This window comes from Myotis nattereri (assembly GCF_964212035.1).
Source record: "Myotis nattereri genome assembly, chromosome: 9".
NCBI lineage: Eukaryota > Metazoa > Chordata > Mammalia > Chiroptera > Vespertilionidae > Myotis > Myotis nattereri.
The window spans coordinates 6,513,513-6,574,362 of NC_138084.1; the positions used below are offsets into that span (position 1 = coordinate 6,513,513).

Genomic DNA, 60,850 nt, shown 5'->3' on the forward strand with positions numbered 1-60,850 from the left:
GTGGAGGGGTGGAGACTGACCTGTGTGCATGTAGGAGAGGGAGGGGAGAGAGAGGGGGAGAGAGAGAGAGAGAGAGAGAGAGAGAGAGAGAGAGAGAGAGAGAGAGAGAAAGAGAGAAACATTTATGTAAGAGCGATACATTGGCCCTAGCCAGTGTGGCTCAATGGATAGAGTGTCCGCCCAGGGACTGAAGGGTCCCAGTTCAATTCCAGTCAAGGGCATGTACCTCAGTTGCAGACAATCCCTGTGCAGGAGGCAACCAATCAATGTTTCTCTCTCTGTCTCCCTCCCTTCCACTCTTTCTAAAAATCAATGGAAAAAATATCCTTGGATGAGGATTAAATAAATAAACCATGAATGCAGAAATAGAGCACTTGTTTCTACAAAAATAAACAAATTTGTTTTAAAAGAGAGAGACATATTGATCAGTTGCACCCTGATTGGAGATTGAACCCACAACCTAGCTATGTACCCTGATCAGGAATCAAACCCGCAACCTTCCGGTGCACAGGACAACACTCCAACCAACTGAGCCACAGTGGACGGCCAGGGCCATCTCATTCTTACAATAACCCTGTAATACTGGAACTGTTATTTCCCCATTTTATGTGTGAGAAAACAGGCTTGGTAAGATGAAGTCACCTGTCTAAGGTCATGCAAGTAGTAGAACCAGGACGGGAGCCCAGAACCTCGGCGCCATGTCCTTTTAACTATCCCTCACAGAATCAACCTGGGAGGGGACTCTGGAGAGGCTGGGTGCTGAGCAGCTCCAGAAACAGCAGGACTTGCCAGTGCCCTGGCCGTGAGGGAGCTCACCTGGGTGCTGAGTCTCTTCAGGACACTGAGTCGTTCCTAGGGACAGTCCCCATTCCCCTGCCCACTACCCACTACTGACAAGAATTGACTGTGATGCTAGGCTGTCACCCACATCACCTCCTGGGACAGGGAGTGGCACTATGCCCTCAGTTAGAATTGTAGATTCTAGGGGCAGTAAGCTTGAATTAGGACTGAGCACTGAACTGGGAGTTAGAGGACCACCCACCTGCAGAACCAGGACCAGGATGTCCCTGTGCTTCCTGAGGGCCAGACTATATGGCCTGCAAAGGGAGGGGCTAGGTAGCCTGAGAAGCCCCTTCTGGGCTACTAACTAGGGCCAGACAAGGCCCCCAGGGATCCATCCCCGGAAAGAGAGCTCCTCTTCACCACCACGTGTGAACACTCCAGTGTGAATGTGCAGGCCTGGAGGCCACTGAGGGCAGATGGTGAGAGAAGGCAGCAGGGGTGGGCACTTTCCCTTTCCTTCCAGCGGGCAAGAGCCCAGAGGGCCCTGTCTCACCCTGAGCTGGCCATGATGTCAGCGGAAACCCCTGGGCCTCCTCCCACCTCAGCAAGGGCCCTACCCTGCCCTGTGCCCCCACCCACACCTGGACCAGCTCAGGCCTCCCCGAGGACACCACACCCACTGCCTCCATGTGAAGCTAAGAGGAACCAGGCTCTGCTTCGGGCCACTCCCTGCCCTGCCTGGGCTCTACTCTCTGCAAGGATGTCTGGGTGACAGGTGTGCGAGATGGGCAGGGGCAGAAGGGATACCCCATGCTCAACTCCTCCCTTGTCAGAAACTACCCCCCCCCCCCCCGCCATTCTTCCAGGATGTTCCATTGCCCTGGCCAACCCATGCCTCGGGCTCAGTGACTCCGTCTCCCCTGGCAAAGGAGTGGGGTTACCTCTCCCTGGGCTGGAAGATCCTTATCCTGCCCTGCTGAGTCACTGCCGGCTCCTCCTGCTCTGTCCCCTCCCTCCTCACCAGCCACCTTCCTTCAAGCTTCTCAGGACTTTCTCCAGAATGTCTGGGCTTCTCAGGGACCCTGGGGGTCAGAGGACAGACAGCACCTCCCTGGGCCATGCCAGGGAAGCAGTGATGGGAGTCCCACCCCCAGTGCCTGCATCTCAAGTGCCTGCTCTGTTGGGAGAATGACACAGTTGCAGGTGACCACTCCAGCTTTACTAGCTGTGTGACTTTGGGCAAATCACTTGATCCCTGCACACCTATTTTCTCCTGCATAGCGCAGGGGTGATGGTAATAGTACCTTCCTCAGAATAAGGGTTGACCCAGTTAATACGAGTCAATCTCTGGCACTTAGCACTCAATAATGTTAAATATTACTGTTCTCTGCCCCTCATGCCCTATCCTCCTGCTTCCACTAATGATGCCACTGCCCCCTTGCAAGCCCCTGTGTCTGTGCCTTTTCTGTCCTTTTGATTCTGCCTTCCTGAACTGTCCCCATCACCCGGCTCTGACTCCCCACACAGGGCACAGACACAGAACTCTAGAGAGTTCTAGAGTTGGGCTGTTGCTCAGCTCTCCTCCAATGATAAATGATTCCTGAGCATTTGAATTTGCACCCCAGCCTCCGGTAGAGATTCAATGTGTTAAAGGAGGGTGGAGTGGGAGGGGAACAGCGTGGGCACAGCGAGCTCGGAAGGGTTGAGAGGAGCCAGTTGATCCTGACTGTGCTGGGTGCCTGCCCCATTCTGAGCTTTCAGGTCATCTGTCTGCAAGATGTGGGTAGTTTGGGTCTCTGAGGAGCCCCCTCACCCCTACTGGCCCCCAAGGCACCTTTCTGAGGACCACAACTCGTCCTTCCCTGTGCATGTCAGTTTCAGCCTGCTACAAAATCTGTTAAATGAGACAGGTCCTCGAGAACTAAAGGTTTCTAAAGGGCTGTGGTGCACAGAAAGGTCCATGGACGGAGATGTGAGGAAAGACTTCCAGAGGGGCCGGGGAGAATCTGAGTGGCAGAAAGGGAAAAGCCACACCCGGCCTGGAACCTTGCTGGGGCTGGGGAGGAGCTTTCAGAAGCTCCTGTATGTGCCCCATGGAACAGTTTGGAACTAGAGACCCAGGCCTGCCAGCCAGGGGCTCTGGGTCTCCTGGGACAGAGGGCAAGGTGGCTCCAGAGCCACTCTGCTCTTAATTAGTGGCCTCCCTCCCTCCCGCCCCGCCCCCATTCCCTAGTCTCCCCTCACCCCGCACTGCAGTAAGCCCATCTCAGCCCCTCCCGCCCTCAGGTGCCCAGCTGGCTGGGGCACAGAGCTGGCCCCACGGTGCCTGCCGACCCTACAGGCAGAGCATCCCGACTCTGTTCTGGGAGCTGGGACTGGACGCGGTGTCTGTCTCCCCCTGCTGGCCCCTTTGGGGACAACCCAGCCAGGACTCCCCAGAGCTGGAAGTGCACTATCTCCCCAGACAGAACGTGGTGGGGGTTGAGGAAAGAACCCCGGGATTCAGACGGGGCTCCAGCCTGCCAGAACCCTGATGCTGCCACCTGGGGTTCCTGTGGCCAGAAGCCTGCCTTGGACCGGGGCCCCTTGAGCTGCTCTTGGGGAGGCCAGGTCCCGCCCTGAGGCTTTCCCCACAGGCCAGCAGGCCCCCAACAGCTTCCTTCCCCTTCTAGCCATGAATGGAGCTGTCATCCACAGATTTATCTAAACCTTTTGTGAAGCTATTTATATTCCCAGCCGAGACCACATCTTGGGGTAATGAGTTCCATCGGTGTCCTCCCCTGCTGGGTGAAGCACGCTGCCTTTGATTTGTCCTAAACTTACCTCACTTGTGCTCCAAGGGGGCCTGTAATTCCAGCGTGCCAGGTTTTGGTGAACAAGCCTATGCTTCCCCCTTCTCTGCTGTGGGTTTAGAAAATTCCCTCCCATCTCCCCTCCACCTCCTGCCCTGCAGACTGCAGGGACCTGGGCTTGTCTGCGCACCGTGCCTGGCAGTGCGGGCACAGCCACTGCCTCGGGTCAGCCTCTGGCAGCTCGAGAAGACAGAGAACTTACATTCCCCTCACGAGGCAGAAGGCATCGAGGGGCCAGCACATGGCCACAGCCACGGCCTCCCCCACACCTTCTCCCTGGGGCTGACCTCTGCCCCACCTGAGTCCTGCCGGTTCTTTCCAGTCCCTGGCCTCTGGGCCTTTTCCTTGCAATGTTTCCCTGGGGGTCTTCCCTCCCTGCTTCCTAGTGTGGATTCCTCCCTAATATGATTTATTTTGTTCTTGGTTCTGACCCTAGAATCCTGTGAGGGCACACGCAAGATGGAGGTAGTGGGACACAGCAATAATCATCACGGTCAGACTGACAGTGCGTGCTAAGAGCTGTATAAACACTGAGTTAGTCCTCACAACAGCCCTTTCCTTCCCCCAATTTACAGATGAGTAAACTGAGGCTCAGAGAATATCGGCAACGTGTCTACTTGCAAACAACCTAAAAGTGATGAACCCAGGATTCAGATCCAGGCAGGCTAGTGCCTAGAATCCCATTGACCACCTCAATAGACAACCCGAGTCCAAATCTTGTAACCACTTTGAATGTTATGCTCTTCAGTCATTCAATATATGCTTAAGCCACCGGTATGTGCCAAGCTTGCCCCAACTGCTGAGAAATGCTGGGGAATGAGAGAGGCCTGGGCCTGCCTACAGGCACCACTGGCACCTGGTGAACCACTTACAGGTGGGCAAGTAGTGCCCTGCTGGCAGCTCAGAGCTGCCTCGCCCCCTTGGTCATCCCAGTAGAACCACACGTTTGGACCACATCAGAGCCTTGGCACGGGCTGTCCCTTTAATCTGTCCTCTCCGGTGCAGTGGAAGCCCAGGGTAGCGGGGAGTTGTATCCTGTACTCTGTTCCTGAACTTAGAAATGTGTTTCTGAATTAAATGAATTACTGAGCTCTGGGGATTCCTGTGACTTCAAACCTAACCAGTTGGGTGAGAAGTAGTGGTTGAACTGAAATTTCCCAACAGATAATTATTTTTAAAGTTTGAAATGGGCCCTGGCCAGTTTGGTCAGTGGTTAGAGCATCGGCCCCAGGACTGAAGGGCAGAGGGGTTGATTCCTGGCACGTATCTCAGGTTGCAGGTTCCCTGGCTCCAGCAGGAGGCAGCCAATCGATACGTCTCTCTCACTTCAATGTTTCTCTCCCTCTCTCTCCCTTCCACACTCTAGAAATCAATGGAAAAAAATATTCTCAGGTGAGGATTAAAAAAAAAAAAGTCTGCAATGGTAACCACTTTTTTGTTTTAATATAGTTTATTGATTTTAAAAATATATATATTTTATTGATTTTTTACAGAGAGGAAGGGAGAGAGATAGCTAGAAACATCGATCAGCTGCCTCCTGCACATCTCCTACTGGGGATGTGCCCGCAACCCAGGTACATGCCCTTGACCAGAATCGAACCTGGGACCTTTTAGTTCGCAGGCCGACGCTCTATCCATTGAGCCAAACCGATTTCGGCATCTATTTTTTTTACAGAGAGGAAGGGAGAGGGATAGAGAGCTAGAAACATCGATGAGAGAGAAACATCGATCAGCTGCCTCCTGCACACCCCCTACTGGGGATGTGCCTGCAACCAAGGTACATGCCCTTGACCGGAATCGAACCTGGGACCCTTCAGTCCACAGGCCGACGCTCTATCCACCGAGCCAAACCGGTTAGGGCGGTAAACCACCTTCTTCTGTCCCCTATCTGCCACCCCCCCAACTCCCATATATGCACTTGAGGTCGCAGGTGGGTATGGTGAAGACTAAGAATCTAGGCTTTGAAAGGGTTCTGAGAGCATCTCATCCAATCCCCTCATTTTTATCAAGAGGAAACAGGCCCAGAGAAGAGTCTTGCTTGAAGTTGTGAGTAGGACTGGAGGTCCCCGGGCCTCCTGACTGCTGGCACAGACCCCAGATTGTCTTTGTGTCCCTATAGTCACTGCCTGCCCTGTCAACACAAAGGGTTCTTGACAGTTCTAGGCTCTCATGCCCCCACTGTAAATCCTCCCTTCTGGACCTGAGAGGTTTTGTTGGTTGTGCCAACTACAGCCTGGAGAGGCTGCTTGACCCCAGATTGGAGAGCCCCCTCTGGCCCCACTGCCTGGGGGAAGCAAGACAGCCAATTACAGCCCAGACCGGTGTGGCTGTTGGTTGAGCCTCATCCCATGCACCAAAAGGTCACCAGTCAGGGCACAGATCCAGGTTGCAGGTTTGATCCCTGGTAAGGGTGCATACAGGAGGCAGCCAATCACTGTTTCTCTCACATTATTTTTTTTCTCTCTCCTTTCCTCTAAAAATCAATAAAATATATATATATATATATATATATATATATATATATATATATTTTTTTTTTTTTTTTTAAAAAAAGGAGCCCTGGCTGGTATTCTCAGTGGTTAGAGTGTCAGCCCGAGCACAGAAGGGTTTCAGGTTTGATTCCCAGTCAAGGGCACCTACCTAGGTTGCAGGTTCAATCTCCAGCCGGGTCAGGACGCATGAGGGAGGCAACCAATGGATGTCCCTCTCTTACATCAATGTTTGTCTCTCCCCCTCCCTCCTTCCCTTCCACTCTCTCTAAAAATCAATGGAAAAAATATCCTCGGGTGAGGATTAACAAAAATGAAGACAGCCAATGACAGCTCCTCTCCAGAGCTACGGCCAGATGAGGGGCATAGGGAAGCCGGGGCACCGCAGTGAGCATCTCATGCCACCAACAGCCTCAGAGCCAGGGAGGGACTTACACAAAGTCACACGGCGAATCTGTGTTGGAGCACAGACTAGAAACAGGCCTCCTGACTCCCACCCTAGCCTCCTTTCTGTTGTCTGAGCCCTTCAGAAGGGCAGATTCCGACTTTTGACATGCGTGCGTGCGTGTGCGTGTGCGTGAGAGAGAGAGAGAAAGTCCTAAAGAGTCTGTCTCCCTCTCCCCAGGGCCTTGCTCCAAAGACCTCAAGGCCCTAAGACTCTACAGACGTAGGGGTCAGGGGCAGACAAGACTGCATAATCACAGCTTCCTTTCCTGGCCATCCAGAGAGCTTTGGTGTCTATCTCCTGTTCCGGTTGGGCTGCTCAGGTAATGGTGTGAGGCAGAGGTGAGGCGGGGAAGCTGTGAGGCTATGCTGACTTACGCTGGGGTGAAAGAGAGGGACATCCAGGAGGGGGACGAAAGGCAAGGAAGGGAATAGCTGTGCTGGGTTCTTTTGTTGTTCTGTCAGGACAGGGTGGGGGGCAGCTCTTGTCCAGGGAAGGGTGGGGCTATGAGCCAGCGACAGGTGAAGAGGCTGGGCAGGTCTGGGGTAGAGTGTGGATTCTATGAGGAATGTAGTGACTTGGAGGCAGCTCATCTTCATTTGGATCACACATTTACCCACTGAACACGTGTACTACCCTCTACTGAGGGCCAGGCCTGTGTGAGGCACAGGGATACAGCAACAAACAAAACAGCCATGGTCCCTGTGCTCAGGAGCTGACATACTAGTGGTGAAGACGCCCGTTGAATAAATGCACACACGTGTGGAATAATGTTGAGTGGTGCTAAGTGCTTAGCTAGAGAGAAGGGGGGCATGGGGGAGCGGGCAGAGGCCTATTGCTTGAAGCTGAGCCCCAGGAAAAGGAGCCAGCAGTGAGAAGGGAGCAGAGCATCCCCAGTGGTAGGAATGGCCTGTGCAGAGATCCCAAGATGGAAACGGATGTGATGGCTCAGAGAACTGATGGGCTGGGCAGGAAGGCCAGAGACAGGTGAAGAGGCTGGGCCGGCTCCTGAGGTTTGGGGGGAGAAGTGTGGATTTTATGGGCAGTGTAGTGGTTAGAAACCACTGGAGGGTGTAAACAAGGGGCGGCGGGACATGGTTGGCATTTTAGGAAGGTCGCCTTGGTGCCGTGCGGAGAGTGGACTGGATGAGACAGACTCAGAGAGCTCCTGGTCAGTCGTCCGGATGGGAAATGGTGGTGTCCTTAGCCAGGATGATGGCTCTGGAGATGGAAGAGGAAGGTTGAAGTTGTCATCTGTTTGGGAGGTAGACTCAGGACTTGCCAAAAAATTGTAGTATGTGGAGTGAGGGGAAGGTGGGGCCAAGGATGACTCCAAGTTTACTTACCCAAATGCCTGCACAGAGGTGGTGCCATTTACACTGATCCCTCTGGGAGGAGAGAATGACCTCCCGAGAGCCCAGTGTGGAGAGGAGATGAGGGCAAGGAGAAGGGGAAACAAGTGGGGCCCACCATGGCAGGCTAGGAGTTGGAGGGCAAGGGGTCCGCAGGCAAAGGTATCCTCGCTGCAGACAGCAGCAGAGGGGCAAGGCCAGGCTGCCCTAAAGGAACGGCGCGACGGGGCCCTTCAGAGCACCTCAGAGCCCTGGTGCTGCGGGAAACCAGGGGTCGGCGAGCCCGCCCAGGCCTGCCTTCCCCATTACCCGGGGGGCTGGCGCCCAGGGCCAGGCAGACATCCCTGGCTGATGAGACCCTTCCTTTAGCACAGCCCGGGTTGGGCGTTGTTGTTGTTTTAAATGGCCACGTAAGTACGACTCTACCCTCGTAAACGTGTCCAGTGCTGCTCATTAGTGCGCCTGGTCAAGTGGCGGCCACCCCCACCCCTCTGCGCGGCTCCAAGACCCACCTCCCTCCCGCACGGGCTAACCCTCACCCCCGAGCCTTTCTTCTCGCTTCCCCCTGCGAGGTACACCGGCCAGCCCTTTCCGCCCGGGACTCTTAGGTTCAACAATCAACGAAAGGTCCTCGAAGCCGGAACGAACGGCCACGTCCCCAGCGGGATCCGGCCGCGATTGCTTTCATCTTTCTCTAGTGCTGATGGCTGCAGCTTGTATCCGAGTCTCCGGGCCGGTCGGTGCGGACGGTCTGGCTGCGACACCTGGGAAGCCCGCACTGAGCCGGTGACGCGAGCGGCCTTCCCCCGCACCGAGCACCGGGCCGCGTCCTCCGTGTTCCGCGCTCGGTTGCGTAGTCGCGCGCCTGCCAGAGGGAACGAACGAGGTGCGCGCCGGCCAATCCCGGCCCACGTGACCTGCCCCCAACGGGCTCCGTCACGTGACAGTGGAGTTGCAAACGTCTTCCTCACGTGACGGAGGCCGGTGTGTGGACCAATGAAGAGGCGGGGCGGTCAGGGTGGTGCGCGCGAAGGTGCTCGGCCATCCACGCTTCCGAGAGGAGGGAGGCCGCCAGTCTCAGCCGGGCGCAGGCCAGGCCGGCCTCGGTGCAGGTGGCGGCATGAAGTGTCTGGTCACAGGCGGCAACGTGAAGGGTGAGTGGGGACTGGCGGGGTCGGGGGGACGTGGGACTGCCCGCGGCTCCAGCCTAACCCCTGATGCTCTTCTCCCCACGCAGTGCTCGGCAAGGCCGTCCACTCTCTATCCCGAATCGGGGACGAGCTCTACCTGGAGCCCCTGGAAGACGGGGTGAGGAGCTGGGGTATGGGACGGGATGGCATTCCAACAGGGAGCCCTAACCTGGGCTTGAGTCTCGCCTCCACCAGGCAGGATGCCCAGGACAGATTTGTCAGCTGAGTTTCAGTGTCCACCCCCCGGTGCTGGGGCACCAGTTTGGGCCCTGTCGTTTCCCAGGCCTGTGTGTGGACTGAGGACAATTGCTCTCCCTGAAGTGCCAGGTGGCCGGAGGGGGTGGCAGGGGGGAAAGGCGCAGTGAGTTGGTGTAAGGCCCTGGTGGGAGCATTGCTGAGGCCAACTCTGGGGAGGCTTCATGGAGAAGGTATCCGATGACCGGAGGGGTCCGGATTTCAACAGGTGATGGTGGAGGTGCAGGACATTAGGGCAAGTGTCACTGCCCTGACTGCGTTCCTCTCCCTGCTTTTCCTTGCCCAGCTCTCTCTCCGGACCGTGAACTCCTCCCGCTCTGCCTATGCCTGCTTCCTCTTTGCCCCACTCTTCTTCCAGCTGTACCAGGCGGCCACCCCTGGTCAGGACCCGCTGCGCTGTAAGATCCTGATGAAGGTGAGGGCCTTCCCTCAGCAGCGGTACTGCACCCCCCTGGAGCCCCCCGCAGCAGTGCGGCTGCTCTGGGCACTCAGTAGATGCTGACGGGGGAGAGAGGTGTGTGCAGGGGCAGGCCAGTGCACAGTGCAGCGAGGAGCACAGTGAAGACATCTGCAGAGGGGAATGCAGATGAGGAGAGGGTGATCAACCCTACCAGGGACCTGGCGAGAGAGGTGACATTCAAGCAGGTGTTACAAGGCATCCAGACAGGGAGCAGCATGAACAGAGGCCTGGAAATGTGTCAATGACCAATAGTTGTGGGAGCTCCCTTCCTGGTGTGACGGCCCTGAGCCCATGCTGGGCTAGGGCCCACAGGGACGTGAGAACTGGTTGTTGGAGGCGCAGTGTTGGCCTGATGTGTTTCCCCCACCTAGTCGTTCCTGTCAGTCTTCCGCTCGCTGGTGATGCTGGAGAAGACAGTGGAGAAATGCTGCATGTCCCTGAATGGCAGGAGCAGCCGCCTGGTGGTCCAGCTGCACTGCAAATACGGTGAGTGGGCAGCTGGCCAGCAAGGGGGTGCCTGGGGTATGGGGGTGGAGGTTGGCGAGGTCCTGAGACTCTGTCTGCCTGTCCAGGGGTGAGAAAGACTCACAACCTGTCCTTCCAGGACTGTGAGTCCCTGCAGGCTGTCTTCGACCCAGCCTCGTGCCCCTATCTGCTCCGGGCCCCAGCAAAGTAAGTACACCACCTTTCCGAAAGCTGAGCCCCAGGTCTCTGTCTTCCTTCTTTGGGGCCTCAAGGGTCAATTTAAGAAGGCACCGTTACCATTTTTCCTACAGGGTTCGTGTGGACCTCAGCAGTCATCCAGGCCAGTTTGCTCTCAGGTCCTTGTCTGTCTCTTTAAGAGGAGGAGTAGAGGAGCGACAGGGGCTCCCTTGCTGTAGGCTCCTCACTGTCTTCAGGAGCCTATAGTCTCACCCCAAGGGCCCAGCTTGTCTTTCTGGCCAGTCAGCCTTCTGGAGAGTAGGTCTCTGGCCTGAGCAGCCTTGAAAGTCTGTCGTCAAGCTTTGTAGCTCAGGGTCAAAACCCGTCTTTGGCTTGGTTATCCTTCTGGGGTGCTCCCCACTCAAGGGCAGCCTCTCCCAACCTGCCCTGACTTTAGCCTTGAGTCCTCAGGTCAAGGCAGGAGGCTGGGTGGGGAGGTTGTGGTCCAGGCGGCCTGCCTAACAAGCAGCTCCAGAGCTGGAACCCCGGGGGCTGGGAGGCCGGGACTGCAGTGGAGGCCCAGGTGCCTGGTGAAGACCAGTGCAGAGGGTGGCTCCCTTCCCGCCCATGCTGGGTGCTCCTGGCATTCAAGTAGCCCAAGGTCTCGTTCATTTCTTTTAGGAGCTATAGGCCATGTAACTTGAAGGTCCCTTTGGGTCCTGACTCTGTGGTTTCTGAGTTCTGTGTATGGCACTGCTCCTTTAGGTAAAGAGGGAAGGCGATCACCTCTGGACTGGATTTTGAGGCTATTTCTCTTTTTTAATGGGTAATTTTTTCTTTTTCTTACAATTTTAAATACATATAGAAGATGCCAGCTCCTGTCCCAACTGTCTTGAGGCTAATTCTAAATATTACTTCATTTGTAACTACTTATTACCATGTATCCCTAGAAAACAAGGATGTAGGGTTCTTTTTGAAGGCCAAGTGGTAAGGATAGAATGGGTGTGGTGTCCCACCCCTGGATGGACAGGTGTTGCCTGCCTGGTATAGGCATCCTTCCTGCTGCTTTCTCTGGGCTCTACTCTTGTCTGTCCTGTCCCTTACAGTGGACTTTGCTGCCATGACAGCCTGGGAGCTTTTGATGGGGCAGGAACCATGTCTTGCTCACCCTGTCCTCCTTCCTGGGGCATGTTAGGCCTGGCTCATGGCAATCCCCCTTCCATACTGGTGCATGTGTCACTGTCCTGCCTCAGGTCCTCTGAGAGCAAAACCACTGGGTAGGGCCAAGCCTTAGGTGTAATGCTCTGCCCTCCCCACAGGCTTCTGGGGGAGGCTGTTCTGCCCTTCCCCCCTGCACTGGCTGAAGTGACGCTGGGCATTGGCCATGGTCGCAGGGTCATCCTGCGAAGCTACCAGGAGGGAGAGGCAGGTGAGGGGTCTGGATGGGGCCTGGGATAGGGAATGATGGGGTGGGAGGAGCTAGGACCTATGGGCCCAGGTTTCTCTTGTTCCTGCCCCCACAGACAGCCCCATCAAAGCCATGGTGACTGAGATGAGCATTGGGCAGGAGGATTTCCAGCAGCTGCAGGCTGAAGAAGGGGTGGCCATCACTTTCTGCCTCAAAGAATTCCGGGTGAGGTTCCCCCCCATACCCTCACCATCCCATCCTCCCTGTCCTGCCCAAGGCCTCACTGCTCTGCTCTCTCCTCCCAGGGGCTCCTGAGCTTCGCAGAGTCAGCAAACTTGTCTCTTAGCATTCACTTCGATGCTCCCGGCAGGTAATTCCCAGCCTCAGGACAGGGAGGGGAGGGCTCTGGGGTGCCAGGAGCCAAAGGGCCCTTACCTTGTCTGGGACCCATCATCTGTCCAGGCCAGCCATCTTTGCCATCAAGGACTCTCTGCTGGATGGCCACTTTGTTCTGGCTACACTCTCGGAGCCAACCCCAAACTCCCAGGACCTGCACTTCTCAGAGCCCTGCCGGCCAGCGCCTCAGCGCCAGGCCCACAGGTGAGGGTTTCCACAGGCCCACCCTCCCAAGTGGCTCTGAGCACCCTGGCCTGAGCCTGCTGCCTCCAGCTTCAATACCTCCCCCTCCATACAGACATTTCCTGTAAGGCCCCAGCCCCTACAGTGCTTCCAGCTTCCAGCCTCACAGGCTCAGCCTTCCTGGTCAGCTGTGCTCAGAGGTCCCTCCCACCCAGGGGAAGTGTCCCCAAGGTCAGGCTAGTTTCCTTCTCTGGCTGAGACCTCCCCACTGAGCTTCCTCCCAGGCTAGGAGGGAAAGGGGGTTGCTGGAGGCTAGGGACTGCCTGGGGTGAAAAGCAGGTGGCTGGGAGGGTAGGTGGGCTGGGGAGGATGGGACGAGCATAGTTTAAGCAGAGGAAGTGCAGTCTGGCCCCCTGCCCAGCAGGTCCCTGGGCCTTTGTGCTCTCCAGCTCCTGTCCCCTGGGAAGGCGCGATATTGGGCCCACAGTGGCCCAGCTCACCGCACTTACTATTCCCCTCCCCCCGCTGAGCTAAATGGGCCCCCAGGATGCCTCCCTCGGGCCCCTATTTGAACTCTGATCAAAAGATTCCAGGCCCAGCCCCTCCAGGAAGTCGCCACTTAACCCTTGTATCCTCTCTCCTCCAACCAAATAAGGAAGTAATAAAACTAAGATCACCAGTGGTCACAACGTCCCCACACCAACCCCCACCACAGCCCTCCAAGGTGGGCTCTTTTCCTGTTTCTCACTGACACCATCTTTACCTGCAGCACCCCCCAGCCGGATGACTTTGCCAGTGACGACATTGACTCTTACATGATCGCCATGGAAACCACTGTGGGCAGTGAGAGCTCAAGGACACTCCCTTCCATCTCCCTCTCACCTGGCCTCCAGCCTCCCTGCAACTCCGAAGGGGAAGAAGATGAAGCTGAGGCTGAGCTCAGTACAGTGCCTGGGACCCCCCCACCCAAGAAGGTAGGGGCTGGGAGTGGAGGCAGAGGAGGGGATGCCAGGTGGGAGCAGCCTCCACAACTCACTCAGCTCCCTGTTCTTCCAGTTCCGCTCACTGTTCTTTGGCTCCCTCCTGGCTCCTGCACACTCCCCGCTGGGCCCCAGCCCTGTGTTGGCTGAAGACAGTGAGGGTGAAGGCTGAACTGAGAACCTCTTCTGTGCCCAGAGGCCCTGGCTAGATGAAGCCGCAGCCTCTGGCTCCTCAGCACCAGCCAGGGACAGGGCTGGGTCTCCACGCTGGCGCTGGTAAAGGTGGGCTGGAGCTGAGCTGGCTGGTCCTGCTGCATCCCCATGCCCCAACCGGCTATTGGTAACTGGCCTGGGCCCTGTCATGTTCCCCCAACAATCATGTCTGTTTCGAGGGGAGGTCCACCTGATAGGAGGTCCCACACCTTATTCCAACCTTGAAACAGAAGCTGGACACCTATCTTCCTTAAGAAATCACAGTGGGGCTGCTGGCCCATTGATCAACGTTTTCTGACAATCATGACTTGTCCCTCCTCCACATCGGGGATGTGCTATGGCTGGCTGGCCTTGCTTTTTCAATATTTTTTGGCTCTGGCTGGGAATTCTAAGAAGGCCCCGTGCCTGGCAAGCCACCCCTTGCAAGTGGCTTTGGGCAAAAGAGTGCCAGGCCCACTGTTTGGGACAAGGGAGACAGGCCAGGGCAAGAATCCAGCTTTGACCTTTATTCAAGAGACCAGATGGGTTGCCCAGGATCCGGCTGCCAGCCCTGAGGCCAAGCAAGGCTGGAGACCCACAATCTGGCCCTGCTTTGCCCTGAGCTGCAGCCTCAGCCCCAGGATCCTGCTTGCAGCCACCGAGGCACAGGCAGAGGGAGCCCTGGGAGCTTGGACACTGCTATTGATTCATTAAAAAAAAAGAAAAAAACATCAAGGCTCCATGTTCCCTGTGACAGCAGGCCTAGGAAGTCAGCATGACCCCCCAAATGCTGCGTGGTTTCTGTACAATCCACCATCTAGGGCAGAGGGCGGGCACGTGGAGGCTATTTCTTGGCTTTGGCGGAGTTACGGGGTGGGGTGATGGGCCGGCCACCAGGGTTCAGGCCACTGAACTGCCCATATTTCCCCTTGTTCTTGTCGGCGGGCTTGAGGATCTAAAAGAGACAACACTGGTCAGGCTCATGGGGCTGAGCCATGGGCCACCAGCCCCTTCCTTCCCCATCCCCACCTGGAAGGAGCACATGAGCGTCTCGTCCACACTCATCATGGCGCCAGCATTATCAAACTCGCCGCAGTAGTTGGGAGCTGAGAAGAGTGTCACCAGCTGCCGCTTGGCAAAGAACTCATAGCCATCTTCTACCACCTGGACAAGGACGGGGCAGACAGTTAAGCAAGTGCTGGCTGCCCAGGACCCTCTCCTACCTGGACCAGAGCTGCCAGCCCACCTGGTGTGCCCGGCAGATGAGGTCCAAGTCGTGCTTGTGTAGGAACTTGGCCACCACCTCAGCCCCAAAGGTAAAGGAGACGCCACGGTCGTTCTCGCCCCAGCCCTGCACGTCCTTGTCGGGGTCAGACCACAGCAGGTCACATAGCAGCCCCTGGTCAGGCACGTCTGTGGGCCGCATGATGCGCCGAATCTGCTCCATGGACTGTAGGTCGGGGGACAGACCTGGAGGACACAGGTGGCACGTCACTTCCTCAAGCCTCAAAACAAGGATGCCCCCCACCCCCAACAGCCCTGGCCAATCAGCTTTTGCGCGCGCATACACTCCACCACTACCCCCTGGCTCTCCTGGATTTTGGGAACCCAGGCAGACAGAACTCATTACCTTCTGCCTCTTTTAAGTCCCTGCCTTCTAGGAGCACAGAGCTCCCTAGAGAAAGGAGCAAGCAAATTCCATGCATAATGCTGAGGCCACAACAGCGGACAGTGCAGCCTAACACCCAGGAGCAGGGGAACATCCTGCAGTAAGTGACATCCAAGCCCAGACCCCAGGGCGAGCTGTTCAGGCGACCAGGAACAAGTCCTCTAGCTGACAGCTTCTTCCCACGAGCTCCCTCAGCAGGCGCCCCGGGGCCGCCTCACCTCCATGACAGCAGAAGATCTTCTCGTCCACGATGGCTGCAATGGGCAGGCAGTTGAAGCAGTCGGTGAAGGTTTTCCACAGTTTAATGTTGTAGCGCCTCTTGCCTGCCCAGGGGAAGGAGAATGGCTCGTGAGCGGGCCTCCAGGGCCTCCCAGACACAGCTGGGAGAAGAGCATGGGAGATAAGAAGGGAACCCCCACCACACACACACTGCCCACCAGCCTTCTAGGGGGACTTCTACAGTAGCTGAATCCACGGAACCCCAAAGTTCCAATCTGGAACAGTGTTGGGGTTAGCATCCACCCCCACCCTATGAGCAGGACCAGGCCAAGACGGGGTCTGGTCCAGTCCAGATAGGTGTCCTAAGTGCTTAAGTAGGAGATGTACTAGAGGGAGTGTCACCAGACAGGGTTCTGCATTAGCCCTTCAGTCAGCAACCATTCACCAGACCCCTGTTGAGTGCCAGACCCCATGGCAGGAGGGCAGGGCTCTGCCAGACATGGATACCCCTACCACCAGGCCAACTGAATAACAGGGAGAGCTCTTCAGGCCTTGGGCAGCCCCAGGCACGAAGCTACTCACACTCATCGTAGAAGCCGTAGATGCGGTTGATGCTGGCACACTCGTGGTTCCCACGGAGCAGGAAGAAGTTCTCGGGGTACTTGATCTTATAGGCCAGCAGCAGGCAGATGGTCTCCAGCGACTGCTTGCCCCGGTCTACATAGTCCCCCAGGAAGAGGTAGTTGCTCTCTGGAGGGAAGCCCCCGTATTCGAACAGCCGCAGAAGGTCGTAGTACTGGCCATGGATATCACCTGTGACCCAGGGAACCAGGTCAGCACTGGTGCAGGGTCTAGACTTGAACCCAGGGCCAGGGTTGGGCTCAAGGTTAGAAGGATCCAGGGATTTGGGGGGCCAGTGCCGCCTTCAGGAAACAAAGGGGCCTGGGCAGGAGTCTCACCGCAGATCTTGAGGGGTGCCTCCAGCTCCAGAAGGATGGGCTGGCTCAGGAAAATCTCCCGGGATTTGAGGCACAGGCCACGGATCTCATTCTCCGTCAGCTGTACATTCTTCCCAGGCCGCGAGCCCTGCACTGGGGGCAGAACGGGCGTCAGGACCCCGGTCCCCCAGACAGGAGGAGGCTGGGCGACACGGGTGCCCCAAGGGCACTTCTGGGGGCGCCAGGGCCTCCTGGGCCCCTCCTTGCCCCGGACAGATGGTGCTGCTGCGCCTCCCAGGACACGAGGTAGCCTCCCAACTACCCACAAGGCGCTCCAAGGGACTGCTGTGCGCAGGTGCTGCCGCTCCAAACCCCTCGGCGCAGGACCCTTGGGTGGGGTGGGGGGGCTGTCTAGGTTTCTCCCTCGCTCCAAAAGATCGGGCCAACCGTGCGCCCCAGGCCCAGGAGAGGGGGCTCCCCGTGCCCCAGCAGCCCCAGATCCCCCAAGCGCGTCGCGAGTGGGGGGGTGGCTGAGGCCGTGGGACCTCGCGGCCCGTCCCCGCCCGTCTAAGCGGCCCTGGGAGGGGCAGGCGCCCCCGCGCGCCACTTCCGGGCCGGGCCGGGGGTCAGGGCGCAGTGGGAGCCAACCTCCCCCGCCCGCAGCCAACCTTCCAGCAGGCGCCCGATGATCGAGTCCAGATTGAGCTTCTCACTGTCGGACATGGCGGCTCCGCCGCTCCGGCCCAGCAGCTCCGGGCCCGCTCCTGCCTCCCGCCCTCCGCGGCCTCCTTCCGGCCTGGAGCTCCTTCCGCCCTCCCGGGTCCGCCCCGCCCCGCCCCGCTCGCTCCCCGGCCCGCGGCCCCGGCTCCATAGCGCCTCCGCTGGACCCTAGCGCAGCGGCTGCGGCGCCCCGGGGGGCGGGGCTTCGGGGCGGGGCGGGGCGGGGCCCGGGCGGTGGGCGGGGCTTCGGGGTGAGGTTGAGGCGGTTCCGCCCCTGCTCGGCATCACCCAGCCCTTTCCGAGGCTCTGCGGCCGGAAGTACCTTGGAAGTTGTTTTTCTCTCTCAGGACCTGAGCAGTCCTTCCCACCTGGTGATTGTTTCGCAGACGCCGTGGACTCAGTCCCTCAAGTGCAGAAAAGGGAGCTGAGACTCAGATAGCAAGGGAGGGGCTGGTCTCCGTCACGGAGGACCTGTCTCCTGAGTCTCTGTGGCCCTCCAGGCGGCTGACCAGAACTCCCAGCCCGTTTGGGGCCCCACTGTCTGTGGTGCAACCTAAATTAATATTTATTTATGAGCCCCATCAGTGCCTATTGTGTAGCATAATAATGCTGCATGTGTGCACGTTAAAAGTTTTACTTTGGCCCGGCCGTCATCACTCAGTGGCTTAGCGTCCACCTATGAACCAGGACATCACAGTTCCACTCCGAGTCAGGGCACAGGCCTGGCTTGTGGGCTCGATCCCCAGTGTGGGGCGTGCAGGAGGCAGCCGGTCAATGATTCTCTCACCATTGATGTTTCTATCTCTCCTCTCTTCCTCTCTGAAACTGATAAAAAAAAAAAAAAAACAACATATTTTTAAAAGTATTACTTTCTAAAGTGCATATAAGCATAACCAGTGGACATAAGACATTGGGGGATAGGGGAGGCTAGGGGACTGTCTAGGGCGGGGGGATAAAATGGACACATATGTAATACCCTTTGTAATACTTTAAGCAATAAATTTAAAAAAAAAAGCAAAAGAAAAAGTATTACTTTGTAAAGAGCAAATATTAAATAAACCATAATTCTCACTGGCTCACTGACTTGAGTGTTTTACATGCTAGTCTCCTCAAAACTAGAGGACGCCTGGTCTCTCTACCTCTGGCAACCCTGGCCCCATCACAGCCAGCACAGGAACCCACGCCTGCCCAAAGGGTAGAGGGAGGAGCCAATGGCCCAGGGACACTGGGGTAGGCAGGAAGAGCCTCAGAGAGGAAGGGGTGACCCCCCCACACACATTGGGGAGGGGCCCCCAGTGAGTTGCTGAAGCTGTGGCTGAGGAGGAAGTGAGAGGAGGAGGTGAGGTGCAGCAGGAAGGTGAGCTGGGGCTGGGCCTGGGGCTGGGTCTCTGTACGGAGGCCTGGCTTTTCTGCCACTTCAGGGCCCACCCCTCCAGAAGAGGGGATAGAGGGGCTTGGTGAGATACCCTGAAACCTCCTCCCTACACTCGCAGCCAGGATCTGCGGCTGGGGACAGGCTGCGTGGGAGCCCAGGCCCAGACTGGCCAGGAGCTGCCTCTCACACTCGCTTTCCCCGCATCTTGCAGCTGTCACATTGGGGGTCTGCGACAGCATGGCCCAGTCCCTGGGTGAGGACCTGGTGCAGGATGACTCCAGCTCTTTGGGTTCTGACTCAGAGCTGAGTGGCCCGGGCCCATATCGCCAGGCTGACCGCTATGGCTTCATTGGGGGCAGCTCAGCAGAGCCAGGGTAAGTGGGGAAGGAAGTGGGGGGTGAAGGGTGGGGGGTTGGGGGAATGCATGGATTGAGGGTGGGGGCTGAGGGCTGATTTCTAGAGTGAGGCCCAACCTCAAGGGTCCTGGGAGGGTCTGGGGTTCAACCAGTGTCACTCCTCAGGCTCCAGGTAGAATCCTAAGGATGGCAGGGCTGGGGGTAGTATGTCCAAGTATGGCTCTTTTAAAAAAATATTTTTATTGATTTCAGAGAGAAAGGGAGAGGGAGAGAGAGAGAAACATCAATGATGAGAGAGAATCATTGATTGGCTGCCTCCGGCACACCCCTCACTGAGGATCAAGCCCACAACCCGGGCATGTGCCCTTGACTGGAATCGAACCTGGGACCCTTCAATCCACAGGCCAACACTCTATCCACTGAGCCAAACCAGCTAGGGCCAAGTATGCCTCTTTTACACCCAGTCTCCGAGGGTATGCACCCACCCTTGGAGCCAAAAATTCTTCCCCTTTTAATCTCAGGCCCAAGAATCCCAAATCCAAATCACAGAAACCCACACCTATTCCCCCACACGTCCCTTTCCCGATATATAGATAGGATAATGAGCCCAGAGACACAAAGGAACTTGCCTGAGGTCACACCGCAGCTCAGAGACAGAACCAGACGCAAACTCTGGGACTCCTGGCTTCTAGTACAGGGTTCTGTCCACTCAGCTTCTGCTATGAGTTGTCTGCGCCCCTATTCTGGGGACAGCCAACCAACCCCTCCCCCAACGCACATCTACACACCCCCTTTAGTCTTTCCTGCTTCTGCCCACATCAGAGCCACATCCTTTCCTGTCCCCATAACAACTACTGGCAACTCCTGGGTGACAGGTCAATTCCCCAGTGGCTACACAGGTTGCACTGAGAGTGCCAGATGTAGGCTCCTGGTAACAGCTGCCCTGCATCTGCATGTCTGCCATGTGCTCCCAGGCCAGGTCACCCTCCCGCAGACCTTATCCGGCAGAGGGAGATGAAGTGGGTGGAGATGACTTCACACTGGGAGAAAACCATGTCTCGCCGGTACAAGAAGGTGAGAGGGACAGTGGCCCACCCAGCCTCCTTGGCTCAGCACCCTTTGCCTTGGTCCAGGCCCAGGCAACATTTACCCCTCCTGCGTCCCGCACCTCCTGCCTTTTCTCCCGACCACCCAAAGTGGCCCTTGCCCCATGACAGGCTGTGTTTGGTGCCTGCTCAGAGGAGCAGGGGAGGCTGGGGGGCTGGCCTACTGGGGTCCCTTGGCCTCCCCCACAGGTAAAGATGCAGTGCCGGAAAGGCATCCCCTCAGCCCTGCGTGCCCGGTGCTGGCCCCTGCTGTGCGGGGCTCACGTGTATCAGGAGAACAGCCCTGACACTTACCAGGTAAAAGCGTGGGCAGGGGTCCTACTTCCCCTTCCCGGAGCCCCTCGCCGCTCTGAGCCCTCACATCCACCTTCCTGCCCACCCACAGGAACTGGCTAAGGCCCCAGGAGATCCTCAGTGGATGGAGACCATCAGCAGGGACCTGCACCGCCAGTTCCCTCTGCACGAGATGTTTGTGTCACCCCAGGGGCACGGGTACGAGGCCAGTGATGCCCAGGGATCCCAGCCACACCCCCCACCCCCACCCCTGCTCCCCCAGCGTCAAGTCTGACATCTCAGGGGATCCAGCAAGGCCAGGGTGGTGAGGTCTGGGCAGAGGCTGCCAGAGGTTGGGGAAGAGATGCCTAATGGGGTCTTCTGGCACAGGCAGCAGGGGCTCCTGCAGGTACTCAAGGCCTACACCCTCTATCGGCCGGAACAGGGCTACTGCCAGGCCCAGGGCCCTGTGGCTGCTGTGCTGCTCATGCATCTGCCCCCCGAGGTGAGTGCCCCTGACCCTGTGCTAGGGACCCGAGACCCTGACCTCCCCAACCCCACTCACCTTGTCTCCAACCCAAGGGACTCTGAATTTGTGTACTTGGGACCCTTGATCCCCAACCCTAGTGACCCTGGGCCCTTGTAGTCCTGGGCTCTGAACCCATGACTTCCTAACCCCAGGTTCTCTGACCTCAGGGACCTGGGATCCTTGCCTCCCAGATCCGGTCCTAGTGATCCAGGGCCGCATTACTGCCAACCTCAGTGACCTTCAAGCCCAACAACCTTGACTCCAGTTACCTTGCTCAGTGATCAAGGAGTCTGGGTGTTATTACCTTGACCTCATGACTCCCAGTTCTTTTGTTGTTGTTTCTGTTTGGTTTTTTGTTCATCCTCACATGAGGATATTTGTCCCATTGATTTTTTAGAGAGAATGGAAGGGAGGAGGAGAGACAGGGAGAGAGAAACATCGATGTGAGAGACACTTCGATTAGTTCCTCCCGCAAGTGCCTCGACCAGGGCCTGGGACTGAGTGTGCAACCGAGGGATGTGCCCTTGACTGGAATCGAACCCGGGGACCCTTCAGTCTGCGGGCAAACACTCTAATCACTGAGCCAAACCAGCTAGGGCACAACTCCTGGTTCTGAACCTTGCAAACATGATCCCTGACCCAATGACTCCAAGAACCCAGTACTTGAACGCTGAGCCCCCAACCCTTGACCAGTGAGCCCCAACCCTGTGACCCTCAAATTCAACACCCTGAGCTCTGTGACCAAATCATGGGTAGCTCCCAGTGCTGGGGGGCTTTTACCAAAAGCCTCCCTGTGCCCAGACAGAGTTCAGGCTTCTGGCTTGAGCCACCACAGATGGTGTCCCGGGCTCCCCTGCACCCCTTCCCCCGCCCTGCGGTCCCCTCGGTGGTGGGCACTCACGGCCTGGCTCTGTCCTCAGGAGGCCTTCTGGTGCCTGGTGCAGATCTGCGAGCTTTACCTACCCGGCTACTATGGGCCCCACATGGTGAGAGGCTGAATGGGGCCAGCGGCACAGCAGGGGGGCTGGGCAGGCGGGTGGGGGCCTGGGGAGGGAGCGGAGGTACTGACGGACGTGGCTGCAGGAGTCTGTGAGGCTGGACGCCGAGGTGTTCATGGCCCTGCTGCGGCGGCTGCTCCCACGCGTGCACAAGCACCTGCAGCAGGTGGGCGTCGGCCCCCTGCTCTACCTGCCCGAGTGGTTCCTGTGCCTCTTCGCCCGCTCCCTGCCCTTCCCCACGGTGCTGCGTGTCTGGGACGCCTTCCTCAGTGAGGGTGAGTGGGGACTGCCAGGCGGGTGGTGGGGCCAGGGCTACAGCCTTGGGTGCTTGTGGTGCGCAAGGAATGAACCTGCCAGCTCTGCCCTGCCCCGCCCGCTCTTGCCCATCCTGGCCCTGGGTCTGGGTGGCCGGGTGTGCTGAGGGTGATGGTGCCCTGCCAGCTCTGGGGAGACAGCCCAGCCCCAGACCACACACTCCCAGTGTAATGAATGGTCGCCCTTGCCCTGTGCGGTGAGACCACTACAGGGAGGGCAGCCTCTGCCAGGGCGGGGGCAGGGGGAAGGTGGGGGGGGGGGCTGGACCAGGGAGGCTCCCTCTAGGCAGATGGGACAGGAGCCATGCAAGGGCTCAGGGGCTGGCACAGCGGGGACATAGCCAATGGTAGAGGCCCTCACCCTGGAGCCCAGGTGCCCACTTGGTGTGTGCTCACTAGTGCCAGGTGCTGCCCTGTACACTGGGGCCACCTGTGTGAGGGGACCTGGAGGTGGGGATGGAAGGCTCCTGTAACCACATTTTTGTTTATTTATTTTTTAATATATTTTTATTACTGCTTTCAGAGAGGAAGGGAGGAGAGATAGAAACATCAACGATAAGAGAGAATCATAGATCGGCCGCCTCCTGCACACCCCACACTGGGGATCGAGCCCACAACCTGGGCATGTGCCCTGACTGGGAATCGAACTGTGACCTCCTGGTTCTTAGGTTGCTGCTCAACCACTGAGCCACGCCAGCTGGGCTATTTTAAAAATTTTTTAAAGTGTTTATTGTCCTTTTTTATTATTTATTATTTTTATTTTTAATTAATTAATATATTTACGCAGGCAGGACACTGTCCACAGGGTCCAGGCTACAGACGACTCGGGCGGGGTGTGAAGAGGGGTGGATGCCAGGGCCAGGCCAAGAGTTGGGGAGTCGGGGCAGAGCCGAACCGGACTCCAGGTCTTTGGGGCTCGGCCTCACTTCTCCCGTCAGTCACCTGCCTGCATTCTCTTCCGTCTGGTTGTCCAGCAGTTGCACATGAAAAACGGTAGAAATTCCTCAGTGCTTTCATTGAACTGCTGTGTGCCCGGTGGGCTCCAGGCTGGCCTAGAGCTCTGGCCATGGTGTCCAAGTCGCCATCAGGGGGCCACCTCCCCTCCAGCTCAGACGCCCAGGGCGGTGTGGCTGAGCCATCCTTGCCCTCCCCATTGAGGACAAGCTCTCCCTGGGCTCCCTTTCACAGTCACCATCAGCCCTTTACAGCTGTCGCTAGGCCGCGCTGGTCCCCTGAGCGCTCTCCTTAGCAGACCCGAGGCTGCCTGGAAGGGAGTCTGAGGATTCTGGGGCAGCCCACGGTCACACCTGTGTCCACGCGTATGTGTGCACGCACATGTGCACTGTGCTCTCGGCTTAGGGAGGAGCAGCTCTGGCCAGAATCTCTCTGGAACCAGAACAAGCTGGAAGGGCCTTAATGGGAACCCCCTGCCCGGCCCGGCCTTGCAGGAACACAGAGCTGAGACCCAGAGAGAGAGAAGGCTCTGTGTGAGGTTGTCCGGCCCCCCTGGCTCCTGGCAGGTGCTCTGCCCGGGAGCATCAGTGGCTGCTGAGACATACTCACCAGTGAGCCCAAATTGCACTCCTCTTCGTCCTTGCTGCTGGCCTGAGTTGTGGATAGAGTTTGGGGTGTGGGGGGGGGGGTGGAAGGAATCTGGGGAGAGGGCAGCTTCACGTGCAGGTTCAGGAGGGGTGGCTGGCCCCACTGAGTGAGCCTGGTCTGCAGGTGTGAAGGTGCTGTTCCGTGTGGGGCTGACGCTGGTGCGCCTGGCGCTGGGCACCACAGAGCAGCGCCTGGCCTGCCCGGGGCTCCTGGAGACACTCGGTGCCCTTCGAGCCATCCCCCCTGCCCAACTGCAGGAGGAGGTCTTCATGTCCCAGGTGGGTGCCCCCTGCCCACCCTCCCCTGCCGCACAGCCGGGGAAACTGAGTCCCAGAGCCGGAGTCACAGTGAGAACCAGTGCTTAGTTCCTGCCCTCTGAGCACAGAGAGTGTGGAAACCCCGGGCCTCACGTGGCTTGCTGTGACTCCCTCAGTGAGCCTGCCAGCCCCGCAGCCCACAGCCACTTCCTGGGGCTGTGTGCTGCCCGCCCTACGGGGACCTCACGGCTTCCTGCCTTCCTGCCGTCCAGGCAGGCTCAGTGCCAGCTGCTCCCCACAGGTGCACAGCGTGGCCCTGTCGGAGCAGGACCTGCAGCGGGAGATCAAGGCCCAGCTGGCCCAGCTGCCAGAGTCGACTTCCGGGCCACCTCCTCGGCCGAAGGCCCGCCTGGCCGGGGCCCGAGCCATCTTTGAGGCCCAGCAGCTGGCCCGGGCGCGGGGAGGCGCCAGGCCTGAGGTGCCCCGCATCGTCGTGCAGCCCCCGGACGAGCCCAGGCCGCCGCGGCGCAAGCCCCAGACCCGAGGCAAGACTTTCCATGGGTTCCTGACTTGGTCCAAGGGCCCCCCGATGACGGGCCCCCCCAGGTCCCATCGAAGCTCCACCTCCTTCTCGGACACCCGATTTTGAAGGGCCCACTTCTGAGGGTACCATGGACTCAGTGTCCCCCAACCTCAATGACCTGAATGGCTGATGCCAGCCTCACAAATGGGCACCGCACTTTATCGCTGGGATTTAGGGGCTCAGCTGCCTTCTCCCTGTCCATCAGCCAAGGGTAGTAAATGAACCAGGAGGCATTGGCTAGAAATAAATGATGAGGATTTATTCAAGGTTCTTAGTGTCTGCAAACCCCGAACATGACTGGGCAACACCCGGTGTCCGGGGGAAGGAGCCCAGCGCTCTGCGGACAGCACCTCCCTGTGCGGCCGGAGCAGCGCTCTTCCGGGCGGCAGGCAGGCAGCGGGCGAACATTCTCTCCTCATTCCTCATTTTCCATAAGTCCTACCTACAGGCATCTCCAGGCATTGACGCACAACTGAGGAGCTCAGAAGTTCAAATCCTCAGGCTAATTAAAGTGAAATAAAGTCCTTTTCCCCGTGAACCTTCCGAGCAGCTTGATGAGCGACTCCGTTCTGAGTCAGCTTAGCTACACTGACTTCAACTTGTTTTCTTCGCTCATTCCTCGCACGGACTGTGCCAGGCACAGGATGAAGGAAGGTCACAGCCTGGGGTTTGGGGGCCCAGGCCCACCATCACCCCACGGAGCTGTCTCCTTGCGAGCACAGAAGTGATGCGGAAGGAGCGTGGGGGTCAGGGTGGCCTGCTGGGCTAGGGGACCCCAAAGGACTCCTGGGGAGGCCTGAAATCAAGTCTGATTTAGCAGAAGCCTGGAAGGAGTTGGATCAAACGTCCTCCACCCCCAACCCTAGACCAGCTGCCCTTCCTGCCCTCCCTCCCCACAGCCCCGCCCCTCCTAGCGCCACAGACACACCACTGCTGCCCATTGGCTGCTGGAAGGTGTTTACCAGCAACAGGGCCCAATGGGGAGCCTGCCTTGCTCAGCCTCTTAGGGGCAGGTAGCACCTGTGGGAGGAGGGCTCCCCAAGCGGGTGCTGGGCCCAGAAGTGGGGCTTATCCCCTATTCTGCCTCTCCCCCAAATCTGGTTCAGGACCCGGGGTTCGGGGCGGGGGCGGGGGGGCGGGGTCTAACCCAAGTTCACACCCCACCCATGATCCGGGCGGGAACAAAGGCCTAGTTGTGCCCAGGACAAAGGAGAAAGGTCCCGCTGGCCTGTCCCCTGCTGAAGCCTTGCTGCAGCCCCTGGGACTGCCACCATGGAAACCCCTCCTACACGCGTTAATTGCCCTCGTGGGTGCCTGGGACAGGAGCCATCGTCAGGACAACAGGGCTGGCTCCCATGCACGCTTACTTCGCTGGGTGCCCATTCCTATCCTGCTGCCCTTTCCCCTGGGCACCCTCCCAGCAGGGTGGGAGGAGGAGGGTGGGAGTGGGGAGTAGAGGAGAAAGCACGCCTGGAGTCCTGCTTAGATGGAGTGGTGGCCGGCCGAACCCTAACCCTACCCCTGACTGCCCTGCCAGCCTGCTTGCCTCACATCCCAGCGCCCTGGGCCTGACTTCCCTCCCTGCATCCACAAGGCAAATGCCACCTCAGCCGGTGCCTAGCCAGGGCGGTCTGGGAGTGGGCACAGAGCCACACTGCTCTCTGTGCATGGATGCACACACTCCGGTGGAGGGAAGAGCCGAACTACCCACTCACCAGCTGTGTGACCCTGGGCAAGTAACACCACCTCTCTGAGCTGCACTGTCCTCATCTGTAAAAGGTAGAGATTTGTAGCTGCTACTCACAGGGTTAAGTGAGATGCGACGCAAAGGCCCTCGACGCAGCACCTGGGACAAGGTCACTGCTACTGAGCAGCCTGCCTTCTGCCAGGCGCCCCTCGCCCAGCCTCTGTGACAGGAGGCCCTGTAATTCCCATCAGAGGATGAGAAAAGTCTGCAGATGCTGCAGAGCTTGTGTGAAAACAGGCCACGGGTCCCAAATGAAGTCACTGATGCTAAGCCACACGTTGTCACCAAACCAAGGCTGACTTCCAGCTTCTGCTCTCCCAGAAGCGGCATCTTAAACCAGTCCCTCGGAATCACCTGGTCAGCGCTGGTTAGAACCCTACCGCCCACGGAAGGAATGCAATGACCCGCCTTGCACTAACCAACCGCTCTTTTGCCTAGAAAACTTCCTCGTTCAGACCCCCTCTGCCTGTAGTCTGTCTGTCTGTCTGTCTTTTATTTGGGGGGGGGGGGCGATTAGCTGTAATTTGGGCCAAGCTGGGACACACTGGGCCTCAGGCAGGCTGGGACCCGGTCAGGCCAGGCCTCCCCTCCCCCAGCCCCGCCCCTCCCCCTCGAGCGGGTGGGTCCACCCGAGATTCTAATCAGGCCCACAACACTGTGTCCTTCCTTTTTTTTTTTTTTTTTAAACACAGTGTCCTTCCTTGCCAGGACCTGCTTGTTCTTTATCTTTAAATTATCCCGTAGTCTTTGCTTTTGCGCAGCTCCTCGGCTCTGCTGGATCGGCTACTGCCCAATTTATGAATCATTGAATAAAGCCAGTAAGATCTTTAAAACTTAGTTGAATTTTTGGTTGTCGACACTTGTTAAGTGTCAAGCTCATGCCCTTCAAGGACTTCCATGCCCCACTCCCGCTGCCATGGCACCTCATTCCAGGAGCCTGTGAGACCCCAGCAGCCAGTCCTGGATTGCTGTGTGTGGGGGGCCGGGTGTGGGCCGGGCTGGGGGACCCTGTTTAAGTCACTCCTCCCCTCCACGTCCCTCCAGTGGTAGACAGAGGAGGGTCCTCATCGGCGACTCTGTATACACTTGCAGAAAGGACCCCAAACCGCCAACCCTGTCCCAACAAGTGCCAGGGGCCCCTCAGGACTCTCCCCAGCCCAGGAGGCACATGGGGACAGCCAGGGGGTCACCAGGGAGAGGGTCTGAGGTTGGGGGGTGAGGTGAGGAATTGTAGCAATAGCCTAGCCTACACGTGCTGGGTGCTGGCACGTGCCAGTCCTGAACAGCCCGGTGAGGTGGGAACTAGCCCCCTCTTAGGCAGGAGGTGAGTGGGGTTCCGACCAGAAAGGGGAGGTGCCCAGGTCCCACGCTGGAACTACGATTGGAACCCACCGGGTGTGACACACTTACACTTGAGCAGAGCGTGGTCTCTGGCTGTGTTTCTGGGGGTGAATGCGTGGCTGTGAGCCAGATCTCTTGGGGTGTGCTTCTGTGGGCGCACCGGGATGTAAGGATGTGTGTCTGGGGGAGGCTGTGGGTGTCCAGCTGGCCTGGGTATTGATGGGCAGGGCAGATCCTGTAGATGACCCTCTCCCGGTGCTCAGACTCACGGGCACTCCCCCAGGCTGGGCACCCCCTTCCCTCTGGCTCCCAGCAGGGCAGAACTGGGACTGCCCTTGTGCGGGCGCCTTACTGAGTGGTCACTGCCCCTGTGAGGAGGGCCCATGCACAGGGACCTGTGGCCACAGGGCAGCGTGCCCCCGGCCGGACAGACAGCTGCTGGCTGCGGACACCACCCAGGGGCAGCCCTGGCACCAGTCTCTGTTGGCTCGGCTCCCCCACCTTCCCCCTCTGCTCGATCCTTCTCTTCCATTGGGGGCCGTCCCCTCTGTCCCCGTCCTCATCGCCACAGCCTATGTCGGTGCCCGCCCTGGCGGTCCGGCCCCGGCCCCTGGCTCTCTGTCTGAGGATGCCGTGCGCTCCTCCGTCGGTCTCTCCCTGGCCCTCCCTTCGGGCCGGGTGTCCTCCCATCCCAGGGACCCAAGACGTCCCCAGACTTCCCGACCGACCTTCCCGACGGGCGGGCGGCGGTCTGGGCGGGCCTCCCGCGGGCGGTGGCCTCGGGCCGCGCCGCCCCTCCCAGCACTGGGCATGCCCCGGGCGCTGCTATATAAAGCGCTGCTGCCTCAGCCCCGCGCTTCGCCAACGTGCCCTGGCCGAGCCCCATCTGGTCCTCGAGTCCCGCCGAGTGCCGCCGAGCCGCTGCCACCCACCAGGTATCCCGGCTCCTGCCCTCGCCCGGGAAAGCCAAGGAGGAGCGCTATGGGGCAGGGGCAGGGGCAGGGGCAGGGGCAGGGGCTGCGGCGCGAGGACCCGCGCGCCCCCAAGGGACTGGCTGAGTGCCTGGCCCAGGGCTGCGGGCAGGAGCTCACACGCCCCGGGAGATGTGTGAGCTCCCGCGCAGGGTCCCTGGGTCTGGGCGGCAAAATCCCTCCGCCTCCTGCGGGTGGGGGTGGGGGTGGGCGTGGGGCAGGCTCGGGCACCTCCGGCTGCGCTGTCCACCTCTCCGCCCCCTGAGTGTTAGGGGCTGGGTTGTGGGGAGGACACCGGCGGCCCTGACTCCCTCTCCGGTCTCTCTTCCTTCTGTCTCTGCCGCCAGGCTCTCAGCCTCTCTCCACCTGCAAGATGGTGAGTCCCCTCAGGTCCCTCCCCCAATGCCCAAGGCCCCCCAGACAGAGGGCCCAGAGGGCAGCTTCTCCCCAGAAGCCCAGCCCCTCGCCAGCACATGCCCCCTGGCCCCGTCCTGTGTCACCGGACAAGCAGCTCCTGCGGGTCAGGGCTCTTCTCTCCCATCAGCCTGGCAGGTGGGCACTGCTGGTCTCCCTTGGCATGCATTCATTCTGCAACGTTTATGGAGCACCTCCAGGCACCGGCACCATTCTAGGTTTGGGGGGGATGTGACAACGAACCCCGTCTGGGCTCTCAGGGAGTTCGCCTTCTACGGGAGGGCGTGAGGCTCAGAGTTTGGCACTGACTGGTGAGCTGGGACCCAGACCTCTGCCCTCCTGGCTGCCTGCAGCACACTGTCCCCCCGGCCACCGAGGTGATGCTTTTGGTCCAAGGTTCATCAGCACCCAAGGGTGGGACAGGACAGGCACGTAGCACCCACAGGTCCAAAGAAATCTCATGACTTGTCCCAGGTGGCCAGCTAGTCCCCTGGAGGAGAGGCCCACTGTGCGCTCTAAGCCTCTGAGCAGGCCCAGGTGGGAGCCAAGGATGTAAGATTCCACCCAAAGCAGCATTTCCATGGCTCAGAGCTGAAAGGAAGGGCATCTGCTTCTCCCCTCCCCTCCCCAGCCTAGGGGTGGGCTTACAGGAAGTCCAACCCTGGGGACGGGAAGGAACCGATTCACCTATAAATCCAGGTCTCAGCCGAGCTCCGTGCAGGTGGACGGGTCACGGAGGCCAGAGAGACACCAGCAGCCAAGAATGATGCTGGGTTATTCTGCTCACTTGTTCTGTCAACAAACATTCACTGAGCAGCCAGCCTGTCAGGCACTGTTTCAGTGCCAGGCTGCAATGAAGAACAAAACAGACTAAAACCTCTGGCCCTGCGAACCAAGCTAGGGCAAACCTGGCGGGGGTGGGGGTGGGGGTGGGGGAAGCGAGGTCCAGCCAGCAGCACCCTCACCCTCCCCGCCTGAGGGCACTGCACGTACAGTCTGCAAAGCATTCCCACCTACACATTCCTGGTCTTCATTCTCCAAACCAACCTCAGCCTCCCCTGGTTCTTGGGGCGGGGTCTGCCCTGAATGTAACCCCAGGTTACGTCACTCTTGAGTGACTTAATGCGCCCCTTGCGCTCACCCTGCCGAACACCCACCACTTTCGCCCCTGCCCCCCAGCTCTCCTCGGATCAGCTGGGTCCCCAGTGGGACTGCCCCCTGGGCTCCAAGGGCCTGGAAGACAAGGAGGGCCCCTGGGGAGGAGGCTCGGGCCTGCCACCCCCAGACTGCTTCCCTGGCTCCTGGCGCCTCGACGTGGGCCTGGACTGCAAGGCCTCCCCCGAAGGGGCAGAGGCCAGGGCCCGGACTGCCTACTACTACAGCCTCCTGCAGAGCTGCCTGCAGCAAGCTGGCCTTCCGGAGACCCAGGACCGCAGCCAGGTGCCCCGCACAGGTGCCCAAGGGCTCCATGGGGGGGAACCCCTGGGGTGAGGGAGGTGCCCGCAGCCCAGCCTGCTTCCCTCCCTGTCAAGGTCAGTCCCTTCCCCCAGGCTGTGACTAGGTCTGGAGCCCGGGCCAATTTCGGGCAGGCAGGCGGGCATTGTTTCCACGGGCCTCTGGCACCAGTCACGTCAGAGACCTAGGCTTCCCTCCACCCCCAGAAGGTCCAGCCCCGGAGTTTGCAGCCCATGGTCTGTGGAGCCCCGGCTTCCAGAGAAGTGTCTTGTCTTGGGAGCTGCAGTAGAGGCAGCTGGCAGATGGGACCCCAGCCTCCTGGCCTGCTTTACCTATTTTACGTATCAGTGGCCCCCAAAGCTCTAAAATACAGGAAGAATCAGCCTCGCCTGCGTTGTACAGACTGGAAAACGAGGTGCAGGGGCTCCTCCTCCCACTGCACAGGGGCCAAGGGTCCCAGGAAAGTCAGTGGCGGAGCTCAGGCTAGAACCAAGGTCTCTGGTCACGCCACCTCCAGCACCTTCTAGACCAGCTGCAGAGAGAAGGGAGCTAGCCTGGGGGGGGGGGGGGGGGGCAGCGCTTCCTCTTCCCTCTCTAGCTCCCCTCTGTCCCTTTAACTGCTCTCATCTATACCCAGAAGGGCCATGGGTCAGGAGAGGTGGGCAGGGAGGAAAGCAGGGAGCCCCTGGTGAGCTTGGCCTGTTGTCTTCCCTCGAGGCCGCCCTGGGGCAGAGGTGACCTTGTGCATTCTGGGATCCCCCAGCACCTTTCTGTCTGTGCTGCTGGAGGGTGGGGTCCAGAGTCCCGGTGAGTGTGCACCCAAGTTCCCCCACCCCCTCCTACAGAAAGGGCAGCCCTGCCCTGGCCCAGCCACATCCCAAAATACCCGCCAACCCTGGCAGCTGCCAGCATTCCGGGGTGCCAGCTGCCATGCTCAGAGCGGGGGTGGGTTCTGGGAGCAGCTGCCCCCACTGCCCGGGGCCCGGGCTGGAGGAGGAGGGCATGGGGCAGGAAGCCTTCCCTGGCCAGCGACTCTCCCCCGTCTGCCCACAGGAAACATGCTGCTTTGCCTGTCCCCTGCGTGGCTGACAAAGGTGCCGGCACCGGGGCGGCCAGGAGAGGCGGCCCTGCTGGTTTCCAAGGCAGTGAGCTTCCACCCGGGGGGCCTGACCTTCCTGGATGACTTTGTCCCCCAGCGCCAAGCCACCTACTTCCTGGTGGGCCTGGGACCGGGGCCTGGCCAGGGGCGGGAAGCGGCTGAGCTCGCTCGCGACCTCACCTGCCCCACCGGAGCCTCGGCGGAGCTGGCCCGGCTGCTGGAGGACCGGCTGCTGACCAGGCACTTGCTGGCCCAACGAGGCGGCGTGGCTGTGCCAGCGACCCTGGCTTTCACCTACAAGCCGCCCACACTGCTCCGGGGAGGGGATGGCGGCCCGGGACTCCGGCTGGTGGAGCTGAGTGGCAAAGAGGGCCAGGAGACACTGGTCAAGGAGGAAGTGGGGGCCTTTCTGCACTCGGAGGCCCTGGGCGATGCCCTGCAGGTAACAGGCTCCTGCCCTGGAGGTCTGTGTAGATGCCACCGGATGGGACCCATGGATGGTCACCAAGTCCTGCTGGGAAGTTACCCCACCTTTGTGTCCTGTTGCCGCCCCATCTTTGCGGCCACCCCCTGCCCTCTCATCCTCCGGTGTGACACCTCATCCCGCAGGCACAGGGGTGGTGAGCAAGCCCCTCCCCTTTCCGTGGTTGCAGGTGGCCATCAAGCTCAGCAGCTGGCGCTGGCGGGGGCGGCAGGCACTACGTCTGCACCCACGAGCAGAGGTGGGCACAGTGGCCGACACGGTGGTGGCATTGCTGGAGAAACTGGAGGAGGAGGAGAGTGTCCTGGTGGAGGCTGTGTGCCCACCTGCCCGGCTGCCCACCCCAGGTGAGAGCCACCTGAGCTGGCAGGGGTGGGAGCTGGGCTCGGTCTCCTGGCTGCTGTGCTGGGCTCAGGCCTCACCGTCTCCCCCCAGGAAATCCCCCGCCAGGGCCGGAGCTGGCTTTGCGGATCTGTGCTGTGGTGTGTCGGACACAGGGTGACAGGCCCCTGTTGAGCAAGGTGAGGGTGGCCCAGTTTTAGGTCATGACCCTGCTGCCACACCCCAGTCCAGCCCCACTGAGCTGATGAGGGCCCCTGGGCAGAGGACAAAATCTTTAAAAAAAAATTTTTTTATAGATGTTTATAACATTTTAATGTTTTTATTGATATTAGAGAGAGAGGAAGGAAGAGAGAAACATCCATGTGAGAGAGAGGAAACATCAATCAGTTGCCTCCTGCGCGCACCCCAACGGGGGAATCAAATCCACCACCTGGATATGTGCCCTGACCGGGAATTAAACCCACCACCTTTTGGTGTCTGAGACCACGCTCCAACCAACTGAGCCACACCTGCCAGGGCAAGAGGACAACATCCTGAGGGGGATCGTGTTGCCTCTGGGAGGACCCCTGGGTCTGGCCCTTTCCATGCCCCTCCAACCCTTCCTGCACCCCTCCCACATCAGGAGCCGTGACTGATCCCCATGCTGCAGCCCAGGGCGTGGGGCTGCGTCCTCTTCCCAAGGAGCTCTTGCCCACAGAAGAGGCCGACCCGGTCCCTGACAAACCTCCAGAGCCTGGAGCCCTTAGGTGGGGCCTCCAAGCTGGGAGCTCAGGAAGGCTTGGGGACCCTCCTGGGTGTACAGCTCTGAGCCAAGCTGGGAGGGAAAGGCTCAGTCCTGTCCTCAAGGAGTTGGCACAGGTGCCAGGGCTGCAGGAGCTAGGCGCCAGCATGCTTGGAGGCCTCAGGGAGCAGAGACCCCTGCGGGAATCAAACCTGGGTGGAGTCCCCCAGGGGTCTAGGGACCAGATGGGCAGTGGCTGTGGAGGTGGTTTGTGCAACGTAAGTCACTTCGGAGAACTGGGCTTCTTGGATGTCCCGAGGGGTCTGGCCTGGATCTTGGCACAGGGGGCAGCATGCACAGGGTGGGGTGGGGGGTGTTCGGGGAGGACTCCTCCTGGGCCAGTCCCCTGAGCCACAGCCCGCCCAGGTGGTGTGCGCGGTGGGCCGGGGGAACCGGCCTCTACGGCACCAGAACTCTTTGCCGCGTCCGCTGGAGGCGGCGCTGGCCCAGTGCGGCCTGGGAGAGGCGGCGCAGGTGGCGGGCGTGCGGCGGAGCGTCAAGACGGCCGCCGAGGCTGCGCTGGCCGCTGTGCTGGCCCTGGAAGCCGGTGTGAGCGCTGAGCAGCGCGGCGGGCGCCTGGCCCGCACGGACTTCCTCGGTGAGTGCGGGGGGCCGGGGCCGGGGCCGGGGCCGGGGCGGGGGCCGGGGCGGGGGACACTGGGGGGGAGGGGCCAGGCCCGGGGCGGCCCGCGCTGACCCCGCGCCCCGCGCCGGCCCAGGCGTGGACTTCGCGCTGACGGTGGCGGGTGGCGCGCTGACCCCGGTGGCGCTGGAGCTGAACGGCGGCCTGTGCCTGGAGGCGTGCGGTGCGCTCGAGGGGCTCTGGGCTGCCCCGCGCTCGGGGCCCGCGACCCAGGAGGCGGCGGCGGCCGCACCGCTGGTGGAGACCATGCTGCGGCGCTCGGCGCGCTGCCTGATGGCGGGCAAGCAGCTGCTGGTGGTCGGCGGGGGCAGCGTCAGCAAGAAGTTCGTGTGGGAGGCGGCGCGCGACTACGGGCTCAAGGTGGGCGGCGCGTGGGCGCGGGGCGGAGCCGGGCTCAGCCCGGGGTCTGCGTGGTGGAGGCGGGGCCCGAAGGGGGGGGGGCGGGGGGCGGGTCTGGGGGCGGGGCAGCCTCCGGGGTGGGGTCTGCGCCCGGCGATCTCTCTGGGGCCGAGCCAGCCGCCTGGCCCAGGAAGTCTAGCCCAGTGCTGTCCCTGCACCCCGCAGTTTTTTTATTGATTTCAGAGCGGAAGGGAGAGGGAGGGAGGAAAGGAGGGAGGGAGAGAGAGAGAGAGAAACATCAATGATGAGAGAGAATCATTGATAGGCTGCCTCCTGCTCGCCCCCAACTGGGGACCCGCCCGCAACCCCGGCATGTGCCCTGACCGGGAATCAAACCGAGACCCCCTGTTTCATCGGGCTTTGCTCAACCACTGAGCCGCGCTGGGCCAGGCTCTGTCCCCGCAGTTTTACGGGGAGCCCAGGGTGGACAGGCTGGAGGCGCGGGGCCGCATTCAGGGTTAGTGCCAGCACCGGGCTGTGAATGCCGGGCTATCCTGCAGAAAGGGCAGGCGCTTCCTCTGAGATTGAATCCCGAGGGCACCATCGGGAGGGTGCTGGGAGCAGCTTACAGATCCGAGCCAGGTTCACAGGCGTGGCCTCGTTACAGAACCTGGAGCCGTGCAGGCAGCATAGGCATTCTTATCCCCATTGAGCCGATGAAAAACGGAGGCCAAATATCGAGGCTCTTCCCGGTCCCCATCTACACCGTGGCCTCCTCTCCCCTCTCCCACAGTGCCCTGCCCCCCCCCCCCCCCCCTGTCCCTGTGCCTCCATGTTCCCTGCCTTGCACACACAGTCACCCGGATGCCTCTTCACTCCTCACATGCTGCAGTGCGGACAGCCACCTCCCTGCCCTCTGCAGGGGCTGCTCTGCCCTGGGTACCAGCTGCTTTGTCTGCCCCCCAGCGGGCAGTGAGCGTTGGAGGTGTGGGGCCCCACTGGGTTCTTCTGTGCGGACCTCCCAGTGTCAGAACACACTGGATAAAGGACGGCCAAAGCATAATGCCCCAAAGACACCGGGCCACCTGTCCCGAGCCCCAGACCTGGTGGTTTCCCTACAAATCCTGGCCGAGTGAGGCTGCCCGTGGGAATGCGCACACTTGCCCTCGCACCCCACCCCTCTGCCCTCTCCCTCCTGCAGCCTTCTTGCCTCTGGCTGGCTCTTATCCGGCTCCCAGCTTCAGCACTGCATCTTCTAGGGTGCTTTCTCTCCCCTCCAGGCTGGGTTACATGCCCCACCTCTGCACCTCCCATCTACTCAGTCATCCACGAATATTTCTTGAGCACCTAATGTTGGTAAACCCATCTCCCCTGAGGGCCAAGACCACCTTCTGGGCTCCATTCTGTTTCCTCAGCGGCCAGCACGGGCTGATCTGAGTGTGCTGCCCTCCTGTGGTTTCTGCAGCTGCACCTGGTGGAGTCAGACCCCAACCACTTCGCCTCCCAGCTGGTGCAGACCTTCATCCACTTTGATGTGACGGAGCACCGGAGGGATGAGGAGAATGCACGGCTGCTGGCGGAGCTGGTGCGGGCACGTGGCCTGCAGCTAGACGGCTGCTTCTCCTACTGGGACGACTGCCTGGTGCTCACAGCCTTGCTCTGCCAGGAGCTGGGTCTGCCCTGCAGCCCCCCGGCTGCCATGCGCCTGGCCAAGCAGAAGAGCCGCACCCAGCTGCACCTGCTGCGACGCCAAGGCCCACCCTGGCCTTCGCCCTCCCTCCATGCTGTGCCTTGCTGCCCCCTGGAGAGTGAGGCTGACGTGGAGAGGGCTGTCTGCCAGGTGCCCCTGCCAGGGGTCATGAAGCTGGAGTTTGGAGCGGGCGCAGTGGGCGTGCGGCTGGTGGAGGATGCACGGCAGTGCCACCAGCACTTTTCACGCATCGCCCATGACCTGCAGGGCGAGGCCGATCACCCTGGCATTGGGCTGGGCTGGGGCAACTCCATGCTGCTGATGGAGTTCATCGAGGGCACTGAGCACGATGTGGACCTCGTGCTGTTCCGTGGGGAACTGCTGGCTGCCTTTGTCTCTGACAATGGCCCCACGCGGCTGCCTGGCTTCACCGAGACAGCGGCCTGCATGCCCACCGGGCTGGCTCCGGAGCAGCAGGCGCAGCTGGTGCAGGCGGCCTTCCGCTGTTGCCTGGGCTGCGGGCTGCTGGATGGGGTTTTCAATGTCGAGCTCAAGCTGACGGGGGCTGGGCCTCGGCTCATTGAGATCAACCCCCGCATGGGCGGCTTCTACCTTCGAGACTGGATCCTGGAGCTCTACGGCGTGGACCTGCTGCTGGCTGCAGCGATGGTGGCCTGCGGCCTGCGGCCTGCCGTGCCCCCTCACCCACGAGCCACTGGCTACCTGGTGGGTGTCACTGGCCTAGTGTCCCAGCACCTGCAGGTGCTGCGCTCCACTGCCAGCCAAGAGGCCCTGCAGGCTCTTCACGACCGGGGCCTGCTGCGCTTCAGCCAGTTTACATCTTTAGAGGAGGCCCAGGTGCCTGGCGAGTATGAGGAGCCCTACTGCAGTGTGGCCTGTGCTGGGCCCAGCCCGGCCGAGGCCCGCCTCCGCCTGCTGGGACTCTGCCAGGGCCTGGGCATCGATGGGCCCCACTACCCCGTTGCCCACTTCCTGTCCCACTTCAAATAGCACTGGTGCCAGGGGGCAGGGCCAGAGTGCTGGAGGGGTACGGCGCTGCCTTCAGCTTCCTGACACTCTCCCTGCCTCTCCACCCATCGCCCCGTCCCAGCCCTGGCCTGGCCCACTCCTAGGCCTCAGGTCCGTTCCGGAGTGGCAGGGCCATTTTGACACCAAGGCCTCCTGGGATTAAGGGCCATAAAACATAGCAACTGGGGAGCCACTGGGCCCTCTTTCCCTCCCAAAGGCCCCAGCCCAGTCCACAGCTACCCCAGGACTCTTGCCATGGAGAAGGGACAACAGCTGCGCACGCACGCGCGTACACACACACACACGCACACACACACCACCTCCAGGGAGGTGGGAGTGTGCCCAAACCTAGCCCATCCTGCCACCCCTCCAAGCATCTCTCCCTGTCATCAACAGGAGGAGAGAACCTGGCAGGCCCTGGCCTTGGACAAATCCCGAGAAAACCTGAGACTAAACGCCCTGTCCTCTCACTCTCACCCTCGCATTTAACAAATTCCAGGACAGTTGTAGAGCCTGCTGACAACCCTGGCAAGGCTGCACCTGCCTCATTTGACCTGAGCAGTAGAAGCAGGTGGCCGGAGGTCAGCAGTTACCATCCCCCCACCCCCATGTAGACATGACTGACCCGTTAGATGAGGAAAGAGGCTCCAAGAGGAAAAGCCATTGCCTGAAGGCCACATCACAGTGGGTGGAATGTCGAGGGACAAGGTGTAGGGTCCAGGTTCCTGCTTTTACTGTCTTACACGCCCATCGGCTTCTAGGCCTTGCTAACCTCCCTGCCCTCATATGTGGCCCTGACACACGTGAACAGCCCCTCATGCATCATGTATCGTCCCCAAGCTTAGGTGCTTTGGCCTCTGGTACACCTAACTAGCACTGGCAGAGGAGAGTCTCACTCCTGAATTCAGGGGAGACTGCTTTCAGAGCTCCTGTGTTGAGCTCAGCACAGGCGCAATGGACAGCTCCAGAAGCATCCCTCTCCAAATAAAGGCTTAAGGACTACTTAAAGGTCCAGGGTCTGCGATAGGTTCTTGCGACTTGGACAACATCTCTCAGGCTCAGCTCTGTGGGGAAGGGAGAAGTGAGGGGTGCCTAGGGGGTACCTGTAACATCTGGAGCTAAGGACAACCGCCACACTGGCCAGGCTGTTGGGCTGACCTTTGTGGGAGCCTGCCAGGAGAATCCACACCAGCGCCCAAACCTGAGGGCCTCCTTAGGGTGGAATTACACCCACAGGGTCACATCCAACCAGATGACCCTCCTCCAGCACGGAGACCCCTGAGATCTGTATATCTGAGTTTATATCTACTCACCCAGGCCTCATCTGGTCCAATTCACCCCCACAGAGCCCCATCCAATAAGAATGCATGCCCAAATCTAAAGTCACAGACCAGGTTTGGTGTGTTCGTTCGTTCATTCATTCATTCATTCATTTTTTTTTTTATTGCTTAAAGTAATACAAAGGGTATTACATATGTGTCCATTTTTTCCCCCTGCCCTAGACAGTCCCCTAGCCTCCCCTATCCCCCAGTGTCTTATGTCCATTGGTTATGCTTATATGCATGCATACAAGTTCATTCATTCTTTTAACAAAGTTTTATTAAGCGCCCATTCCGTATCAGGTAGCCGGATTACAAAATGTGCTTAAATTGGCAGCGGAGCAAATTCCAACACAAGCCTATATTTACAGGTGGATGAATGAGACACAAGTCCTTTCTGGCAGGAACCTGGCAACAAAGCCTGGCGGTCAGTTGGGCACGGAGCAGTCACCGAGTAAATGCTCTGACCTGCAGGGTCCTGGAACCCGGAGGCACGGAGGCACGTTAGGGAGACACTGATGCAGCCGCCTCCCTTTCAGGGGCGAACAGATGGGAGACGTGGCCTGGCCAATGGCCACCCAGCCAGCCTGGCAGCGAAAGGCTCAGCAGGGCTGGGAATTGCATTTACACTCATACCTGTCGCGCGTCCGGCTCTGCCCCATTCAAACTCTCTAAGAGCCAAGCCGGGCGCCTCCGAGGCCGCCCCGGGCCGGTGCCTCTCCCGGAGAGCTGTGCTGGGAAGACTGAAGGTTTCTTTCGACAGAGGGTGCCGCCGGTTTGGGCGTCCTGGTAATCTGAACTACAACTCCCGAGAGGCCTTGCGGCGGACGCCATATTTCCTCCTCGCTAGGGCCAAGCGGCCGGCTCCCGGGAGGGAGATGTGCTTGCGTTATCGGCGCGCGCGGCCGGCCGCCGTCGACGTCGCAGAGAGATGACGTTGGGCCCGGCCCGGGCTGTCAGTCACTGAGCCGCTGATAAGCGCCGAGGGTCCCGCGGGGCCGGCGCCGCCATGGCGGCCGTATTTGACCTGGACCTGGAGACGGAGGAAGGCAGCGAGGGCGAGGGCGAGGGCGAGCCAGAGTTCAGCCCTGCGGTGAGTGGTCCTCCCAGGCGCGGCTGGATCCCAGAGCCGATCCCATCACCCAGCCGTTGGGATCGCCTCGGCGCCCCCCATCAGAGTGGACCCCGCTCCTGCAGACCCCGATCTTTCTCAGATCCCGGCCCCTCTTCAGCTCCTTCCCCACCGCCACCCCGACCTGCCTTCCAGGCCCTACCCCCGATCCTTCCTTTTCTGCTCTCGTCCTCTCCTCCCAGTCCTGCCCGTCACCTGCCAGCTCCCATTCGCGCCCCTTCCTCTCCTGGGCCGAGCAGCCCAGCTCGTGCGGGAGCGGACCTGCACCTCCCTGGCCTCTGACCCCTCGGTTCCCCACAGGACGCGTGTCCCCTCGCCGACCTGAGGACGGCTGCCCTGGAGTGAGTGAGGGTCGTGCGGGGGAGGCGGGAGTGGGGGAGGGAACCTGGGGAGGAGGGGGCCTTGCCCCCATCGCCCTCCTGTGTCCACAGGCCCGCGGGGCACTATGAGGAGGTGGAGCTGACGGAGACCAGTGTGAACCCCGGCCCCGAGCGCATTGGGCCCCACTGCTTTGAGCTGCTGCGTGTGCTGGGCAAGGGGGGCTATGGCAAGGTACTGGCCCCCTCCTCCCTCACAGGCTTCACCGCCAGGGGTTCCAGGCTTGTCAACCCGGAGCCTCCCACAGAACCCAGAGGCAGAAACGTAAAGGGTGGAAGGGCAGATCCTTTTAGAATTGCACTTGAAATCTTTACTGCCCCACCCTTAGGTGGCATCAGCCTCGAGGTCCCAGTGCTTCAGGGTGGGGTGGGGCCTTCTGAAGATAGGGTGTAGAGAGGGAAGTTGATCCTGTCTTCCCTGCCCTACAGGTGTTCCAGGTGCGAAAGGTGCAGGGCACCAACTTGGGCAAAATATATGCCATGAAGGTCCTGAGGAAGGTGAGTTATTCGTCCAGCCAACAAATCTGCCATTCCCGACGTGCTACACTAGGTTTTGGGGAGACGGCAGGGAGCATGGTGGAGGAGACAGCCCTGTTCTTGGGCCTTTGCTGGTCTGTTGTCAATTGTGATCACAGTCATGCCCCACTTAACGAGGGCACACACTCTGAGCAATGCATTGTTAGGCAATCCCATTGTTTCCGAACATCAGGTGTGCACTGACACACCACCTGGATGGTCTCACCTACTGCACACCAGACAATAGGGCAGAGCCTGCTGCTCCCGGGCTACCAGCCTGTCCAGCACATCACTGCACACAACAGCGCAAGATTAGATCAAACACGAGAAAGTGATGCAATCCAAAGCTGCTGTAAACAAGATGTATGAGGCTGCTGCGGTGAAGCAGGGCAGACTGTTGTATTTATAAGTAGAAAGAGCACACTCGAAAATAGAGAGAAAAAGTATAGTATAGCACATACATGAGTCAGTAACATAGTCATTTATTGTTTGCAAATATGTACTCTATGTAATTGTGGATACCATATTTTTTTAAATCCTCACCAGAGGATATTTCTCCATTGATTTTTAGACAGAGTGAAAGGGGGAGGGAGAGAGAGGGAGAGAGAGAGAGAGAGAGAGAGAGAGAGAGAGAGAGAGAGAGAAACATCGATGTGAGAGATATGCATAGTTTGGTTGCCTTCCGTACATGCCCCAGCCAGGTCCAGGAATTGAGCCTGCAAACGAGGCACGTGCCCGTGACTGGGAATTGAACCCATGACCCTTCAGTCCTCGGGTCGGTGCTCTAACCAACAAGCCAAACCAGCCAGGGCAGTGCTATGCTTTTATATAATTGGCAGCCCAGTGGGTCTGTTTCCACCAGCATCGCCACAAACATTCGAGAAATGGGTTGTGTTAGGACTTCACCTCATCACTAGGAGACAGAAATTCTTAGCTTCATTATACTTTGTGGGACCAACGTCATAGATGTGCTTTGTTGTTGACTGAAATGTCAGTATGTAGCTCATGACTGGGTATTGTTTTGGCAGTAATTCTCGACCATGGGCAGCCTTGCCCCCAGGGGACGTTTGGCAATGCCTGGGTACATTTTGGAATCGTGACTAGAGAGGGTGATAATGGTACCCAGTGGGTAGAGACCAGGGACGCTGCTAAATATTCTGCCGTGCACGAGGCAGCCCCCCACACCAAGGCATCGGTAGTGCTGAGGCTGCGAAAACTGCTAGAGGTTGAGAGAGGGTGGCTGGAGGATAATGGCTGGAGGGACGGAAGGAGCCCCCGGTACCCACCTTCTAACCGATCCCTGCCTCTCCAGGCCAAGATTGTGCGCAACGCCAAGGACACGGCGCACACCCGGGCTGAACGAAACATTCTGGAGTCAGTGAAGCACCCCTTCATTGTGGAGCTGGCCTATGCCTTCCAGACTGGTGGCAAACTCTACCTCATCCTCGAGTGCCTCAGTGGTATGAGGGGGCCCGGCGAGGGCATGGGCAGGGCCAAGGAACCAGCACAGGAAGGTCTGGGGGTCTGAGGGAAGCCTGGAGAGATGTGTGTAGAACAGCTAGGGGGCCCCCACACCCATCTGTCAGTCTCTGTCCATCCCTTTATTCGTTCATTCGTTCATTCATTTATCTGTTCATTCATTCATCTGTTCATTCATTCAGCAAACACCTATCTGATGCCTGTTGTGTCCCTCGCCTGTGTTGGGGTGGATGGGAATGTGGGAGTTTGTTTAGAAGTCTCGAGGGCTGTTTTATCCATTTCCACTGTCCCCTCGTGTCCTGTTCCTTCCTCCTGGGCCACCTCCACTCCCCAGGCATCATCTACCTGCATCCAGTCAGGTCCCAGAGCCAGTTAGGTCATTCTCTGCCGTGACTCCATCCTCTCCACTCTTCCAGGGGCAGGGGGAGGGCACAGCTGTCCTAACTCCGGCTCAGCCTCTCCTAGTGTCTCCTCCATTAACTCCCAGGTCGCCGCCTCAGAGCCTGGCATTGTTCCCAACACTCCTCAGAATTCATGGCTCCCTGTAACTGCCCGGATACAGCCTGACCTCCTTGGCCTGGCCTCTCCTGGGGGCCTCCTGTTCGCCATGGAGCGGTCCAGGCCTGCTTTTCCCCCTACCCCCTCTGCACCAACGAGCCCTGGGAGCTCCAGTCCTGAGCGCCATCTCAGCATCCCCTTTAAGTCCCACGGCTGCCACGCCTTCCTGTCCCCTCACCTTGGGATTAATTCTGTCCTTTGTCTCCTCTGTGAGGTGTTTGGGGTTAAGCTCTCAGAGCTGCCGCCTCCGTCTGGCATGTCTTCTCCCGTTAGACTGAGCATCCTGAGGGCAATGGCTGGGTCTCTTTATCTCTGTCCCCAGCTTCACCCAGCACAGGGCCAGGCACCGAGTAGGCGTCGGTAGATGTTTGCTGAATTGAATTGAACCCCCACGGCAGCTCTGTGAGGCAGGTAGGGCGGGATCATGAGCCCCACTCCCCCAAGAGGAATCCAAGGCTCGGAGAACAAGGGAGCTGGGTCCCAGCACATGGCTGCTGACGTGTTTGTGTCGCAGGCGGCGAGCTCTTCACACACTTGGAGCGAGAGGGCATCTTCCTGGAAGACACGGCCTGGTGGGTGCTACTTCCCACCTCTCTCCCGGGGGCTCCGGGATCCCGGGGCCTGCCTTCCCCACGTCACTCTTGCCCTCTCCCTGTCCTGTCTCTGCAGTTTCTACCTGGCAGAGATCACACTGGCCCTGGGCCACCTCCACTCCCAAGGCATCATCTACCGGGACCTCAAACCCGAGAACATCATGCTGAACAGCCAGGGTGCGCATGTGCAGTCGTATCTACTGGTCAGAACCTGCGGGGAGGGCTGAGGAGCCCGTGGGGTGGCCTGGGCCCTGACCACTCCTCCAACACTCCTCCTCAGGCCACATCAAACTGACGGACTTCGGACTCTGCAAGGAGTCCATTCATGAGGGTGTCGTCACCCACACCTTCTGTGGCACCATTGAGTACATGTAAGGGGCAGCTGGCGAGGCCCAGGGTCGGGAGGACAGCCAGGAAGGGCCTGGCGCAGCTGATGGTTCTACCCGACTTCCAGGGCCCCGGAGATTCTGGTGCGCAGCGGCCACAACCGGGCGGTGGACTGGTGGAGCCTGGGCGCCCTGATGTACGACATGCTCACTGGATCGGCAAGTCCAGCCTCCTGGGGAGGGCCGGAGTGAGGGCAGGAGGAGGTCCCTCTCCCGGGCAGGGCAGGGCCCGGAGGGAGGCCCACAAGGCTTCTCTCACCCTCCTCCCCTCAGCCACCCTTCACTGCAGAGAATCGGAAGAAAACCATGGACAAGATCATCAAAGGGAAGCTGGCGCTGCCCCCTTACCTCACCCCGGATGCCCGGGACCTCGTCAAAAAGGTGGGCTCCCTCCTGCCCTTGGTCCAGCCCGGCTCATTGCCCAGGCCCTGCGTGGGTTCCTGAGTGCCTCTGGGTCGTGGGGCGCCAGAGCACTCCAGCCTGTGCAGGGGGCCCCTGGGATGGGGGAACCCCACTTTGCAGTTCCAGACATTGAGCTCGGGGCTTAGCTCTGACGCAGAGCAGCTGCCGACCCCAAGTCCCTGGTCCTAACTTGCAAAGCGTTCGTGATGAGCTAGCCACTCTTCCACTGAAAAGGCAACCAGGGCACGGTAGGCCCTCATGCAGATTTGGAGTTGGGTCGCCACTAAAGCACCCTGGGGTGATGCCAGCAGCCATGGGCCTTTGTAAAGGCTTCGTAGAGAAGGGGACATTGGACCAAACCTTGGAAGTCTGAGCATCAGTAGGTAGAGACCACACTCCAGAGGCCTCCTCCTCCCCCTTCTCCCTCCTCTCCACCCCCCATCCGCTCCCCAGCCAGCTCCTGGGAACACGGGGACCCCCGAGCACCACCTCTGTCCCAGACCCTCACCCTCTGTCCTGTCCTTTAGTTTCTGAAGCGGAATCCCAGCCAACGGATCGGGGGTGGCCCAGGGGACGCTGCTGATGTACAGGTGGGCCTGGGACCACCATAGGGGGGTGCTGGAGGGCAGAGAGAGTTACTGAGGGTGCCAAGGGGGGTGAACTGTTGGCATGTTTGGGGGGCGCTCTACCCACAGAGGCACCCCTTTTTCCGGCACATTAATTGGGATGATCTCCTGGCCCGCCGTGTGGACCCCCCTTTCAGGCCCTGTCTGGTGAGTGGTGGTCCCATGGACCCAGGGGTGGGTGGAGGACCCCCATTTTGGCCGCCCCTTGACCCCTCCCCACTCCGGTCTGCCCACAGCAGTCAGAAGAGGACGTGAGCCAGTTTGACACCCACTTCACGCGGCAGACGCCAGTGGACAGTCCGGACGACACGGCCCTCAGTGAGAGCGCCAACCAGGCCTTCCTGGTACGGTCTGGGCGGCCTGCAGGCTCGGGGACACGGGCAGGATGGGCTGAGGAGCATGGCTGCTGAGCATCGCCTGCCCTGCCTCTGCCCCCAGGGCTTCACATACGTGGCGCCCTCCGTCCTGGACAGCATCAAGGAGGGCTTCTCCTTCCAGCCCAAGCGGCGCTCCCCCAGGCGCCTCAACAGCAGCCCCCGGACCCCCATCAGGTACTCGGAGCAGAGGGGAGCCTAGGGTTGGGCCAGGAGGCCGGTTCGAGCTGGGGCTCTGCCGTCAAGCCCAGGGCGGCCCCGGCTGAGGCTCTTAGCCAGCATCAGCCTCAGTTCCCATCCACCTCGGGGATGCCTGGTGGCAGGGGCTGCCTGGGTGGGCACTTGCCCTCACAGCCTATGTACCCAGGCAGGTGGGGAAGTTGGCCCTCCTGCCCTGGTGCCAGGAGGCGCTGACTCTGCCTTGGTTTCCCCTGCAGCCCCCTGAAGTTCTCACCCTTTGAGGGGTTCCGGCCCAGCCCCGGCCCACCAGAGCCCATGGAGCCCCCTCTACCTCCTCTCCTGCCAGCACCGCCACCACCACCCTCGAGCACTGTCCCCCTCCCCATCCGACCCCCCTCAGGGAAAAAGAAGTCCAAGAGGGGCCGTGGGCACCCTGGGCACTAGGAGGATGGGCAAGGATGAAGCCAGCTGCTGAGGCTCCTCCCTGCAGGCCAAGAAGGACCGCAGGGGACATTGGGGTACAGGAGTGAGTGTGTGTGAGAGTGTGTCTCTGTTGGGAGTGGCCATGCCCCTGAATCATGAGTGGGGGCTGGCTGCGGGGGAGGGCCTCCCGCCGCTGAGCTGTGTGCTCGCAGAATAAAGGATCAGATCATGGCACCGACCTGGCTCTTTCTTTGGCCGTCTGGGGGCAGGAGTGGGCAAGGTCGTGCCAGAGGAGCTGCTGCTCGGGCAGAAGGGCCACTACAGGACCACGGAATACAGGGCTGGAGGGTTTTATTTCAGACGGCTGCTCAGTGCCCCAGGGAATGAGTGCCCTTCTCAGGGAGGGCAGAGACGCATGGCCTTGGGGACAAGACTGAGGGGCGAGTGAGTCTGAGGCTCTCCCTGTGGATGTGACAGTGGGGTCCAGGGCAGGCAGACTCCTGTCATGGCAGCTGGGGAAGCAGAGGCGCAGCGACAGGGATGTGGCCCCAGGGCTGGCCCCTACAGGGCGGTGACATGGAGGCCCTTGCCCCCAGCTGCCCCAGCACTGTCGTCCCAGGCGGCGCTGCCAGCAAAGGCGTGCAGGTCGCTCAGCAGGGCCTCGGAGCTGCCTGCTGAGCCTCGCAGCTCCTTGGAGCCGAGGCTCAGGCCCCCTTCAGTGTCGCCGGCGTCACCGTCGCGTGCTTCCTGTGCGGGCTCTGGGCCGCGCTGTGGGCTGTGCTGCTCTCCACACCGCTGCTCCTCTTCCTGGGGCTCGGCCTTCCGGGGACCGCCACCAAGGCTGTAGTCTTCCTCGTCCTGCTCCTCCTCCTGCCGCTCGGGGTCCTCATCTGGTGCCTCCAGCTCCGCCCGGGCCCGGAGCCAGCGGCCCGGTGGGCTGGCCCAGAGCAGGCGGCGGGCGCGGCCCCACAGCGCGGCCCCCAGGCGGGCCGGGTGGTAGTAGCCACCGGAGTCCCGGCTGAGGCGGCACCAGGCCAGGGCCAGGCCAGTGGCGAGCAGGAGCAGCAGCAGCAGCAGCAGGACCACAGTGACAGAGCTGGAGCCCACCGTGTCCTTGGCGCCGCCGGAGCCCAGGACCCCTGGCAGGGCCAGCAGCGTCCCAAGCCCGAGGGCACAGGGCAGGTCCTGTGGGGAGACAGGCAGGGCTCATCCCCAGGCCACAGGCAGGCTGGGTGACTGGGTCCGGGGTTGCCTTTTGGGCAAAATGGGGACAGTTGAACAGAAAAGCCCAAGTCCTTGCTTGTCAACGAAGTTCTTGACCTGAGACCTGTCCACCTTTCTCCCACTGCACCTTCCAAGCTGCTGCTGTGGGGGCTCAGAGGGAGGGCTCTGCTGGGAATGTCCCGTCCCTCCTCCCCTTCCTGCCAGCCACATGGCTCGCCTCTCACCTTAGCTCCGAGAACCTCCGTGAGGCCTAACCTGACCCGGATCACCACCCTGACCTCACCCCTGCAGCCCAGCCCAGCTCCACTACCCACGCCCGCTCCTGGCCCAATAGGAATGCTACTTGTTTATTAGGTCTATCTTCCACCAGAATGAACTGCAGGAAGACGGGGATCTTTCTGGCTCAAGCACCTAAAAAATCCCTGGCACACAGCAGGTGCCTGATAAATGGTTGACTCACACACTGCCAGGGCGGGCAGGGGGGGCACGGCGGGAGCCTGCAAGGTTGGTGCTGGGGCTGGCTTTTCCCGAGGCCTGGGATGGAGGAACCAGTCCCAGGGCAACTGTTCACTGTCCACTTGGCCAGGTCCCAGGAAGGGGGTCCCCGAGACTCCTCTTCCCCCAGCTCTGCTACTGCCCCAGCTGCATTTCCGTTCAGTTTAACTCTGTCCCTGGGGACCTCAGAGGCTGGGGGAGGCGGGTGCAGCTGCCAGAGGAAGCCTGCGGTTGGAACGAGGCAGGTGGGGGGGTTGGGGGAGGGGTGCAGAGGTACAAGCAAGACTCCCTCCCAGGCAGGCTCGCCAGCAGAGCAGGGGAGGGTCTCTCCGGGGGTCTTTAAGCAGGTCTGTGTCACAACCCGAGTCCCAGGGAGGCCCAGCCCCGAGGTGAAGGGAGAGAAAGGCCCAGCTTCTGCCCCACACCTGTCCTGGCTCTGTTCTGTCCTCTGCCGGGACTGCTTGCTTTTCGCCCCTTAGAGGGAACCCTTCCTTAACTCGCTCTGACCTCCTGTCACCCCCACCCAAGGACCCAGCGGGCTCCAGCGCTCACCATGGGTCCGCAGGCTTCTCAGCGCGGGGTGCCCACCTCTAGCTCCAACAGCACCGAGTGAGAAGTGAGCTCGCGCTCAGCTGCAGCTAGGGGTTGACGCTTCCGCTTCCTGCCCACGACACCCCACCCGGCCCTCTCTGCCACAGGCCCCTTGAGCCTCCTGGGACCACCCTGACCCTCACAGGCCTCTCGCTGGGCCAGGCGGTGCTACGGAGCCTGTGACCAGGCCTCCAAGCAGAGGAAGGGGGCAGCCGGCTCAGCAGGATGTGGCCCTGACGGTTCCCACGGTCTTTTGCCTCAGTCTTCAGGGAAGAATTCAGGGGAGCTGACGGTGGGGGATGCTCATGACCCCCCGACCTTTCTCAGGTTGATGATTCCTGCGGCCTCAACTGTCCCCTTTTCTTGTCCCAGCCCCGCCTGCAGCAGAATGGCAAACCTGGCTTTTAGAAAGAGAATTTTATTTGGAATGAAAATATAGAGCCCATCCCTCCTACTCCTCCAAGGAGGGAGCTGGGAATGGGCAGGAGTGGGGAGATGGTCCCTCAGAATGTAAGCTTGTGTTGGTACAAAAATCCTCCACAGTAACAATGACAAAAGCCAGGCAGCTCCGTCCTGGGCCACAGGATGGGTCAGGGTGTGGACTGGCCCTTGAACCTGCCCCAGAGACCCTCAGCAGGGGGCAGGGGACAGGGGACAGCCAGCCAGCAGTGTGACCTGACAGCAGAGGCTGAGTGAGGAGGGGGCAGAGGAGGAGGAGGAGGTGAGGTGGGAATGGCATCCGTGGGGCCTGTGGCCTGTGGTCCTATGCGTCCCCATTCTCCATGCGACCCAGCTGCTCCTCCAGGCGGCCAATCCGCTCCCCTTGCTCCTTGACCAGAGCTCTGAGTGCCCGCAGCTCCTGCATCACCTCCTCCAGCTTCCCAGCCTCCTGCAGGGATATGGGGGTGGGGGAAGGGTCAGGGGTCACAGAGCTGTAGCCCTCCCTAAATCAACTACCAGGCAGGGAGGGGCCGGAGGCTCAGAAACAGCAAATGGTTCAGGCACACACAGCACACGGGGCTTCCCAGCACCACCCAGACCACCAGCACGTACCCCAGCTCCGGCGAGGCTGCTGCTGGGGGCGGCTGTGTTGGTGGAGGCTGCAGGTGTGGACGCCCCTGGGCGAGTGGAGCCAGGGGCCGCGGCAGGCCGGCTGTCCGATAACACGTTGCGCCGGCTGACCTTCAGGTCCCGATGCTTGCTGGGCACGTAGGCCTCCCGCAGGGAGATGAGGATGGGGTCTGCGTCCCGCCCGCTCACCCACTCCTCCGCCTCCAGGGCCGCCTCGGGCCCTGCCGTGTCGGGGTACAGATCATCCTGGAAGAGGTCCGACTGGGCAGGGGGTGAGGGAGGTCAGGATCAGCTGGGGGCCCACCATCAGTGTCCTTTTGTCTGGACTCTAGGTGGCCACCTCATCACTCTCCTGGCCTCCAGGCCTGCACCCTGTCAACCCATTCCCCAGTGGCCTGGCCCCAAGTCACCACCTGTCTAAGCTCAGTCTGTCCCTTTACTTCCCTCCTGGACACCGCCAACTGCTCCTTCTGAAGCAGGGCTTGGTGAGACTCTGGGCGTCATGGGTGTGCCCAGGGACTGTGAGCGCCTGGGACAGCCCTTCAGTCTGGTTCACAGCTCGGCTCCCTGGGACGTGCCTGGCACTGAATGGTCACTCAGCAAATGCTGGCTGGAGAAGGAGGAAACCCGTCCAAAGCTCTTGGCCGAGCATCTGAGACCCAGCCACATGTGGCCTGATCCCCTCCTCATGGGGCCTCCGCTGCGGCCAGACTCCCTGCCCCTCTCCATTCCCAGCTCTGTGCCCTGTGCCTGGCCGACTGCCCACCACTGGAGGGCCCTGCCCCAGCCATAATGCCAGCCGGCCTCCGACGAGAAGCCCTCCTGGCTGTCTCCTGTGGTTCATCCAGAGTAGGGCCTTGGCTCTCACCCTTATCTCGGCTTGTCCCCTGCCCAGTACAGCCTAACACCTGGGGACACCTGGTTGTCCAGCCCACTGACTGCACCCACACCCAGTCATGTCTCATTCACAGGCCTCACCCCACATGGCCTGTCTGCTGGAGAAGGGAGTGGGTGCCCACACACTGTCGGGTAGGACAGGGGAACTGGGTGGCCTCACCTTTCTTGGCACAGTCATGACAATGGGCTCACACTTGCGCTCATGCAGTTTATAGAACCTGGAAAAGGGAGGGAGGGAGGAGCCATGGAACCCCTACCAGCTCTCCTGGCTCCCTCTACTCCCCACTTCCAGTCCTCACCTAGCCCCTCCAAGACTGACCCCTGACCCCGGGGCTTCCTAAGCAGTCTTCTATAATTTGACCTCTCAACCCTGCCCCTGGGCCACCCCCCACCCCCAAAGCCAGCTGCCTAGGTGGCCCCTCTTACCGGGCGATCTCACACTTGCTGACCTCCAGGCCCCGCTTGGGCATGCTGCCCATGCCCCTCTGGGGCTCTTTGCTGGTGAACGTGTTCAGGAAATGGATGTAGGGGGACTCGTCTGTGATCTCAAAGTACCGGATACTGGAGTCGCCCTGTGGGGTGGGCGGGACAGGTCTCAGTGCTCGGGCATCCCTCCTCCCTGTCCACCAGACCTGCCCGCCTCACCTTGCCGCACACGTAGACCACATTGGTGTCAGGGTCATAGAAGGGCAGCAGGGCCCCGTTGCTTGAGTCCAGCTCCTGCAGCGCCATGGGTTCTTCGAGGTTTGCCTGGCACGTGGGGTAGGGTGCAGTCAGGCCAGGCCAGGCCACACTCCCCTCTCCCCTCGATGTCCCAACACTCCATCGGGACGGCCCCAGCCAGCCTCACATCCCAGGCCGGTAGGTCCTCTCCCACCTCTAAGCCTTCGCGGCATAGTGTACCCCACCAAGCCCTCCTGGCTCCCCTCTGCTCCCAGGGTCCCATTTCCCCGGCCTACGCCAGGCCGTCAGACTACTCCCAGGCTGCTGAGCAAGTGCTCACAATCCCCACCACGTGGGAGCTGGGGGTGCCAGGAAGCATCAGCCTGTCCCAGGGGCCCCTGGAGATCAGGATCCAGAAGTACAGCTGTGGACAGAGCACTTCAGGGGAAGGGCTGGGAGGCTTCCTGGAGGAGCGGCCTCTGCACTGGGTCTCCAAGGGCAGCTGGGTCGGGGCAGGCATGCAAAGGAGGGAAAGACCCTCCAGTTGGTGAGAACAATGTGGACAGAGACTCGGAGGCAGCTGGAGGCACAGGGGAGGCCGGAGAGCCGGGGCAGGAACAGGAGAGGCTGGCAGGGCTCCGGGTCTGAGAGCCTCAGGTGCTGGGGAGAACCTGAAAACCACCGGTCTCTCCAGGGTGACTCCCGCACTCCTCGCCCGGGGTGGGGTGGGGGGACGGCGCCAAGTCTCAAGCCGGCCACCTCAGGCCACCTCAGGCCAGCCAGGGCCACTCACCGGGTCCCAGAGCGCCAGCTGCCGCTCGCTCATGCGGCTGAAGCCTGTGGTGAACACCTTGCCGTCAGCCAGAAAGATGGCCCGCATGGGCCGAGCCCCTTCGTGAGCCTTCTCCCGCTCCTGGTGGGGGGCATGGTGGTCAGTGCGACGCCTGAATAGCGTCCCTCGGCCTGTTCGCTGCCCCCCTCGCCCTCCGGGACCGCGTACCGCCACCAAGGTGCCCCGGCGGGGGTCGATGATGCGCACGCTCTTGTCCTTGCACGCAGAGCAGAAGAGGCTGCCATTGTGGTTCCAGCTGACGTTGTAGATGAGGTCCGGGTGCAGGCTGTCCAGGCGGTACAGCTCCTCCGCCGTGCCCACGTTCCAGATGAGCACCACATTGTCACAGCCTGCCAGGTGGGGGGACGTCAGCCTCCCAGGCCCGCGTGGAGCACCCTACGGGGGGCCTCCGCTTTCTCATCTCTCAGACGGGCCTGGGAGGAGGTGTGGGAGGCTCGAGCGGTGCAGGAGGAGGTGGCGAGGGCGGGGTGGGGTGGTGCGGACCTGCGCTGAGCAGCACGTTGCGGGCCGTCGGGTGCCAGGTAACGATGCCCACGCGCTTGGTGTGCCCCTCCAGCACCACCACCGGCTCTGTCAGCGGCGAAACCAGCCCGTTCTCTGGGATCTGCCACACCTGTGGGAGGGGTGAGGCTGCCAGCTACGGCCTGCGCTTGGCCACGCTTCCAGCAGCCTCGAACCACCCCCGCGACCCTGGGCCCACCACAGCCCCACACCTCACCATGACCGTGCAGTCCTCGGAGCCACTGGCAATGACTTCGTCGTTGTGGGGACACCAGTCGATGTCCAGGACAGGTCCCGTGTGCCCACACACGGTCGGGTAGGCCTTGTCAATGCGGCCCGTCTGCGGGCATGAGAGGACCCGACCGTCAGGGAGGGAAAGAGGCTCCCAAGCTCCATCCCGCCCAGAGCCTGTCTTCCCCTCCAGGGAGCAGGAAGGATGCACCAGGCCTGGCCCACAGGTGGCCCAGATGTGACTGCTCCTCCTGGCCCACCTCTGCCTCGCGAGCACCACCAGGTGAGCAGGAAATGGTTGCCTCTGACCCTGACTCAGGGGCCATAAAAGACTTTCTCCTTCTGGGAAAAAAGTGGATTATGACACCTTCCCGGCAGTGCGGGGATGGGCAAGATATGGGATGTGGACATGGGTGTGGGAGGAGTGGCCAAGCCACCTCCAGCACTTCCCCCAGCCCTCAGGGGCCCCACCTTGCTCAGGGGGAGCACCAGGAAGGCGCCCCCGCCGCTGGCCTCCACAATCACCGCCAGGAACTTGGGGTTGACGGCGCAGAAGGTGCTGTCCCAGGTGACGCGGGACACTCGAATGTCTTCATAGCACTGGTCATTCTTGACCGGCTGCCCGAACACATGCCGGAATTTGCTCTGCCGAACCACCTTTCGGAAGGACATGTCTGCGGGGGGCAGAGGCCTGGTCAGCTGCCGCCCAGCGCCACGGCCCCCAGCCTCCCAGGGGGGTGCCGCTGGGGCCTGGTCATCACCACCCGCCTGGCTCGGTTTCCCCTACAGGATGGGGCCACGGGTGCAGACCCCGGCTGCCTGCCCCCGGGGCCGACGGCACTGTGAGCCCTGGAGGCCCCTTCCCTGGGCCCCCCTGGCTCCGGTGCGTGTGGGGGAGCAGGGGCGGAGGGCCAACGCCAGCGCGCGCTCAGCTGCTCCCTCCGTGGGTCCCAGGCAACTCCCCGCAGGGGCCTTCGCCGGGATGTGGGCGCTGGTGAGGAGGGGGGCGGGCAGGGGGCCGCGTCCCGGGAACGTGCGGGGCCCGCAGGAATGCGCCGGGAGCCCCCGGCCGGCGCGGGGGGCCTGGCAGGACGGGGCGGGGGGCCTGGCAGGACGGGGCGGGGGGCGGGCCGCCGCAGAGCATCCCTGAGCCGCCGCGGAGCGGGGCCGAGGTCAACCGGGGGCCCGACTGCCAGGGACCCCGGGCGGGAGCGGAGGGCGGGTGGCCAGGGGAGCGGGGCCGGAGGGTGGGGCGCCGCGGAGGGGAAGGGCTCCTCGGACTCGCGACCTCCCACCCGGGCCCCCGCGGCCCCGCCCCCGCAGCTCCGCCGCCCCCCGCCTGCGCCCCCAGCCCCGGCCTCCGCGCTCACCGGGGGCGCCGGGGACTGCGGCACCGGCCTCGGGCGGCTCCGGATCCCAGCCTCTGGGAAGCAGGAAGCGGGAATCAGGAAGTGACAGAGGAGAGGGGCGCGGGGCGGGGCGGGGCGGGGCGCGGGGCGGGGCCGGGGTCACGCGCGGGGGGCGGGGCTGGAGGCTGCGACGGTGCCTGGAGGCCGGGGCGCGGGGGGCGGGGCAGGGGCGGGGCCTGGACGGGCCTGGGAGCCCCGCCCCGCGGACCCCCAGTCGCTCTGGGGCGGAGGGATGGGTGCCCGAGGGGCCCTTCCAGGAGCGGATGGAGGCCTGCCCCTCCCCACCTCCCACCCCCATGCGTGCTCCAGGGTCCCCCAGGCCACCCACCCACCCACCCACCCACCCCAAAGTCCGTTATCTACTGGGACAGCCCACGTGTGACCGTGCCTTTAAGTTACAGAAGTATCCGCTCTTGGTTAGCGATGTAAGTAAAACGGAAGTGTTTTAAGGAGCGAGTGGAAGGCCCCCCCAACTCATTCTCCCCGGTGAGCACCCTGGGTCTTGCTGGGCCTCCCCCGCCCCCCCCCCACCTCCACCCCCCATCCCTCACACCTTCCTGTCTTTCCCCAACCGTCTCCCTCCCATGGAGACCTGGAGGTCAGTCCACAGGCCTCTCCGTCCCCGTAGCCCGCCCCTGTGACGAGGGGACTTAGTCGCTCCTGTGGGTCTCACAGGCACTCTGCCCCCTCCACCTGAGGGGACAGAGCCACTTCCCCAGGGACACCAGCCACTTCCCCTCATTCCTTCTCTGAGCATCTGTTGCCCTGGGTGACCAAGGGGTGATGGGCAAGGTCCCTTTCTCAGAAAGAGTGGGGTGCAGGGGGGTGGGGGGGAGAGCAGACGTCAGAGGGAGCCTTTCTAGGGCCCTGTGAAGCCCCCCGTGTGTCCCATGTGGGCTGGGGCTGTGCCCTCCTCATGGCCCTCACCGCACCCCATTGAGGAAACAGCTCAGGGAGGAGAGCTGCCTGCCCAGGTCACCCTCTGGGACTCAGGCCTGATCTGTTTGGCTCCAAAGTCCTTGCTTGCCCCACTGCCCCATAAACCTTGGGCAGGCCAACCCCTCCAGCCCAGGCAGGAATGTGGGTGGCTCAGAAGAGGGGAGGCAGCCACAGGCCTCACTCTCTATTATGTCTAAAACCCCAACCAGAGAACACCTACAGTGGCTGCTACCCTGCCCCCACCCCGCCTGTCTGACCCCTGCCAACCACCCCTTATTACCTACTACTGTCCTTTCCCTGCATGTGGCCTAGTGACCCTTGACCTCCTGTCCCAGAAACATACCACTTTCCTTCCTACCTCAGGACCGTGGCACATCCTGCCCCCTCATCTGAAGACTCCCTCAGATCTTGAAAAGGCTGCACCCTCCCTTCCTCCAGGCCTCTGCTCAGATGTCCCCTCCTCCAAGGGCCTCCCCTGACTGCCCTCCTCACCCATCTCTCTCCGGCTCCTCGGACTCCCACCTGATCAATTGTAGGGATTAATCAATATCATTATTATGATCCCATTACTTGTTCCCCTGCATCATTCTTAATCACGGCCTGATGTTATAGTATATAATTACTAGAGGCCCAGCGCACGAAATTCATGCGTGGGTACGGTCCCTAGGCCTGGCCTGCAATCAGGGCCATCTTCCCCGGCTGCCCGCAGCTAGCCCCACCCCCTGCCGCCACCCACCCCCGGTTCCCCTTTCGCCATCGGGTAATCGGTGCCTGACGGCCAGGGCAAGGGACCGAGAGGTGGTCAGTGTGACTGGTCCAGCAGTCATTCTGGTCATTCCACTTTAGGGTCAATTTGCATATTACCCTTTTATTATATAGGATTTGTGTATTTGTTGTCTGTCTGCCTTGCCCGCTAGGATGTCAGCAAACTAAGAACAGTACTTTTCCTCGTTTCCCACTGTATTCTAGTACCTAGAACAAGAAGACCTACCACACAGTATGTGTTCCATTAATGTACGCTGAGTGAATAAATGAACAGCAGCCCTGAATGTCGCATTGAGAAATGTTCATGTTCACAACTCTCAGAATCAATGTCTGGCCCCCATGAGGCAGAGGGAAGGTGTCTCTTTTTTTTTTTTTTTTTTTTTTTTTAATATATTTTATTGATTTTTTACAGAGAGGAAGGGAGAGAGATAGAGAGCTAGAAACATCGATGAGAGAGAAACATCGATCAGCTGCCTCCTGCACATCTCCCACTGGGGATATGCCCGCAACCCAGGTACATGCCCCTGACCGGAACCGAACCTGGGACCCTTCAGTCCGCAGGCCGACGCTCTATCCACTGAGCCAAACCGGTCTCGGCAGGGAAGGTGTCTCTTATCTGGGGAAGGGATGAGTCTTTCTGAGGGTAACAGGAACCCATCCCCATGGGATGTGCAAGGGGGCAGAGGGAAGGGCGGTGGAATGCAGGGGCTGAGCATGTTTCCTCCAACACAAAACCCTTCACTGGGCCACCAAGAGAACTCCTCTTTAGTCCTCAAAACCCTTCATGGCCCTGCTCTTCCTCCTGGATAGCAATCATCCATTATGGGTGGGATTCCCCTGGGGACCTTGGAGGTGGGGCTGGCCCAGTCTCCAAGAGGTGGGGTTTGGACTGTGGACCAGAGTTGAAGGCAGGTGGCTGGCACTGAGGTTTCAGTCCCTGATCTGCCTGCCCTGTTGACGAGGCCTTGGCACATGTAACTGGGAGAAGGGAATAGGGCACTGCGGAGTGCCCCAAGGGGACCTTTTCCTCAGGGAGTATGCACTTTAAGGAGGTGAGAGAGAGTGAAAGCCTGGAGGAGGAGGCGGTGTGGTGGAGGAACAATGCCTGGTGGGCAGGATTCTGCCACGTGGGCGCTGGCCCAGTGGGTCAGTGCTGGTCTCAGGCCTGGATGAGGCCTGGGGGTGCTCACTGGTATAATCAAATGAATGGCTCACAAATATTGAGCACTCATTCTGTGCCATGCAAGGATCCAAGCATTTCGTAGGGGTTCATCATTATCATTATTATGACCCCCAGTTTACAGAGCATGTCCACCCAGTGCCTCTGGGTGGAGGCGGGGGGCACCCCGAGTGTGAAACCAGGATTCGAACAGCCCCTGAAGGGCACCAGAGGCCATGCCCTTAAACCCACCCATGTGTCTCCAAAACGGAAGACTGGCTGGAAAGGCACCTAGCAAGTGCCCCATAAATATTTGCTGAATGGGCCCGGCCGGCATGGCTCAGTGGCTGATCTCTGACCTGTGAAGCTGGAGGTCAGCCACATGCCTGGGCTCGGTCCCCAGCTGCGGGCGTGCAGGAGGCAGCTGATCAATGATTCTCTCTCATCGATGTTTCTAACTCTCTATCCCTCTCCCTTCCGCTCTGTAAAAAAACCAATAAAATATATTTTAAAAATACTTGCTGAATGAATGAACTCGACAAGTTTGTGCCTGTCCGGAAATCTCCCTCAGTGTCCACAATTCCATCACCAGGAAATGCGATGGTTATGCTGCTAGTGTCGCCCCCACCCGGAGTGCCTCCATCCGGGCACAGGGCATGATCATAACAGCCAACCTTGCAAGGAGCAGGCCATCACCCCATTTTACAGAGGAGAAAACTGAAGTGAAGAGCAAGCTAGGAACCAGAACCCAGATCTGCCTGCACAGCAGTTGCCTTTTTAAAATGTCAGCAGGCCCGGGAAGGGTAGCACACTAAGTGTCACTGTCATTTACATCTGTTGGTCATGGTATCGCTCAGCTGCCGAAGATCACGGTGCTGCGCTAATGGGGAAGGAGAGGGCACATGTGTGAACAGGATAAAGAGAGCGTGGTTTTGGAACGCCAGGGGTTGAGAGAAAGCTGGGTGGCGTGGGTGCCCGTGGAGAATGGGGTGTGAAAGGGAAGTGGGGTGGAGGTCAGAAAATAGACCTTCAGCACTTCCTAGTTTTATTTTTGCAGTGTTTGCAGCTCGACGGGGAAGAGGCTGGTTGGCTCTGCCCCAGAGATGTTGTGTGACCCCTGCCCTTTCCGAAGCCACCATCCCCAGAGCTCTCCTCTCTGCCCCTGGGCTGAGTGCTCAGGAGGAGCTCAGCTGGAGGCAGGCCCAGGGCACTCTGTACCTGCCGGGCAAGTGGAAACTAGTTGAAACCTTAAATGGAGCAGACCTCGAAGTCCCCTGGAGCTGCCCATGGCACAGAGGCGGCCCCATGCACAGCTGACCGGGCCCCACGCTCACAAGATCCCAGTTGCTCAGGCCAGGTATCACCTCCTCCTCTCCCTACCCAGCCCCTGCAAGGACATCCCTGGATGCCAGGAAAGGAAGGCTGTCTGTTCACTGAGCACCTACTATGTGCACAGGCTCTTGCTAGGTGCCTCTCACACTTTCTCACTTAGTGCTCACAATAGCAGATGAGGCCGGAGCTCAGGGTGAAGCGGCCTATTGCGTCACCCAGAGCCGCATGCGAATCCAGACTTGGCTGCTCTCACCTCTGCTCCTGTCACCTTGCTGAAGGAATCCCGGCCCGGCCTCACAGCTCTGGGCTCCGGCAGGCCTCCCTCCTCTACAGGGACTTTCTCCTTTGGTGTCCTCATGCTCAGGGTAGAGGATGGGCCCGGGAGGAGGGGTGCAAGGGAAGGCATGAAGGGAGTCAGATCAAGCCCTGGGAAGTCCCCCCTGCTGTCTTTCTCCTGCACCTCTGAGGATAAACTGTCAGTGGGCCTGGGGGTGTTGGAGGGTAGAGCCCAGCAGGACACATCAGCTGTGACAGTTTGAGGGTTGTTGGGCCGCTGAGTGGGGGGCCAGGGGGGGGTCGGGTGGGGAGCGGGGGGCCATGAAAGAGCTTGGTGGGACCCAGACAGGGACACGACGCTCACAACAAACTGTCTGGGACTTTTGGCCACTTCATTCTCACTTCCCCCAAGTCCTCCTGCAGGCCCAAGGGACCTGGGGGGTTTTTCCATGATGACTTCCTCCGCAACACCCCTCCTCTCTGACTGGCTGGTTTCTCCGTCTCCTTCCGGCTGCCCTGGCAGGACTGGGCTTTCCTGGACCCTCACGTGGGTCCCGCACCAGGAACCTCCTCTGGGGGGGCACTGCTGGGGTTTTCGCCCTCAGAGGCAGCAGGCATGGCCGGATTCTCAGAGGCCTCTGGGGTGGGGTCCTGGGATGGGGCGCAGGAGGCTTCATCACAGGGGCCGGGGGCTGAGCTGGCAGCAGGTCCAGGGGCCTGGGCCTCAGGGCTCACCTCTGTCTGGGCCTTACAGTCCACCTGTTTCTGATCTGTGGGGTTCAGCTGAGGCTGGGCCCCAGAATCTGCCTCTGGCTGGGCCGTGGGGTTCAGCTGAGTCTGGGACCCAGAATCTGACTCTGGCTGGGCCGTGGGGTTCAGCTGAGGCTGGGCCCCAGAATCTGCCTCTGACTGGGCCGTGGGGTTCAGCTGAGGCTGGGCCCCAGAATCTGCCTCTGGCTGGGCCGTGGGGTTCAGCTGAGGCTGGGCCCCAGAATCTGCCTCTGACTGGGCCGTGGGGTTCAGCTGAGGCTGGGCCCCAGAATCTGCCTCTGGCTGGGCCCTAGAATTCATCCGTGGCTGGGCTGTGGGGTTCGCCTGTGGCTGGGCTGTGGGGTTCGCCTGTGGCTGGACCAGGGGATTTGCCTGTGGCTGGGCCTCAGCAGTTGGTTCTGGCAGAGTCTGCCCCCCAAAGTCCACTTGGGTCTGTGGCTCGGCCGGCGTGAAGCTGCCTGGCCGCTCCTCGCAGAGCGCGGCCGCGAAGGAGGAGAGCAGGGCGCGCAGCAGGGCCTGCAGGTCGGCGCTGGCCAGGAGGCAGAGGAAGGGGCTGAGACAGCTGTTGAGCAGGATCAGGTAGTCGGAGTAGACCAGCACCTCCCATAGCAGGTAGCCCGGGTAGATGTCCCACAGGAAGGCCAGATACAGCAGCTGTGCCAGCTGGTAAGGCAGCCGCAGGACCACGTAGGCTGACAAAATGGTCTTGGCCACACGGGCAAAGCCCCGGCAGGCCGGGGGTCGTGGCTGGTGGCGGCGGCAGCAGGTCCTGCAGGCAGCAGCCTGGGTGAGCACGTGGCAGACGAGCAGCAGGAGGAAAGGCAGGAAGCCCCCCAGGATCTCCAGCATGCGCAGCGGCAGCTCCTCGCTGTCCCAGAAGTCCAGGCAGATGACCAGGTCATACCACCAGATGACCGCCTCCGGGAAGACCAGCCAGGGCACACTGAAGAGGGTGGCCAGCACCCAGACCCCGGAGCAGACCCAGAGGGGCAGGCGGACTGGGCGGCGCCCCGGGTACCAGCGCGGGCAGAGCGCCAGCAGGCAGCGGTCCAGGCTGAGGGCTGCCAGCAGGAAGAGGCCAGAGGAATAGGACACACCCCACAGGAAGTAGTAGAAGCGGCAGGCCGCCGTCCCCAGCGGCCAGTGCCCTCCGTGCTGGATCTCCATGATCTGGAAGGCCGCGGCCGCCAGGAACAAAAAGTCAGAGAGAGCCAGGCTGAGCAGGAGCAGGGCCAGCCGCGTGCCTGCCCCCTGCCGGGCCTGCGAGCCAGCCAGCCACGCCATGAGCGCGTTGGCCGGCAGCCCCAGGAGCAGCAGGGCCACCAGGAAGACCGTATCCCAGCCACCCTGAGGGTAGTAATCCTCCTCATCGAGCTCCGTGCGGGGCCCGTGGCCAGAGACCCCCAGGTTGGCTTCCATAGCAGTGTCCATCTGAAGTCCCCAGTGTACTGCTGGACAGAGTGGGTGCCTGGTAAATCAATGAAGGCATGAGTGAAAGTGCTGTGCATCTCCAGGCAGTCACTGTCCCCCTCTGAGCCTCCTCACCACCTTTCGGGTCGTTACCCTATGCCAGGGACTTTAATAGATGACCTCATTTAGTCCTCACGAAATCCATTTTGCAGGTGATGAGAGGAAAATTCAGAGGCTCAGTGACTTGCCCAAGGTCAGAGGTAGGAAGGGAGACACCAGGACTTGAACTCAGACATGACCATTCTGCCACTCGGAATCCCATTGTGTCCAAGTGGACTGAACCAGAGGCTTGATAACATATTTTTAAAGCTGGTGAATCTTTAAGTAAACTTTCTAGTGGAACTCCTATGAACTAAAAGGGAGTACTCAGATGAAAGGAAGGGAGAGTACCCGTAGGGCCCCAGGGAACACAGTTTGAAAACCACTGGGTCAGATCACTGCAGGCCCCTTTTTGTCTGGTATCCTGGGGTTCAAGTGTTTAAGATTCCAAAAAGGAAGGGCTCAGGTCGCCTGGGTACACAGGAATTCAAGGATGACAGAAAGTCTGGGGCTGAGCCCCTCCCCCATCCAGCACAACTCTGACCTCAGGGTGAGGTCTGCAGCTCCCGACCCCAGTGGCCTGGGGCCGGGAAGGCCGTCCTGGGAGCCACTCGAGCCTCTTTGTCATCCTCCAGCCCCTCTGCGACCCTCTCCCCAGCTCAGGCAGGAGGGGGCCCCATTTCTCTGAGGCTACTGAGCAGAGAAGGGGGCTCAGCAGTGTGATGAAAACGAGGTGGCTGCCACCCCCACTTCCCTCGCTGGTGGAGCGAGTTTCCCTCTGAGGACAAAAAGCCCTGACAACGGCGTGGAGTCAGGGGATGAAGCAGAGACCACTGAAACGCTGGACCCGCCTGTGGCCATGGCGCCTGACATCTGGCCTTTAGCCCCGTGGCCTCCCCAC

General features: G+C 60.5%; 8 protein-coding genes across 11 annotated transcripts; 4 read left to right on the forward strand and 4 right to left on the reverse strand.

Annotated features, from left to right (window-relative positions):
* The first annotated feature begins 8,607 nt into the window (after positions 1-8,607).
* Positions 8,608-14,339, forward strand: RAD9A (RAD9 checkpoint clamp component A). Its single transcript, XM_081098129.1, has 11 exons — positions 8,608-9,075; positions 9,159-9,229; positions 9,653-9,781; positions 10,198-10,312; positions 10,399-10,498; positions 11,788-11,897; positions 11,992-12,101; positions 12,182-12,246; positions 12,339-12,476; positions 13,225-13,429; positions 13,512-14,339. The coding sequence occupies exons 1-11, from the start codon at positions 9,042-9,044 to the stop codon at positions 13,605-13,607; spliced, it is 1,173 nt and encodes a 390-aa protein (XP_080954255.1). The 5' UTR covers positions 8,608-9,041; the 3' UTR covers positions 13,608-14,339.
* On the reverse strand, positions 14,140-17,286 carry PPP1CA (protein phosphatase 1 catalytic subunit alpha). Its single transcript, XM_081098130.1, has 7 exons — positions 17,122-17,286; positions 16,475-16,606; positions 16,098-16,328; positions 15,515-15,619; positions 14,874-15,097; positions 14,657-14,791; positions 14,140-14,582 (listed from the first exon to the last, which is right to left on the reverse strand). Exons 1-7 carry the CDS (start codon positions 17,174-17,176, stop codon positions 14,472-14,474), a joined length of 993 nt encoding a protein of 330 aa, XP_080954256.1. The 5' UTR covers positions 17,177-17,286; the 3' UTR covers positions 14,140-14,471.
* Positions 17,287-18,505: 1,219 nt separating this feature from the next.
* Positions 18,506-25,102, forward strand: TBC1D10C (TBC1 domain family member 10C). Of its 3 annotated transcripts, none has more exons than XM_081098133.1 (10): positions 18,506-18,530; positions 18,760-18,922; positions 19,879-19,978; positions 20,200-20,307; positions 20,396-20,502; positions 20,674-20,788; positions 21,733-21,798; positions 21,896-22,085; positions 23,850-24,004; positions 24,285-25,102. In XM_081098133.1, exons 2-10 carry the CDS (start codon positions 18,786-18,788, stop codon positions 24,630-24,632), a joined length of 1,326 nt encoding a protein of 441 aa, XP_080954259.1. In that variant the 5' UTR covers positions 18,506-18,530; positions 18,760-18,785; the 3' UTR covers positions 24,633-25,102. The 3 variants fall into 3 exon arrangements, with proteins under 3 accessions (XP_080954259.1, XP_080954258.1, XP_080954257.1); XM_081098132.1 differs by having other exon boundaries at positions 18,508-18,530; positions 18,667-18,922; XM_081098131.1 differs by having other exon boundaries at positions 18,508-18,530; positions 20,122-20,307.
* Positions 25,103-31,547: 6,445 nt separating this feature from the next.
* Positions 31,548-37,933, forward strand: CARNS1 (carnosine synthase 1). Its single transcript, XM_081098336.1, has 6 exons — positions 31,548-32,035; positions 32,247-32,421; positions 32,510-32,595; positions 33,564-33,795; positions 33,917-34,200; positions 35,645-37,933. Exons 1-6 carry the CDS (start codon positions 31,553-31,555, stop codon positions 36,878-36,880), a joined length of 2,496 nt encoding a protein of 831 aa, XP_080954462.1. The 5' UTR covers positions 31,548-31,552; the 3' UTR covers positions 36,881-37,933.
* A 655-nt stretch (positions 37,934-38,588) lies between these two features.
* RPS6KB2 (ribosomal protein S6 kinase B2) lies at positions 38,589-45,502 on the forward strand. 2 transcript variants are annotated; one of them, XM_081098337.1, is made up of 15 exons: positions 38,589-39,310; positions 39,650-39,690; positions 39,781-39,901; positions 40,156-40,224; positions 41,555-41,702; positions 42,794-42,851; positions 42,949-43,049; positions 43,153-43,243; positions 43,327-43,417; positions 43,532-43,639; positions 44,188-44,250; positions 44,356-44,433; positions 44,523-44,630; positions 44,725-44,837; positions 45,098-45,502. In XM_081098337.1, exons 1-15 carry the CDS (start codon positions 39,227-39,229, stop codon positions 45,282-45,284), a joined length of 1,461 nt encoding a protein of 486 aa, XP_080954463.1. In that variant the 5' UTR covers positions 38,589-39,226; the 3' UTR covers positions 45,285-45,502. The 2 variants fall into 2 exon arrangements, with proteins under 2 accessions (XP_080954463.1, XP_080954464.1); XM_081098338.1 differs by having other exon boundaries at positions 39,186-39,310; positions 44,725-44,861; positions 45,108-45,455.
* Positions 45,503-45,598: 96 nt separating this feature from the next.
* Positions 45,599-47,594, reverse strand: PTPRCAP (protein tyrosine phosphatase receptor type C associated protein). The gene is made up of 2 exons (XM_081098339.1): positions 47,535-47,594; positions 45,599-46,448 (listed from the first exon to the last, which is right to left on the reverse strand). Exons 1-2 carry the CDS (start codon positions 47,535-47,537, stop codon positions 45,825-45,827), a joined length of 627 nt encoding a protein of 208 aa, XP_080954465.1. The 5' UTR covers positions 47,538-47,594; the 3' UTR covers positions 45,599-45,824.
* A 378-nt stretch (positions 47,595-47,972) lies between these two features.
* Positions 47,973-53,215, reverse strand: CORO1B (coronin 1B). The gene is made up of 11 exons (XM_081099868.1): positions 53,160-53,215; positions 52,261-52,463; positions 51,776-51,898; positions 51,541-51,670; positions 51,205-51,386; positions 50,998-51,117; positions 50,187-50,291; positions 49,968-50,113; positions 49,702-49,759; positions 48,627-48,905; positions 47,973-48,462 (listed from the first exon to the last, which is right to left on the reverse strand). Exons 2-11 carry the CDS (start codon positions 52,459-52,461, stop codon positions 48,337-48,339), a joined length of 1,470 nt encoding a protein of 489 aa, XP_080955994.1. The 5' UTR covers positions 52,462-52,463; positions 53,160-53,215; the 3' UTR covers positions 47,973-48,336.
* Positions 53,216-58,212: 4,997 nt separating this feature from the next.
* Positions 58,213-59,929, reverse strand: GPR152 (G protein-coupled receptor 152; the record flags this gene model as incomplete). The annotated part of the gene is made up of 2 exons (XM_081100385.1): positions 58,633-59,929; positions 58,213-58,392 (listed from the first exon to the last, which is right to left on the reverse strand). Exons 1-2 carry the CDS (start codon positions 59,869-59,871, stop codon positions 58,213-58,215), a joined length of 1,419 nt encoding a protein of 472 aa, XP_080956511.1. The 5' UTR covers positions 59,872-59,929.
* Positions 59,930-60,850: the final 921 nt, after the last annotated feature.

Excerpts from the sequence above, each read along its gene's own strand:
- RAD9A (XM_081098129.1), top strand. The coding sequence starts at position 9,042 with ATGAAGTGTCTGGTCACAGGCGGCAACGTGAAGG. Across the intron at positions 9,782-10,197 it reads GCTGTAAGATCCTGATGAAG|TCGTTCCTGTCAGTCTTCCG; the intron begins GTGAGGGCCTTC and ends TCCCCCACCTAG. Across the intron at positions 12,102-12,181 it reads TCTGCCTCAAAGAATTCCGG|GGGCTCCTGAGCTTCGCAGA; the intron begins GTGAGGTTCCCC and ends CTCTCCTCCCAG.
- PPP1CA (XM_081098130.1), bottom strand. The coding sequence starts at position 17,176 with ATGTCCGACAGTGAGAAGCTCAATCTGGACTCGATCATCGGGCGCCTG. Across the intron at positions 15,620-16,097 it reads CTACGGCTTCTACGATGAGT|GCAAGAGGCGCTACAACATT; the intron begins GTGAGTAGCTTC and ends TCCCCTGGGCAG. Across the intron at positions 15,098-15,514 it reads GATCTTCTGCTGTCATGGAG|GTCTGTCCCCCGACCTACAG; the intron begins GTGAGGCGGCCC and ends TGTGTCCTCCAG.
- TBC1D10C (XM_081098131.1), top strand. The coding sequence starts at position 18,786 with ATGGCCCAGTCCCTGGGTGAGGACCTGGTGCAGGATGACTCCAGCTCT. Across the intron at positions 19,979-20,121 it reads TGTCTCGCCGGTACAAGAAG|GCTGTGTTTGGTGCCTGCTC; the intron begins GTGAGAGGGACA and ends GCCCCATGACAG. Across the intron at positions 20,308-20,395 it reads ACAGCCCTGACACTTACCAG|GAACTGGCTAAGGCCCCAGG; the intron begins GTAAAAGCGTGG and ends GCCCACCCACAG.
- CARNS1 (XM_081098336.1), top strand. The coding sequence starts at position 31,553 with ATGCTGCTTTGCCTGTCCCCTGCGTGGCTGACAAAGGTGCCGGCACCG. Across the intron at positions 32,036-32,246 it reads CCCTGGGCGATGCCCTGCAG|GTGGCCATCAAGCTCAGCAG; the intron begins GTAACAGGCTCC and ends CCGTGGTTGCAG. Across the intron at positions 33,796-33,916 it reads GGCCCGCACGGACTTCCTCG|GCGTGGACTTCGCGCTGACG; the intron begins GTGAGTGCGGGG and ends GCGCCGGCCCAG.
- RPS6KB2 (XM_081098338.1), top strand. The coding sequence starts at position 39,227 with ATGGCGGCCGTATTTGACCTGGACCTGGAGACGGAGGAAGGCAGCGAG. Across the intron at positions 43,050-43,152 it reads CATCATGCTGAACAGCCAGG|GCCACATCAAACTGACGGAC; the intron begins GTGCGCATGTGC and ends ACTCCTCCTCAG. Across the intron at positions 43,640-44,187 it reads CCCGGGACCTCGTCAAAAAG|TTTCTGAAGCGGAATCCCAG; the intron begins GTGGGCTCCCTC and ends CCTGTCCTTTAG.
- CORO1B (XM_081099868.1), bottom strand. The coding sequence starts at position 52,461 with ATGTCCTTCCGAAAGGTGGTTCGGCAGAGCAAATTCCGGCATGTGTTC. Across the intron at positions 50,292-50,997 it reads AGCTGGCGCTCTGGGACCCG|GCAAACCTCGAAGAACCCAT; the intron begins GTGAGTGGCCCT and ends CCCACGTGCCAG. Across the intron at positions 49,760-49,967 it reads AGCAAGTGTGAGATCGCCCG|GTTCTATAAACTGCATGAGC; the intron begins GTAAGAGGGGCC and ends TCCCTTTTCCAG.